General features: G+C 39.9%; 3 protein-coding genes, 1 non-coding gene and 2 pseudogenes across 4 annotated transcripts; 3 read left to right on the top strand and 3 right to left on the bottom strand.

Annotated features, from left to right (window-relative positions):
- Positions 851-1,822, top strand: LOC102181408 (olfactory receptor 51S1). The gene has a single exon (XM_005689830.2). It carries the CDS (start codon positions 851-853, stop codon positions 1,820-1,822), a length of 972 nt encoding a protein of 323 aa, XP_005689887.2.
- Positions 4,670-4,743, bottom strand: TRNAI-AAU. Its single transcript has one exon. It is a non-coding gene; the product is annotated as a tRNA-Ile (tRNA).
- Positions 9,136-10,086, bottom strand: LOC102170621 (annotated as a pseudogene).
- On the bottom strand, positions 21,671-22,639 carry LOC102181699 (olfactory receptor 51F2). The gene has a single exon (XM_005689831.2). The coding sequence runs from the start codon at positions 22,619-22,621 to the stop codon at positions 21,671-21,673; it is 951 nt and encodes a 316-aa protein (XP_005689888.2). The 5' UTR covers positions 22,622-22,639.
- LOC102170895 lies at positions 37,194-38,189 on the top strand (annotated as a pseudogene).
- Positions 52,755-53,699, top strand: LOC102171176 (olfactory receptor 52R1). Its single transcript, XM_013969680.2, has one exon. The coding sequence runs from the start codon at positions 52,755-52,757 to the stop codon at positions 53,697-53,699; it is 945 nt and encodes a 314-aa protein (XP_013825134.2).

Below are 72,089 nucleotides of genomic sequence, written 5' to 3'. Positions count from 1 at the left end.
CTGGGGATATATTTATGATTCATCAACTTATAAAGTTTAGTTGAAGTCAGGAGGAATGTCGCTGAGGAAAAAGGAAATAGCCAAATAAAGATTCTCAAAAATACCAGTGTATAAATTGGATGGGAAAGGGCATGGAGAACTAAGAATATAAATTCTGAGAGGTAGAATTAAAAAGGAAAGGAGAAAGTGTTTCATAAGAGCCAAAGCTCATTGAGATACACATCAGTTTAGGAAATGTAAGTGCCCCTAGATTTGGTAATAAAGGAGTAATGGATAATGAATGAGAGCAGTTCAAGTGAATTGAAATGTGTGTTGAGGAAGCACAGAGGTTAGATTGCCTGGGACTGGGAGGAGTAGAAGACATGTTCAGGGACTTCCCTGGTGGTCCGGTGGCTAACACTCCATGCTCGCAATGGTCAGGGAACTAGATCCCACATGCTGCAACTTAGTTTGCATGCTGCAACTAAGATCCTGCATAGCCAAATACATTTAAAAAAGAAAAAAAGGAAATGTGCTCATAGGAGTATAGACCCCCTTACGGGTGTTTTCCGTTAAAGGAGGGAGCAAATTAGGAAAGAAGCTACAGTGAAAAACAGGGTTTTACAGGGTTGAGGAAAATGGGAAAATAATTTAAAGAGAGAATCAGAGCTCTGTGGACAGCTATAGAAAATGCTCCAAGGCAACGGATGACTATGGCATAGCTACTAGAATGAGTATGTGTATGTGTGCCTGGGGCAAGAGAGGGAGGGGGCAGGCAGTTTTAGAAAGCCTTATGCAAATGTGTCATAAGGTTAAATAAGTCTTTCTAATCCGTTTTCAGTTTCCCGAGTTCCCAGTGGGATCCTGAAGTATGTCAACATTCCTCACCCACTCAGCTCCCAATGCCAGCACTTCGATGGCCCCCACCTTCCTGCTGGTGGGCCTGCCAGGCCTATCGGCTGTACCCTCCTGGTGGGCAGTACCCCTCATCACTGTCTACCTTCTGTCTGCCCTGGGCAATGGTGCTATCCTCTGGATCATTGCCCTGGAGCCCACACTGCACCGCCCAATGTACTTCTTCCTCTTCCTGCTCAGCATGTCTGATGTTGGCTTGTCCACAGCCCTGATGCCCACCCTGCTGGGTCTTGCCTTTGCAAATACTCATGCTGTCTCTGCCTCAGCCTGCCTCCTCCAGATGTTCTTTGTCCATGTCTTTTCTGTCATGGAGTCCTCTGTCTTACTTGCCATGGCCTTGGATCGGGCACTGGCCATTTGCCACCCTCTCCACTACCCAACACTCCTCACCAATGGTGTCATCAGCAAGATCTGTGTGGCCATTGCTTTCCGATGCCTGGGTCTCCACCTGCCCCTGCCATTCCTCCTGGCCCACATGCCTTACTGCCGTCCACAGGTCCTGACCCATTCTTACTGCTTGCACCCGGATATGGCCCGTTTGGCCTGCCCCGGAGGTGGGGGAGCAGTGTACAGCCTCTTTGTGGTCCTGTCTGCCATGGGCTTGGACCCTCTGCTTATTTTCTTCTCCTATGGCCTAATTGGCAGGGTGTTGCAAGGTTTGGGGTCCAGTGAGGATCGCTGGAAGGCTGGCCAAACCTGTGCTGCCCACCTCTCTGCTGTGCTTCTCTTCTATGTGCCAATGGTCCTCCTGGCTCTCATTGATCATCTCAGGATGCCCATCCCTCAGCCTGCCCATACTCTTCTCTCCTATGTCCACTTCCTGCTTCCCCCATTGATAAACCCTATTCTCTATAGTGTCAAGATGAAGGAGATTAGAGAGAGAATCTATAAGAGATTGCAGCCCAGGAAGGTGGGTTGCGCTTATTGAGCAGGATGTTTCCTCCATATTTGGTGGTTACCTGACACAAAGGTTTCCATGACTGAGAACTCAGTTCATCATCATAAAATGTCATTCAGGTACACAAAAGTGCATGTACACAGATGTATATTTCTGTCCCTTGAAGTGTTCATGTACATACTGATGAAAGTTTATGAGCCCTAGAGAAGGGGAGTGGTCTATTGTGAGCCCCTATTAACATCACATCCATGGCCCAGAAACAGCCAGAATCTAAGTCTTGTCACAACCATTCAGGTGTGTTAGGAGGTTGCATATTCTGCATGTCCACCAGAATTCCCTGTTATCATTATTCTCAAATTTTCATTAATTTTATTAGTGATGAATTTTACTTTACACCAGATTTTCCTAATAGAAACAGTGACTTTCACATATCTGTAGGCTATTTTGTTTCTTCCTCTATGAATAGTCTCTTCAAAAAGCCTTCATCCATTTTTCTACTGGATTGTTTATGGTTTTAAAAACAAATGTGCAAGAAATCCTTTATATCAAATCCTTTTTATACCTTTGCCGATATAGGATTTGCCTTTTTCATTATTTAAGCAACCAAATCTCAAGTAAATGCAGTTTTACATAATCAAATCCATTTTTATATATCTTTTTAATTTTTGTTTTTCATGGGTTGCTTTTAAACAAGTGTCTTTAACCTGTTCTGTACATATTCTCTTAAGCCTTTTTAAAAGAACTGTTATAATGACTTTTCTAAGTCCAATGTTATGTTAACAAGGTAATTATGTACTCGTGACAGCATCATCTATTAAATACATTCTCTTTTTCTCACTGAAATAAAAAACTATGTATGTCATATGTTTGGATTCCTGGTGGCTCAGATGGTGAAGAATCTACCTGTAGTGAAGGAGACATGGTTCTATCCCTGGATTGGGAATATTCCCTGGTAAAGGGAATGGCAACCTACTCCAGGACTCTTGCCTGGAGAATCCCATGAATAGAGGAGCTTAGCAGACTACAGTCAATGGGATTGCAAAGACTCAGACATGACTGACTAAGCAGCATATATGTCATATTTTAGGTGTACGTACGGATATGGACTTTGCTTTAGAAATCTTCTTATGGAATATGATATATATGTGAAATAGCTGGCTTAAAACTCAACATTCAAAACATGAAGATCTTGGCATCTGGTCCCTTCACTTCATGGCAAATAGATGGGGAAACAATGGAAACAATGAGAGACTTTCTTTCCTTGGGCTCCAAAATCACTGCAGATGGTGACTGCAGCCATGAAATTAAAAGACACTTGTTTCTTGAAAGAAAAGCTATGGTAAACCTAGACAGCATATTAAAAATCAGAGACACCACTTTGTCGACAAGGGTCTATATAATCAAAGCTATTGTTTTTCCAGTAGTCATATACAGATGTGAGAGTTGGACCATAAAGAAGGCTGAGTCATAAGGCAGTTCTATTTGCAATTTTTTAAGGAATCTCCACGCTGTTCTCCATAGTGGCTGTACTAGTTTGCATTCCCACCAACAGTGTAGGAGGGTTCCCTTTTCTCCACACCCTCTCCAGCATTTATTGCTTGCAGACTTTTGGATCACAGACATTCTGACTGGTGTGAAGTGGTACCTCATTGTGGTTTTGATTTGCATTTCTCTAATAATGAGTGATATTGAGCATCTTTTCATGTGTTTGTTCGCCATCCATATGTCTTCTTTGGAGAAATGTCTGTTTAGTTCTTTGGCCCATTTTTTGATTGGGTCATTTATTTTTCTGGAATTGAGCTGCATAAGTTGCTTGTATATTTTTGAGATTAGTTGTTTGTCAGTTGCTTCATTTGCTATTATTTTCTCCCATTCAGAAGGCTGTCTTTTCACCTTGCTTATACACAGTAAAATAAAGTAAAAATAAAAATTTAATAAAAAAAAAAGAAGGCTGAGCACTGAAAAATGGATGCTTTCAAACCGTGGTGCTAGAGAAGACTCTTGAGAGTCCCTTGGACAGCAAAGGAGGTCAAACCAGTCAATTCTAAAGGAAATCAACCCTGAATATTCATTGAAAGGACTGATACTGAAGCTCCAGTACTTTGGCCACCTGATGCAAAGAGCTGACTCTTTGAAAATGACACTGATGCTGAGAAGGGGACGGCAGAAGATGAGATGGTTGGATGGCAACATCAACTCAATGGACATGAGTTTGAGCAAACTCCAGGAGTCGGTGATGGACAGGGAGGCCTGGTGTGCTGCAGTCCATGGGGTCACAGAGTCAGAAAAAACTGAGCTGAACACCAATATATGTGTCAGATATATTCACATATCACTGATCTATTAGGCAAGCCTCATAGTGTGATTTGGTTAATATGTGCTATAAAGTGATCCTCTTTCAAAAGCAATTAAAAACTGAAATTCTAACAAGAATTACATGCTTAGTAGATTAAATATAACCAAATCAGCATTCATGATAACTTTCCACATCCAACAATTTATGTATTTCATTTATTAAGAACTTTTTATACTTTTCAATAAAATTATTCATTTTATTTAAATCTATTTCTATGTAGTTTTTAAAATGTATGACTGTGTTGCTATCATAAATAAAACATTACCCCATTTCTGTGTGTGTGTGTGTGTGTGCTCAGTCATGCTCAAGGACTGTAGCCTGCCAGGCTCCTCTCTCCATGGGTTTCCGCAAGAATACTAGAGTGGGTTGCTATTTTCTTCTCCAGGGGATCTTCCCCACGCAGGAATCAAACACATGTCTCTCAAGTCTCCTCCATTGACAGGCAGGTTCTTTATCACTAGCACCACCTAGGAAGCCCTTAACATGTAACCACCTTGGGTAATAAGGAGAAAAACTTTCTGTGGCCTGCCTGGGGATTGAACCCAGGACCTTGGTGTTATTAGCACCAATCTCTAATCAACTGAGATAACCAGCCATTTCTATCTCCACATATATATTGCTAGATTGAGGAAAAAAAACATTTTTTATCTTGCATTAGTATGTACTTTACCAAATTATCACAAAATTTTAGAAGCATTTTAAAATTTTTATATTTTATTTGTATTTATTAACAGCATTCATAAGTAAAAATAGATGATAAGTAATATTCCCCTAATATTCATATAAATTATTTCATTTTCTTATTTTATTAAATTCATTGGAATCTCCAACCTGTTATGAAAGTTTAAGAGTGAACAAAAAATGTTGTTTCTCATTTTATTTAAATGGCATTAGTGTTTCATTTACTGGCACTGCTAGATGGTTGACTGCTAGATCTTTGCATAAACTTTATAACACTTAAATAGTTCATTTATATTGCATTAAAAAAATTTTAATAAGCTTACTTAATGAATCCTATTAAATGCATTTTCAGCATTCACTAACACAATAATAGTCTACTTTAATAAGTTGAACAGTTTTGAAACATCCTTGTTACTTGTGATTAAAGAAGAACACATTTTAAATGAAAAGTGAAAAAATCAAATTTTCAGATCAAATCCATTTAGTGACAAGATAAGAATACACAGTGATATATTAGAACATATTCTAGGAATACAGAAACAGTAATAGCCTCATATTTTATCAAACTATCCTTTAAGATATACTGTATATTCTCTTAATAAACTAATTAGATGACAGTCTCTCAATTTCATGGAGAAGGCAATGACAACCCACTCCAGTACTCTTGCCTGGAAAATCCCATGGATGGAGGAGCCTGGTAGGCTACTGTCCATGGGATCGCGAAGAGTTGGACACGACTGAGCGACTTCACTTTCACTTTTCACTTTCACTTTTCACTTTCACTTTTCACTTTCATGCACTGAAGAAGGAAATGGCAACCCACTCCAGTGTTCTTGCCTGGACAATACCAGGGACAGAGGAGCTTGGTAGGCTGCTGTCTGTGGGGTCGCACAGAGTCAGACAAGACTGACGCGACCTAGCAGCGGCAGCAGCAGCAGCTCTCAATTTCATGAACGAGAATACTGAGGGTAAAATTTTAAGAATGCCCCAGGTCTTTAAAATTAATTACTAAACAGAATTTATTTTCAGATTTTTCTTAATTCAAAACCCCTGCTACAAAATACTCTTTAAAAATTATTGAATGGAGAAACAACATGGTCTTGAAGAACAGTGATGAGGTCTCTTTCCATTTCTTTACCAAGAGTAGAATGTTGTATAGAAAGAACGTGGAGTCACATTGGCCTGGCTTAGAATCCTCAGTCCATTATTCCTGAGTGATTTGGCGCTAGCTGTTCCATGTTCATAGAATAGGTGTAATAAGGATTTCATGCAATCAAGTCTCTGTATCATAGTGTCTGAACATATAAAATATTCAATAAATGATAGTTTTGTGGAATTAATCATGGAAATTAAAATAACTATATTTAAACTTTGTATGCATATTCAATCTGAATAAAGAACTTTACAGTTGGAAGTTTCTTTAAGTTCCTACCACCTCATTGTATCCAGGAAACTACTGAAAGCATTTGAATGGCCCTTTGTAACTGGGTGGTAGATGAGGTAAATGCAGAATCTGACTGCCTCCATGCTTTTATTACTTTACTAAGAGATGGGAGCAAAGAGCTCTTCATTTCACAGCAGGGCCTCAACTGCTCTCCCCCATCTCCTGACCACTGGCTACACCCACATCAATCCTGTAACATCTTTAGTTTTGAGTGCTCACTATTACCATTCATAGCACCGTTCTCTCTCTGAAAATCATTCCACACCAACTTGAATGATAAATTTCAGGAAGAACTCAACTGTTCTTTCTCCTCTCAATAGCACATACAGGGATAGAGATATTAATAACTTCTGGAACCATAATTTGTTCTCTAACGTTTATTACACTTCTTTATGCTAGCCATGTTACCCACACCCTTTCATTTAGACTATTCCTTTAGTTCAAATTGAGATACACCTGCCCAGCATATACAAAGGATGAAGTATTTCATCTTTTAGAGACTTTTAAATTTGAATCATTCACAACTCTTTCCTTGTGTAAATTCACAGTGTATCAATGAGAGAGACATACGAATGTTGATGATGTATATAGGTCTCCATCCTTTGTGTCCCAAGGATTTCTTCCTACACTTTCCCTCTAAATTGGCTTTAGCAAAAGACACACTGTCTAGGTTTCCCTTTAACATTATCCCAGGAAAGTATTTTGTATTTTTCAATCATTAATGTACACACCAACCACCTAGAATCTTGTTACAAGACAGATTCTAACTTAGTAGGCTTGAAGAAGGATGCGATCCTATGATTCTTATTATTTCCCAGATGCTGCTGAGGCACATCAGTGTACCACCCTTTGGTTAGCAAGGAAGAAAACTTACTTAGACAAACCTAGTCACAATGGAAAGGATTTAATGTAAATTACAAGGAGGAATCAAATGCTGAGAGGCAAATATAAAGATGCTAAGCCTCTTGAGAAATCTGTATGCAGGCCAGGAAGCAACAGTTAGAACTGGACATGGAACAGCAGACTGGTTCCAAATAGGAAAAGGAGTATGTCAAGGCTGTATATTGTCACCCTGCTTATTTAACTTCTATGCAGAGTACATCATGAGCAACGCTGGACTGGAAGAAACACAAGCTGGAATCAAGATTGCTGGGAGAAATATCAATAACCTCAGATATTCAGATGACACCACCCTTACGGCAGAAAGTGAAGAGGCACTCAAAAGCCTCTTGACGAAAGTAAAAGAGGAGAGTGAAAAAGTTGGCTTAAAGCTCAACATTCAGAAAACGAAGATCATGGCATCTGGTCCCATCACTCCATGGGAAATAGATGGAGAAACAGTGGAAACAGTGTCAGACTTTATTTTTTGGGCTCCAAAATCACTGCAGATGGTGATTGCAGCCATGAAATTAAAAGACGCTTAATAGAGGAAGCTGAGCTGGGCCCACAAGGAAACCCACATTTAGGGTACAGTAGGGCTTCTTTGGAATAAACCTGGTTGCAGAAGAGAAATTATCCTGGACTCACCTGGCATCTGCAGGCAAAGGGGCCACCCAGTAGAGGGAAGAGTTTGGGCTGGGTGTCGAGTCTTGGCCCCAGGCACTTCTCTTATACAAGAAGTCTCTCCAACTAAGCTGTACCACAAGAGGTTTGAAAGATTTCCCTCATAGCTCAGTTGGTAAAGAATATGCCTGCAATGCAGGAGACCTGGGTTCAGTTCCTGGATTGGGAAGATCCCCGCGAGAAGGAAATGGCAACCCACTCCAGTATTCTTTTGGAAAAGACTCTGATGCTGGGAGAGATTGGGGGCAGGAGGAGAAGGGGACGACCCAGGATGAGATGGCTGGGTGGCATCGTGGACTCGATGGACGTGACTCTGAGTGAACTCCAGGAGATGGTGATGGACAGGGAGGCCGGGCGTGCTGCAGTTCATGGGATTGCAAAGAGTTGGACACAACTGAGCGACTGAACTGAACTGAACTACTCCTTGGAAGAAAAGTTATGACCAACCTAGACAGCATAGTCAAAAGCAGAGACATTGCCGACTAAGGTCCATCTAGTCAAGGCTATTGTTTTTCCAGTAGTCATGTATGGATGTGAGAGTTGGACTGTGAAGGAGGCTGAGTGCCAAAGAATTGATGCTTTTGAACTGTGGTGTTGGAGAAGACTCTTGAGAGTCCCTTGGACTGCAAGGAGATCCAACCAGTCCATTCTGAAGGAGATCAGCCCTGGGATTTCTTTGGAAGGAATGATGCTAAAGCTGAAACTCCAGTACTTTGGCCACCTCATGCGAAGAGTTGACTCATTAGAAAAGACTTTGATGCTGGGAGGGATTGGGGGCAGGAGGAGAAGGGGATGACAGAGGATGAGATGGCTGGATGGCATCACGGACTCGATGGACACGAGTCTCAGTGAACTCCGGGAGTTGGTGATGGACAGGGAGGCCTGGCGTGCTTCGATTCATGGGGTAGCAAAGAGTCGGACAGGACGGAGCAACTGAACTGAACAGAAATGGTCCAAAACCTTGCAGAATTCTCCCAATTACAGTTCAACTCCTACTTACAAGCTTCTCTGAGGTTAGATGTCTTCTTTACTCTTTTACCTGAGGATAGATGGCCTCAGTCTCCCCCAATAACAACAACAGGATTACTACCTACTTTATAAATTGTAAGCCTCTTCTTCCTTAATATCAAAAAGCTGTGGTATGTGACATCCATGATAGATATTAATTGATTACTTAATAATTAGCTAATATAATTAAGGACTCTAAAGTAAACGGAAGCATCTCCTATTTGAAAGAAACGTTGTCGTACTCCTAAGACAATTTGATGTAGAGAAAATGGAACTTCCACCTTTGCCTCATTATTTAGACTTCAGACTCAGTTTCTCCAATTTTTCCAGAACCTTCACTCTAATCTGCCGAGTTTTTACACAATACAAGATGGGATTCATCAAGGGTGGTGCCAGCAAGAATGCATCAGCCATCAGAATCATAGCAACAGGGAGTGTATGCTTGGGAAAGCGATGCATGATAGCCAAGGTGATGACGGGCACATAGAAGATGAGCACAGCACAGATGTGGGACACACAGGTGTTAAGAGCTTTAAGCCATTCCCTGTAAGATGCAATACCCAATACAGTCTTCAGAATAAACACATAAGAGACAACAATTAACATACTGTCTGACATCGTACAGAGTGCAACAAACAGACCGTAGTAGAAGTTAACTCTATTGTCAGAGCACGCCAGCTTCATGATGTCCTGGTGGAGGCAGTAGGAGTGGGATAACAGGTGTTTATTACAGTATTTGAGTCTCTTTTAAGTGAAAGGGAGGGGAAGAACTAGGAGAATGCTTTTAAAAGCAAATGCTAACCCAATGTGCAAAACTCTGGAGCTAGTAAGGATGGAGCGGTATCTCAGGGGGTTGCAAATGGCCAGAAAGCGATCAAAAGACATGATCAGGAGTACCGAGGACTCCATGTCTGTGAATCCGTGGATAAAAAATTTCTGAGCAATGCAGGCATCAACAGAAGTCCCCATGGCATTGAACAAAAAGATCCTCAGCATGGTGGGAAGAGAAGAGAAAGACAGGCCCAGGTCTGATAATGCCAGCATGGAGAGGAAATGGTACATGGGCTCATGCAGAGAAGGCTCTGTCCTGATGACAAATAGAATGGTGCAGTTTCCCAGGATAGCCATGAAGTACATGAGGCAGATAGGGATGGAGATCCAAATGTACACACCCTCAAGCCCTGGGATCCCAATCAACAGGAATGTGGAGACTGCAGCTTCTGAGGCATTGAGAGGAAGCATCATAAACAGGTCTCTTACATACTGCTCCTGGTAGATAAATAATCAAATTATTATTCTCTTAGTTATGTTTACTGAACACAACTCACTTTAATTGTCAGTTAAATTAAACACAGTTCACATTTAGGTATCAAGAAATAATGTTATATAACTTTTTCTATATAAAGAAAAATGAGTAAATTTAAACAGATTCATTTTTATCATCTTTATACTCTTCGAGTCTATCTTTATTCCTTATATACTTCTAAACAACTCTATAGAAGTGTGTCTGTGCACGCTAAGTCTCTTCAGTCGTGTCTGACTCTTAGCAACACTTTGGACAGTAGCATGCCAGGCTCCTCTGTCCATGGAATTCTCCAGACAAGAATACTGGAGTGGGTTACCATGCCCTTCTCCAGAGGATCTTCCCAATCCAAGGACTGAATCCGAGTGTCTTCTGTCTCTTTCATTGGCAGGTGGGTTCTTTACCACTAACGCCATCTACGAAGCCCGTCTATAGAAGTAGTAGAGTGCTTTAATAACTTTTTTTTTTCTTCTTTTTAAGCCACAATGTTTGGAGGTTTATCAGTCCAGTAAACTAAATTGTGGAAAATTCTGAAAGAGATGGGAATATCAGACCACCTGACCTGCCTCTTGAGAACTCTGTATGCACGTCAGGAAGCAACAGTTAGAACTGGACATGGAACAACAGACTGGTTCCAAATAGGAAAAGGAGTACAACAAGGCTGTATATTGTCACCCTGCTTATTTAACCTACATGCACAGTACATCATGAGAAATGCTGGGCTGGAAGAAGCACAAGCTGGAATCAAGATTGCTGGGAGAAATATTAATAACCTCAGATATGCAGATGACACCACCGTTATGGCAGAAAGTGAAAAACTAAAGACCCTCTTGATGAAAGTGAAAGAGGGGAGTGAAAAAACTGGCTTCAAGCTCAACATTCAGAAAACTAAGATCATGGCATCCGGTCCCATCACTTCATGGCAAATAGATGGGGAAACAATGGAAACAGTGGCTGACTTTATTTTAGGGGGCTCCAAAATCACTGCAGATGCTAACTGCAGCCATGAAATTAAAAGACGCTTACTCCTTAGAAGGAAAGTTATGACCAACCTAGACAGCATATTGAAAAGCAGAGACATTACTTTGCCAACGAAGGTCCATCTGTTCAAGACTATGGTTTTTTCCAGTGATCATGTATGGATGTGAGAGTTGGACTATAAAGAAAGCTGAGCACTGAAGAATTGATGCTTTTGAACTGCAGTGTTGGAGAAGACTCTTGAGGGTCCCTTGGACTGAAAGGAGATTCAACCAGTCCATCCTAAAGGAGATCAGTCCTGGGTATTCCTTGGAAGGACTGATGTTGAAGCTGAAACTCCAATACTTTGGAGGCACAGGGATAAAGGATAATCCCTTGTCCATTCTTACTCAATAAGTCCCTTCAAAATGGGTCATTTCCAAAGTTCCATGTTTGAGGTTTTTATTGACAAGCTTCCAACATAATTCAGGTAACTAAATAAATGAGCTACTGTTGAAAATATCACTTTTACAACTGTTCATTATGCAATACAAAGATGTACCCTGTCCCACTTATAGACCCTAATCTTTTCAGCCATCAACACTGTCCCAAACATAGCTTGATCCCTTGGCTGGAGAACCTGTGAAACATTTTTATCTCTAGCCCTCTGAAAGGCATTAGGTTGATGCCTATAAATTGCAGAGTTTTCCTTGGATAGCATAAAATCATCTTAAGGAAGTTTAGTTTGAGTCTTCAGGACACCTACCAGGCTCCTGGTTACCTTATCCCAGAACAAGGGTGGCAAGGTTTCAGATTATTCAGGTTCGGCAGCTTCTTTGCTCCAGCACCCTGCTGGGAATCACATCCTTTTTTATGCTCTCATAAACTTCTCTGGGAAGCACAGGCACATCCTCATGAGAATGAACAGATACTATGCCCCTGGGAATACTGACTCCACTTTCTTGATCACTGTCTGTCAATAATAACCTCTCCTATGAAAATGCAGAGAGCAAGTTTCTGTCTCATGGTCGGATTTAACTCCTGTGACCCTGTTCCCACATCAGGTGTAGGCTTTGGGAATGCCAGTCTCAGATGTTGGTAAGGCAGCCTATATCCAGCTGTAGCTCCAAGATAAAGTATGTACCTTAGCAGACTCAATGTGAGACTATTACAGACCTTATGTAGAGTTCTGTCCACAAAACTCTATTTGGTCTTCACAATGTTTAATTTTAGTTTTAATCTGAATTTATTTAAATAGCTTATGAACTCTCAAATTTATCATAGATTCCTGCTTTTTTCATTGTCTTCACATTTACTGGCAACCAAAGGCATTTAATCTCACAGAGCAAAAGCCAAGGGTGACAAGTAGCCCTGGTATCTTGGACCCTCAAGTTTAGAAGAGAAAATCAATTTTTATCAAGCCCTCAACTTTGAAGATTGAAAGTAAATAAAAGGTGTAATTTTGATAATATTTTATGGGATGACATGATTTTTCAGGCAGAGAGTAGAAAATAAGCTCTAGTAAAACATCTTACTCTTGAAAAAGTAAGAAGAGATAGATGAATCAGTTTTGATGAGCCAACAATGATGACTCTGTCTCCAGGTAAATAGAAGAGGGGATGTGCTGACGATGGAGCTACAGTCATCAAATCAGCTTAGGAAGGAAATTGAAGAGAAGATACCTATAGACTATTCATCTTGGTTTTCCATTCCCCTCCAAAAATGCTTATTCCAGTTAAAGTACTAAATAAAGTAATATAAATGTCTAACCTTGATATACATATCACTCTAGGATCATAATGCAATTATACAGCTCAAGTTCAACTATGTTATTTCTTCCCATCACTTTTGACAGGTATCTGCATTGTTTTGAGTTGAAAATCCATTGGTCTCCAGGTAACAGAATGGGACTAGGAGGAAAAGCAGCTGGAACAACAACAACAAAAAAAGTGTTTTGTTTATTTGTTTGTTTTTTCAGGGAGGAAGGCAGGAGAAATCTGGACCTATAGGGTCTATATTTAAGTAAAAGGTACATTTATTTAAGTAAATTTAGGTAAAGTCAGGTAAAATATGAAATAAAATATATTATTTTCCTCTTCCGATTCAAATTGCTGCCTAATCCCTGCTACTTTCATTTATTTTCCCCCATGTTCCTTTTTTCTTATTGCTAATATTATTATTTTAATGGAAAAGACCATGAATTTAACAACAAATGTTTCTGATAAAAGGGATTGCTCTGAGTGGTCTTTCCGAGACCACTTCTGTATACATTATGTACTCATAGCACTTCCCCATTGCCCTGGGGCTACTTTCATTCTTTTTAAAGCATGTTGCCTATGAAAACCTTTTTCTGGATCATTTTTCTTCTCTGAGGTTTAAAATATAAAGTAACAGAAGTTTATAACTATATGACCCTAACTGACTTTATAGGGCTTCCCTGGTGACTTAGTGATAAAGAATCTTCCTGCCAATACAGGAACAAGGGTTTGATCCCTGGGTCAGGAAGATCCGCTGGAGGAGGAAATGGCAACCCACTCCATTATTCTTGCCTGGAAAATCCTATGGAAAGAGGAGCCTAGAGGGCTCAGATAGGACTGAGCAACTGAACAACAACAATTGACTTATGGGGATTTAAAGGGGCAATAAAACTTGCACAAAAAACCAAAAACGATAAAGTGTAACTTTACAGTACAACAGGCAGGATGGCCCAAACCTTACTCTGAGACAACCAAATCTTTCAACCTACAAACTCTCCAGGCTAGAGTATCACGGTCTAAGTTTGCCTTAAAAGTCAGTTTTTTACAGTGTACCATTCAAATCATTCAGCCTCATTATCTAGTCACTGGTGCAGTAAGCAGCCCCATCATTCATTTATTTCACACAGAGAAAACAAGATACTAGACTGCTTTCGGCCTGCACCATGCACCACTTGCTTCTTGCCCCAGGGCTGACACTGAGGAGTGAGATTGTCATAAGTACTATTAGGTGTTCATGCTGCAGTCCATAAGGTCACAAAGCATCATACATGACTGAGTGACTGAACTGAACTGAACTAGGTGTTCAGGAGGGCTTCCCTGGTGGCTCAGCAGTAAAGACTCCGCCTGCTAATGCAGGAGATGCAGGTTTGATCCCTGGGTCCAGAAGATCCCCTGGAGAAGGAAATGGCAACCCACTCCAGTATTCTTGCCTGGGAAATCCCATGGACAGAGGAGCCTGGAAGGCTACAGCCCATGGGGTCACAAAAGAGTTTGACACAGCTTAGCAACTAAACAACAACAATAACTAAGTGTTCATGAATCTGCAGCCCAGAAGTGTGGGACAATCAATAAAAAATAGGGTCAGTTTTGACCACATAGGATCCAATGGAGAAATCTTCCCCACTTTATTTTCCTGGATAGAGTATCATAAGGCATATTTGATAAGGCTTCAGAGATGGATCTGTAGGATTTGCAATAGTCTCCCGTAATGGTATCTGGTTTATTACTGATTCATCATCTCTCAGCTCCAGATTTCTTTTTGCCTGCTCCATGATGACGGTGTTGGATTCTGTGAATATTTCTCTTCTGTCAGCTGGCACAATGTTAAGACTTGTCACTAGAGGGTGGTAGGAGAACACCAGAGGAAGAGGGGTTTTCTCTCCCTGCTTTCTGTGTTGCTTGCAGGCCAGACTCACAGACCATGTCAGTTCCCCATTGCCTGGCACCGTGCAGTCTCTTCAGTGCTCAGCTCCAGCAGCGCACAGCTCCCTCCAGCATTTACACACTGAGCTTGTTCTCCAGCTCTCCAGTGGGACAGCAGCGGTATAACCAGGGGCCCAGCCAGAATGGACCAGCACCCCAGCTGAAACAGCTTCCCTACATCTTCTCATTAGCCTTGGCCTTGGCTATGTGGCTGTACATTGAGTCAGTACAGGGTGAGCTGTCTAACAACCTGGCCACCAAAACCTCCTCCCAGAAAGGCAGCCTGGAACTACCTCAGGCTGAGCCTTAGGCAGCGTCCCCGTATTCTAGTTCAAGTGGCACCTAACTGTCATAGGCTTCTCTGGCATCGAGAGTTCAGAGTGCCAACTAAAAAAAAATAAATAAATAACAATCTGAAAGTTTGAGAGTTCTGGGTTTTTTTCAGCAGGCATACTGAGGACTTCAAACCCACGACGCAGCATCTCAAGTAACTGAGAAAACTGCCCTGAGAAGTTGTGGTGAGGGGTAGCTAGGATATATAGGAATTTTGCAACAAAGGCAGGTAGTCAGATCAAAAGACATACTGTTAAAAGTAAACTAGTTATCTCAAGTTACGGAATTTTGTAGTTTTCTATATACAGGAAGATACAAGAGTCCGGGCATGTACATCTCAAGTATCTGGGGCCGTATCTTGGGTTTTATCATCCTGAATTCCCTTAGGGCTCACCCCACTGTGAGTGGCTGCAGTGTGGTAGCTGCTAGATGGCAAGTATTCTTTGTTTCTTTTCTGAGTTCTCACTGCTGACTGTGACATCCTTTGTTTGCTGTTCTGGCAGGGAATATTTTATTTTTCAAGAGGCTTGGCAATTTCCTGTAGAAGCCCTTCCTTGACCTTCCCAGAGGGCAGATTTTTGGCAAGCCCCCCAAATAAGTCACTTTAGTAATCTCACAGGCTTAAATAAAAGAGAGGAAGGTTCTTCTTTGGATGCCCCACCTTAATTCTAGAAGTAGTGATTACTCCTTATATCTTCTTCTCTCATAGGTTCTTTATATTTCTCTTTTAACTTTTACTAGCCAATTTCCCCATTAGTATACTTTGTAATAACAGAATTCTTTATATTAAATTTTCACTTTTCAAATCATTGTGTGGTCTCTGTCTCCTGTTGGATCCTTAACAACACAGCATCCAATTTAAAATAAATTTATTACCCTTCTCTTTGACTTCAGTTGTTCCTCATGCATGTTTGCTGAAATCACATTATCAATAACATGTTCGGTTTATAATCAAGAATCTATTGCCCATGGTCAATGGACTGACAACAATTTCTGAAATACAACATTATCACAATTACTAAGACTCTCACTTGTGGTTGATTGGATGAGATTCAGGTGGAAGGTGCGAAGTTACATGGTGACTGTAGTCTCCCATTTTTATCAAAAAACATTTACTATCAAGCTTATGGAATGAACTGACTGCTGGTATCTGCACTGAAAACCTTAGGTAGGAAAATTATTCAATTAGGACAGCCACTGACAATTCAGGGCATGTGTGGAAGTCAGAGGGCCGCTATAGGAACCTTTAAGGAAACCTTTATCTCCTGCACCCAAAGATCATACAGTTCTAAAAATATCCAGCAGATGATGTAACTGAAAGAGTAACAGAATTTCAAGGCAGTCTGAATGTTCACTTTTGATACATCATCTTTCATTAAGTTAGAACACTGAAAAATACAGGGAATTAAAAACTGAGGAAGTAATATGATCTTCATTCCCAGAATGTGGACCTTCGCATGAATAAGCCCCAAAATCTCAAAATCTTTTAAGATTTCATGCTAGAAGAAAGAACTCTATTCTCATTTTACAGAGGATAATTATTTTATCATGTCTGGACACCTCACAAAACCAAGCCTGAGAACAGTGCCTTACATGGTGCTTCTCCTATGCAAGGTCTGCCCCCATCATTTCTCACTGTACCCAAGCCAATAAGCAATCATAGCTCAGCAAAGCATGAACAGGGTAATGTTATCGACATTTTGGGAGAAAATGGCTTAACCACTGAAGTCACTATAGAATCTACCTAAACGTACTAGCTGAAACACTTGTAAACCTGAATCTTGAAAGTGTTAGATTTGAGGCAGCAGAGGAAGTGACTGGTGATATAAGCTGACATAGAGAATAATTTATTGACATGAGGACACTCATACATGATTGGAGTTCACCATTACATCAAAGAAGGCTGCAAACTATGAAAATGCACTGCTGAGATGGTTGCTTGAAACTTTAACATGATGATTTACCTATAGAAAATTTGGTAGAGATGCCATATCTGCTTGGCAAAATATATAGAAATCTAAAGGAGGTGAAAATATTAGAATGGATTTATCATGTAGGACCAGATAATTTATCACATGATTATTTTCTCTGGAAGGAAAAAAGGATATTCCCTCACTGAGGCAATAAAGAATGTGTTTGCAAGAGAGTGTCTGGTATTTTTGAATAGTTCGGTAGTTGCTGTGCTCTGTATGCTGGACTTGGCAGTGAAAGCTGCTTCTTTGGAGCAAGTCCCCACTAACAAGGAGAAGAGGGAGATTTTGAAACCACATGACAGTACTTAACAATCAGAAGTAAGCTGAATAACTGCAGTAGAGAGTAGCAAGTCTTGAATGACAATCAGGGTGGCAGCACCCATAATGATCAGTTGCATTAGATGATGGCATTGAAGACAAGCTAAGTAGACAGTGACTAGGCATTACTTGAAATACATTTAAAACAGAGAACTTCTGACCATCAGACTGGCATCAACCACTCTAACAGAAAGCTCTGACCCCTCAGATTATCTGAAAGATTTAAGTCACTTCACATACCGGGTAGTCATCAACTTGATGTGAGTCTTGGTTCCCTAGATGAAATAACCTGCCATGCCATTATAAGTATGCAACTACGACAGCAAAAAATACCCAGATCTTTCCCCAAATAGACATATGTCCATTTATAGAAGTTCTTGTTCACTGGGGAAAGACAAATACCCAGATTCTTTGAGGACTATTGGATATAGGCTATAATATCTCACAGATATGGGAAACCAAATATACCATCACGTTCTTGTTTGGTAAAAGTATGAGATTATTGAAGCAAGATGATTGATGGAATTCTGGACCAAGTTTATCTCATAGTGAACCTGATGATTTTCAATTCTACCTGTGTAGAGATACACAGTTATACACACAGATGCCTGAGTGCATAACTGGCAAGATTACATTTAGTAGCTGGTGAAATCTCATGTTGTTACTCTATCTGGGACATTTAAACCATTAATTATGGTAAGAAAGACAAAGTGCAAGGTCCCATTCACATAATTTATTTATACAAAGCACAAATAAATTATGTGAATGAATGGTTGTCCTAGAATCCTACGGAATCTGTCGCTGGTTTTATGGGTGGATTAGTGGAAAATTTGGTGCTAAAAGAAAAGTGTAGTTGCTCGGTCTTGCCTGGCTCTGTGACCCTATGGACTGTAGCCTGCCAGGCTCCTCTGCTCTTAAGATTTTTCAAGCAAGAATACTGGAGTGGGTTGCCATTTCCTTCTCCAGGGGATCGTCCAGACCCAAGGATAGAACTTGGGCCTCCTGCATTGCAATCAGACTCTTTATGGTCTGAGCCACAAAATATAATACAACAGTAAACAGTCCCACACATGGGTGGTCATAAAAAAAAAATGATGAAGAAAAATTCTCATAATGCACGCTTCTCGTGGTTGTAAACATTGTGTAGAAAGAGAGGTTATCTGACTTATGTGGATATACATGGACTTCTGTACTTTTTTGAAAGGTGTGGATAGTTGGTCATGGGATAGAATAAGCAACTTTGAAAGAAGAGAAAAAAGGAAGTCTGTAGAAGATATATGTGAGATACATATTGAAGAGGTCATAAAGAGTGAAAATCTTTTATCTCATGCTGAAAGTGAAAGTGTTAATCGCCCAGTCATGTCCAACTCTTTGCAACCCCATGGACTGTAGCCCGCCAGGCTCTTCTGCCCATAAGATTCTCTAGGGAAGAACACTGGGGTGGGTTGACATTCTCTTCTCCAGGATCCTGACCCGAGGACCAACATCGCAGACAGATTCTTTACCATCTGAGCCATAAGGGAAGCCACTTGCGTCATGCTACCACCCACCAAATCTCATGCTACTACCCACCAAACAGCATGCACCTCAGTGGAGAAATTCAATAACCAAGTGGAGAGAACCTACTTAGAAATATCACTTGGCCTTAGCTCCACTGCTGCTGGTCCAGTGGGCCCATAGATGGAGTCATAATGGCAGAGTCAGAAATAAAGCATGAGCCAAAAGTATGAGCCCTCTTTTCTCAAGGCTGGTCATGGGGAAACAGTGCAATCCTCATTCCTGGGATGTTAAAAATGTTACTACAAGTGTTTAATGTTCAGCTAATGGCAGCAAAACTGATCCAGAGCACTTGATATGACATTTTACATTCACACTGGGTATGCTCCTATAACATAATAAAGGACAAAAATAAATTTACCTACATAAGATCCAATATTAGGTTACACTGATGTATATTTTAGGATCCACTCTCTATACACTGTCTCTCTCTCTCTCTCTCTCTCTCTCTATATATATATATATATATACATATATATATATCTGTTTTGGAAGCATGCAGAGAATTGACAGTTTTAAGAAAAAAGTTCAGTTATTAGGAGTGTTTTTTGTATATCATTCAGAAAAGAACTGGCTTGTTAATAAACTTTCCTACATAAATCTGAGCTTTTATTACTGCAGAGACTGGTGAATATTTTATTCAGGCCTCATACTACTTTCAAATATAAATATTTGTTTACTGACATTATTTCACTTTATCTTAAAAGCAAAAATAATTTGGGTGTTATTAATATGAACTTACTAAATAAGAAAGCTAAGCAAATATCATCCAACCTATAACTTGAATAGTTTGTACTGTTGGAGGCATATCTAGGCATTTGGTGGACAGTTACACCATTCTACCAAAGCATTCATTCAAAGCATTTAAATGCAGAGTTCCAAACAATAGCAAGAAGAGATAAGTAAGCCTTCTTCAGTGATCAATGCAAAGAAATAGAGGAAAACAACAGAATGGGAAAGACTAGAGATCTCTTCAAGAAAATTAGAGATACCAAGGGAACATTTCATGCAAAGATGGGCTCGATAAAGGACAGAAGTGGTATGGACCTAACAGAAGCTGAAGATATTAAGAAGAGGTGGCAAGAATACATGGAAGAACTGCACAAAAAAGAGCTTCTTGACTTGGACATCCACGATGGTGTGATCACTCATCTAGATCCAGACAACCTGGAATGTGAAGTCAAGTGGGCCTTAGAAACCATCACTATGAACAAAGCTAGTGGAGGTGATAGAATTCCAGCTGAGCTGTTTCAAATCCTGAAAGATGATGCTGTGAAAGTGCTGCACTCAATATGCCAGCAAATTTGGAAAACTCAGCAGTGGCCACAGGACTGGAAAAGGTGGGTTTTCATTCCAATTCCAAAGAAAGGCAATGCCAAAGAATGCTCAAACTACTGCACAATTGCACTCATCTCACACGCTAGTAAAGTAATGCTCAAAATGCTACAAGCCAGGCTTCAGCAATACATGAGCCGTGAACTCCCTGATGTTCAACCTGGTTTTAGAAAAGGCAGAGGAACCAGAGATCAAATTACCAACATCTGCTGGATCATGGAAAAAGCAAGAGAGTCCCAGAAAAAAACATCTATTTCTGCTTTATTGACTATGCCAAAGCCTTTGATTGTGTGGATCACAATAAACTGTGGAAAATTCTGAAAGAGATGGGAATACCAGACCACCTGACCTGCCTCTTGAGAAATCTGTATGCAGGTCAGGAAGCAACAGTTAGAACTGGACATGGAACAACAGACTGGTTCCAAATAGGAAAAGGAGTACGTCAAGGCTGTATATTGTCACCCTGCTTATTTAACTTCTATGCAGAGTACATCATGAGAAACGCTGGACTGGAAGAAACACAAGCTGGAATCAAGATAGTCAGGAGAAATATCAAGAACCTCAGATATGCAGATGACACCACCCTTATGGCAGAAAGTGAAGAGGAGCTAAAAAGCCTCTTGATGAAAGTGAAAGAGGAGAGTGAAAAAGTTGGCCTAAAGCTCAACATTCAGAAAACGAAGATCATGGCATCTGGTCCCATCACTTCATGGGAAATAGATGGGGAAACAGTGGAAACAGTGTCAGACTTTATTTTGGGGGGGGGCTCCAGAATCACTGCAGATGGTGATTGCAGCCATGAAATTAAAAGACGTTACTCCTTGGAAGAAAAGTTATGACCAACCTAGATAGCATATTCAAAAGCAGAGACATTACTTTGCTGACTAAGGTCCATCTAGTCAAGGCTATGGTTTTTCCTGTGGTCATGTATGGATGTGAGAGTTGGACGGTGAAGAAGGCTGAGCACCGAAGAATTGATGCTTTTGAACTGTAATATTTGAGAAGACTCTTGAGAGTCCCTTGGACTGCAAGGAGATCCAACCAGTCCATTCTGAAGGAGATCAGCCCTGAAATTTCTTTGGAAGGAATGATGCTAAAGCTGAAACTCCAGTACTTTGGCCACCTCATGCGAAGAGTTGACTCATTGGAAAAGGCTCTGATGCTGGGAGGGATTGGGGGCAGGAGGAGAAGGGGACGACCCAGGATAAGATGGCTGGATGGCATCACGTACTCGATGGACGTGAGTCTGAGTGAACTCCAGATGGTGATAGACAGGGAGGCCTGGCGTGCTGTGATTCATGGGGTCGCAAAGAGTTGGATACGACTGAGCGACTGAACTGAACTGAACTGAACTCTGAGACAGCTAAATATTAGATTTGGAGTCTCTTCTGAATTAAGACCTTGATAACAGCCTTTTGAATCTGCTTAGTCTTCACACTGTAGATGATAGGGTTGAGTACAGGAGGAATAAGCAGGAAGATATTGGCCATGATGGTGTGGACAAAGGGAGGTGCTGAATGGCCATAGCGATGGACAAGAGACAGGCTGATGAGAGGGATATAGAAGATGGCAACAGCACTGATGTGGGAAATGCAGGTGTTGAAGGCTTTCTGCCTGCCCTCTATGGAGGCAATGTGGAGGACAGATCGGATGATCAGGACATAGGAGAGCAGGATACAAGGACAGTCGAACCCTGCCATGGAGAAGAGTGCAAACAGACCAAGGATGCTGTTGATTCTGTTGTCTGTGCATGAGAGTTGGATGAGATCAACATGGTAGCAGTAAGAATGTGAGAGGACCGTAGAACTGCAGAAGGACAGCCTCTTGACAAAAAGCACAACTGGCAACATAACAGCAACATTTCTTGTCAACATACTCATCCCAATCTGGGCGATCCTGGCATTGGTGAGGATGGTGGTGTATCTCAGTGGATCACAGATGGCCACAAAACGGTCAAAGGCCATGGCCAGCAAAACTCCAGACTCCATGAAAGTAAATCCATGGAGAAAGAACATCTGAGCAATGCAGGCATTTAAGTTGATCTCTCGGGCTTCAAACCAGAAGACACCAAGGGTAGTGGAAAGTGTGCACAGAGATAAGCTCAGGTCTGTGGCTGAAAGCATAGAGAGGAAATAATACATAGGCTCATGAAGGCTCTGTTCACGGAGGACCACAAATAGGATCATACTGTTCCCAGAGAGGGCGACGGCATACAGGAGGCAAACAGGTATGGAGACCCAGATCTGGGCTGCTCTCAGTCCTGGAATACCCGTCAAGAGGAAGGTCAGAGGCTGAGCACTGGTGTTGTTGAGGACCCACATAATGAGGGGCTGAGAAGACAGGGATATTTGAATAATTAAACATAACATATGATAAAAATGTAGCTTATCATTAGACACTGAGATTCACTAAATTACTATTGCTGATCTAGGAATTTAAGTATTTTATGAGTTTTATAGAGTCACAGGTTTCTTTCCCTGCCTCTCAGTATTTCTCATTTTTGAGAACTGAAGATTCCCTGAATTATTTTACATCAAATTTTCTTAAGTCTATAATTGTCTTTGGTGGCAACAATAACACAGTTCAATTTTTCTTAACTAAAAAAGTCCCCAATAGAATATGCTGATAAATCTGGTTTCCAGGATTTTTTAAAATAATTTATTGATCCTAGAATAAAGAACCAAAAAATCAGTTCATATTTAAAATGTGGATATTATTAGGTGTTCCTGGGATATATCCAGAAGTATATAAAGAATCTGACTGCAATGCAGGAGACCTGGGTTCAATCCCTGGATAGAGAAAATCCCCTGGAGAAGAGAATGGCAACCTACTCTAGTACTCTTGCCTAGAGATTTCCATGGACAGAGGAGCCTGGAAGACTATACTCAATTGGGTCACAAGAGTTGGACACAACTGAGTGACTAACACACACATGTCTGAGGCATCTCCAAGATTCACATGTTTATGTATGTGATGATGGAATCACACTAAGAATCACACAAAGAAAAATTAGTATATCTCTCATTCATTGAAATTTCCCTGTGTTGTTGACAAATACTAGTAGGCATTATATGATTTTACCCATACACTAACTCTAGAAGGTAGGTAGTATGTATAAATGTATATATGGCATATGAGGAAATGAAGACTTAATTAAATAATCCCCAGATTAATCTTTAAAGATAAAGATAATAATTGTTGAGAGAAACCACATATTTAGCAAAGGTGGAGGAAAGAAGGAAAGCATAAAAGGAAGGAAGGGAGGGAAGAAAAAAGGAAGGAAGGAAGAAAAAAAAAGACAAAACTTGCCATTATTTTAACACAGTCCAATAACACCTCGTTTTGATAAATTTGGCAAGCTACTGCTAAAATGGCTTCCCTGGAGCTCAGTGGTAAAGAATCGTCCTGCAATGCAAGAGACATGGGATCTATCCCTGGGTCAGGAAGATCTCCTGGAGAAGGAAATGGCAACCCACTCCAGGATTCTTGCCTGGGAAATCCCATGGACAGAGGAACCTGATGGACTACAGTTCATGGGGTCACCAAAGAGTCGGGCATGATTTAGGGACTAAAGAATTACTGAACCACAAAGGCTAGCATTTCTCAAATACAAACCATGTGACAGATGTTATTACCTTCATATCCATAATCTGATCTAATAATCATAATTATCCAATCAAGTACCAAAAAATGTTATCTCTAATATGTAAATGGGGAAACTGATGTTTAAAGTGGTTAAGTTAATTTGCCCCATATTATGGAGTTAGACATAGAAGAATTAAAGTTAGAACTTTCATGTATAACCCCAGTGCATGAATGACCTCATTCAATGAGGCTGAAGCACATAGAGAAGGGGTCTCTAACATAGTCCAACAAATGTCCATGACAAATATTTTTTAGATGTTTACTTTCAGACATCTAAAATGTTAATTCCATGTCAGTTGTGTGGGTATGATGCTGCTTAGGATTCTCAAGAAAAGAATCTCATCATGAATAGTTTTCTGTGCAAAGGGCCCAGAGAATTAGATGTTGAGGATACACTCAGTATGGAAAAAAATGCCCAAGTATAATAGAACCGCCAAATTCAGTTGAATCATTTTGGTGACCATCTCATTTATCTACCACTTACATATTATTCTGACGACCCTTTCGTTCTGGAAATTTCCTTTCTACATATGTTATATGGCATAGCTCAGTTCAGTTCAGTTCAGTCACTCAGTCATGTCCAACTTTTTGCGACCCCATGAATCTCAGCACGCCAGGCCTCCCTGTCCATCACCATCTCCTGGAGTTCACTCAGACTCACGTCCATCGATTCAGTGATGCCATCTAGCCATCTCATTCTGGGTCGTCCCCTTCTCCTCCTGTCCCCAATCCCTCCCAGCATCAGAGCCTTTTCCAATGAGTCAACTCTTCACATGAGGTGGCCAAAGTACTGGAGTTTCAGCTTTAGCATCATTCCTTCAAAAGAAATTTCAGGGCTGATCTCCTTCAGAATGGACTGATTGGACCTCCTTGCAGTCCAAGGGACTCTCAAGAGTCTTCTCGAATATCACAGTTCAAAAGCATCAATTCTTTGGTGCTCAGCCTTCTTCACAGTCCAACTCTCACATTCATACATTACTACTGGAAAAACCATAGCCTTGACTAGATGGACCTTTGACAAGTTGGCAAAGTAATGTCTCTGCTTTTGAATATGCTATCTAGGTTGGTCATAATTTTTTTCCAAGGAGTAACGTCTTTTAATTTCATGGCTGCAATCACCATCTGCAGTGATTCTGGAGCCCCCAAAAATAAATTCTGACACTGTTTCCACTGTTTCCCCATCTATTTCCCATGAAGTGATGGGACCAGATGCCATGATCTTCGTTTTCTGAATGTTGAGCTTGAAGCCAACTTTTTCACTCTCCACTTTCACTTTCATCAGGAAGCTTTTGAGTTCCTCTTCACTTTCTGCCATAAGGGTGGTGTCATCTGCATATCTGAGGTTATTGATGTTTCTCCTGACTATCTTGATTCCAGCTTGTGTTTCTTCCAGTCCAGCGTTTCTCATGGTGTACTCTGCATGTAAGTTAAATAAGCAGGGTGACAATATACAGACTTGACGTACTCCTTTTCCTGTTTGGAACCAGTCTGTTGTTCCATGTCCAGTTCTAACTGTTGCTTCCTGACCTGCATACAGATTTCTCAAGAGGCAGGTCAGGTGGTCTGGTATTCCCATCTCTTTCAGAATTTTCCACAGTTTATTGTGATCCACACAATCAAAGGCTTTGGCATAGTCAATAAAGCAGAAATAGATGTTTTTTTCTGGAACTCTCTTGCTTTTTCCATGATCCAGCAGATGTTGGTAATTTGATCTCTGGTTCCTCTGCCTTTTCTAAAACCAGGTTGACCATCAGGAAGTTCACAGTTCATGTATTGCTGAAGCCTGGCTTGTAGCATTTTGAGCATTACTTTACTAGCGTGTGAGATGAGTGCAATTGTGCAGTAGTTTGAGCATTCTTTGGCATTGCCTTTCTTTGGAATTGGAATGAAAACCCACCTTTTCCAGTCCTATGGCCACTGCTGAGTTTTCCAAATTTGCTGGCATATTGAGTGCAGCACTTTCACAGCATCATCTTTCAGGATTTGAAACAGCTCAACTGGAATTCCATCACCTCCACTAGCTTTGTTCGTAGTGACACTTTCTAAGGCCCACTTGACTTCACATTCCAGGTTGTCTGGCTCTAGATGAGTGATCACACCATCGTGGTTGTCCAAGTCAAGAAGCTCTTTTTTGTACAGTTCTTTCATGTATTCTTGCCACCTCTTCTTAGTATCTTCTGCTTCTGTTAGGTCCAGACCATTTCTGTCCTTTATTGAGCCCGTCTTTGCATGAAATGTTCCCTTGGTATCTCTAATTTTCTTGAAGAGATCTCTAGTCTTTCCCATTCTATGTTTTCCTCTATTTCTTTGCATTGATCGCTGAAGAAGGCTTTCTTATCTCTTCTTGCTATTTTTTGGAACTCTGCATTCATATGCTTATATCTTTCCTTTTCTCCTTTGCTTTTCTCCTCTCTTCTTTTCACAGTTATTTGTAAGGCCTCCCCAGACAGGCATTTTGCTTTTTTGCATTCTGTTCCATGGGGATGGTCTTGATCCCTGTCTCCTGTACAATGTCATGAACCTCATTCCATAGTTCATCAGGCACTCTATCAGATCGAGGCCCTTAAATTTATTTATCACTTCCACTGTATAATCATAAGGGATTTAATTTAAGTTATACCTGAATGGTCTAGCGGTTTTCCCTATTTTCTTAAATTTAAGTCTGAATTTGGCAAGAAGGAGGTCATGATCTGAGCCACAGTCAGCTCCTGGTCTTGTTTTTGTTGACTCTATAGAGCTTTTCCATCTTTTGTTGCAAAAAGAATGTAATCAATCTGATTTTGGTGTTGACCATCTGGTGATGTCCATGTGTAGAGTCTTTTCTTTTGTTGTTGGAAGAGGTTGTTTGCTATGACCCGTGCATTTTCTTGGCAAAACTCTATTAGTTTTTGCCCTGCTTTATTCCACATTCCAAGGCCAAATTTGCCTGTTACTCCAGGTGTTTTTTGACATCCTACTTGTGCATTCCAGTCCCCTATAATGAAATGAACATCTTTTTTGGGTGTTACTTCTAAAAGGTCCTGTAGGTCTTCATAGAACCGTTCAACTTCAGCTTCTTCAACGTTACTGGTTGGAGCATAGACTTGGATTACCATGATAGTGAATGGTTTGCCTTGGAAACAAACAGGGATCATTCTGTCGTTTTTGAGATTGCATCCAAGTACTGCATTTTGCACTCTTTTGTTGACCATGATGGCTACTCCATTTCTTCTGAGAGATTCCTGCCCGCAGTAGTAGATATAATGGTCATCTGAGTTAAATTCACCAGGGTTAGGGTTACGGGCTAGGGATTAGGGTTAGGGTTAGATGGTTATGGTTAGGTTTAGGGTTTAGGATTTAGGGTTAGGGGTTAGGATAGGGGAACCCTCCCCACTTGTTAGGGTTCACGTTTGGGTTAGGGTTTGGGTTAGGGTTCATGGAACCCCGTCTCTATTATTTTTCTCCCACCACTCAGCAACTTCCCCCTGAACCCCCACCAAAGGATTCTGCATCAATAGCAACATTCATTTATTAAAAATTTTTTTCTATGATAGAAAAATATAAATGAGAAAAATAATATTTTAAGCTGAAAAAAATTAGAAAAACACATTTCAGAACCTGTGAGACAATGCACTGAAGTGCAGTATATTAACCTGAAAATATACATTTATTAGAAAACGATGATGGGCTTCCCTGGTGGCTCAAATGGTAAAGAATCCACTTGCAAGGAGAGACCTGAGTTTGATCCCTAGGTTAGGAAGATTCCCTGGAGGAGAGAATGTAACCCACTCCAGTATTCTTGCCTAGAGAATCCCCATGGATAGAGGAGCCTGGAGGGCTACTCCCCATGGGGTCGCAAAGAGTCAGAGACAGCTGAGCTACTAAGCACAGCTCATATTGGTCAAAACCTCATTGTTTTAATGAAACTTTCTTTTATTCAGTGCAGAAAGTGATGATATAAAACAGTTTTTGTTTTCAGCTTAAGATGTTAGGAAAATATTTAAATAAAAGTCAGAAGATGAGTACAAATTAATGCATTAACAATAAAACCAAAGTTGATTATTTAAAAAGAAAATATGTGAATTTTTCAAGAAAATTTTAGAAAAAGCATGATTAACTGGATGAGAAATGATAAGAACAACTGGATGCTTGGGGCTGGTGCACTGAGACGACCTAGAGGGATGGTACGAGGAAGGAGGAGGGAGGGGGGTTCAGGGAGGAACACGTGTATACCTGTGGCAGATTCATGTTGATGTATGGCAAAACCAGTACAATATTTGTAAAGTAATCAACCTTTAATTAAAATAAATAAATGTAAAAAATAATAAAAAAGAACAGAGAAATAAAACTTTATAATAGAATAGTATACTTAAGTATAATACTATATTTGGCAATAGATACAAAATAGATAGCATTTATAGAAAAACAATCACCAAATGAGCCCATCCTATGCATGGTATGACTATACCAACAGAGCAAGGGAAGCAAATGATGGTTTTCTCAAGAGATGAGGAAGAAATCAGAAAATTTAATGGCAATCCGTGGCAGATTCATGTTGATATATGGCAAAACCAATACAATATTGTAAAGTAATTAGCCTCCAATTAAAATAAATAAATTTAAATTTAAAAAAAGAATCAAAAACATGGTAAAAATAAAATAAAATAAAATTCTTAATATATAACTGCAAATAGTGTTCCAAATGAAAGGTATCTTTCAGAAATTTGGAGCAAATGTATTTACCAGGGACCTGTGAAAAGCAGATCTGTTAAAGTTAGTGACAAGATAAAGATATTGTTAGGGAGGGAAAATTTCCCCCCTACCCATACTTAGTTTTTGGCTAATCTAGTAATTAAATTGACACCAGGCAGATTAACAGGTGAAGCACACACACACACATTAAATTTGATTTCTACATGTGGCATGTGGAGGTCTCATAGAAATGGAACATAAGAAGTGGTCAAAGCTGGCAGCTTTATGCTCTTAAGACAAAGAAACAGCATATTTGTGAGGAAATGACCAGACAAAGAAACTTAGGCTTGGGTGCTTAATTAGTGACACATCTGGACAGAGTTTTGGTTTGGGGTGGCGAATTAGTAAAGAAGTAGCGAGGTCTGTCTGTACAGCCCCTGGGCTCTGAATTCGCTGTCTCTGATGATAAGGTCCTCTGTTCACTGTACAGTGCAGGGAAGGTTTCACATGGGAGATTTATTTCCCACTTTAAGAAGAGAGAAGACAGTCAGAGTGGCCTTCTTGCACTGGTTGTTTCTAAAGTAACTTTTAATTCAAAATAATCAACATGCCATTGTAATGTATTTGGGGATGGGCTGCCCTGAGCCCCAAGGATATTTATTAACACAACTACTATTCTACATTTAATGGAACAGTCTTCATAAATGAAAAAAACAAGTAAATAAAAGGAGATAGTGTTGCCTTTGAGACAAAGCAAAAATGTCTTTATTTAGGTTTAAATTAATCATTTAAAAGAATAGACTGAAAACTCTTAAAAACAGAATCTGCCAAAGTGATGGTATAGACGATCAATATCACAAATTAATAGCTTTTTCTGCCACAGAAATTAACCACTGATAGTAAAGCCACATATGTAGGAAACAAACTTGTTACCAGAGGCTAAAGGTGGGGTGGGGAAGGGATAAACTGGAAGATTGAGCCTGACAAACTATCATGTCTGAAATAGATAACTATTAAGAACCTGTTGTATAGCTCAGGGAACTCCACTCACTATTCTATCATGGCCTATATGAGAAAAGAAATTTTAAAAGTGTGGATGTATGTATATGTATAACTGATTCACTTTATTGTATACCTGAAAATAACACCACATTGTAAACCAACTATACTCCAATAAAATTTTTTTTAAAAAGAAATTAACTGCTGAGGAAATTTTATAAAAGTAATAATTTATTTATAATAGCTACAAAGCTATAAAATGAATTCATATGACAGAAGTTTGTGTCTGGCAGAGATAGGGGAGGTCTGTAAAAATTTACTAAAGAACATTAAGTCCTTTATTCCTTTCCTAAAACAAGAAATGAATATTGAACAGTGAAAAGATGTGAATTTTCCCATTAACACTCCCATAAATTCAAAGTGTTATCAGTCAATAAACAAACGTTTTTAATGGATAGTGACAGGTGTATTATAAAATGTATTAGGTACTATAAATGTGCAAATATATTTGGTATAATATTGAAGCAACAAAGATGGGATATCCTTTGATATGTCAAAATATAATTGAAAGCTATTATAATTTAAAAAATGTAATGGTCAAAGGTTTAAAAATATATACCCTCAGAATAGAAGAGTATTTCCAAAAAGTGTTTAAATGAAGATAAAGAATAAAATGACAATGGCATGTTACCAGGAAAAACTTTATATGATAAATAATACTTGGTCAGTTGGTTAACAATTTATAAAAATATAAAAGCATCCCTATTTCACACATCTCTGCACTTGGGTTAAAAATTTCAAGGCCAACAAAAAGCTATCATAATTAATATTAGAATAAATAAGGTAAAATGCATTTTTTTAGGGAGTGCCTTCTTAAATAAGATGAAATGAAAACAGTTAAGTAAAATACCAATACAGAACACACTATGTCAAACTTAAATACAACTGGTTACAAAAGATACATGTAAGTGAAATAAGTTGTACAGCAAATATACACATTATAACGCCAAAGCCAGAGAATACTGCTACATCTGATTTAAAGTAGATTGTGCATGTGTTATTTATTTGATGACAGTCTGTGGTTAGATACATGGTAAGAGAGTTGGGAACAGGAACAATAACACTTACTAAATTTTTGTGTCCAGAGGTTTTAATCATGGATGTTGGGATGTATTATTCTGGCCCAGTATAATAATAAAGATGAAGGTATGAATCCTTGCTCCTACATTGACATCGGTGAGAGGTAGACTTTGGTAACCCATTCCCATCTAAGATTCCTTACCTGTAAACCTTGGACTTAAATATCCATGGTTCCAAACTCCTAATTTATCTCATATACACACTACTATATATAATATAGCTAACCGACAATGACCTGCTGTATAGTGCAGGGAACTGTACTCAACTTCTTATAGTGGAAAATAATCTGAAAATAATATTTATATATGTGTGTATAGCTGAACATTTGCTATACACAGAAACTGATACAACATTGTAAATTAACTGTATTTCAATTAAAAAATAAAATCCCTGGTCTGCCAATATCCAGTTGTTTCTATAATGATCAAATGCCAAGATGTATTTGAAGTACTTCTTTCTAAACATAAAAGGTTTCTTAAAAGCTCAGACTGTGAGGATCCTGTAAAAAAGGTGGAACTGATGCCAAGTGAAAGAATTCAAAAAACTTACTTTCTAACAAATAGGGAGACAGAAATCAAATCTAAAAGCTGTGTGAAATAACAATAAAATATACGATAAATATCAAATTTGGGCCACACAGAAGTACAACTCACTCAAATTCTTGATAGAACTGAATTTAATGCTCTTCCTGTAGACATATATGTGTTTGCAAATATGTCACTTAACCTTCACAAACTCTAGCTTTGGGGCTGCCTCTGATCACTCTACTCTCCCTTTTCAGGTGTGCAGTCTTTTCCCTCCCCTCTCCCCATCCCTCCCTCTGCTCTGTCCCTTGCCCTTCTGATGAGTTTTCAACAGTCCCTCTTCTTGATCTGCACTTTCTGGTCCTAGCATCTTACCTGGCTCCCAGCAGAGGGGCAGCTGCCTTTTCCTCTACTGCCCAGCCAGTTGTACTGTGGGTAGCTCTCAGACCCAGCCTTTTAAGGAGCCCAGCATGTGACTCAGCCCTACTGCCAAGAGACCTTTGGGGCTTAGAGAGAGTAAAATTAGATAAGCAGTATAATCCTAGGTGGAAGACTAGAATTTCCCAGGAGACTAACCTGGGAAATTCTAAATATTATGTTTTAGATTGAAGAAAATCTAAATAATGTGTTGCCGTCTCCCTTTTAGTTATTTCACTAACTTTACAAAATGTTCCATAAATGTAAACAGTCTTTTTTTTTCCTTCATTAATTTTCAATTTTGTTTATTGCTGTGCAGGGTGCAGACAAGAAATGCCCTTATCCATACCTCCTTTCTTCACTCCCAGATATTAATATAATCACCTACACCATAATATTTTCCTGAATATTTATATAAATTTATATATGGTAGACACTTTACCATCTGAGCCACCAGGGAAGTCCGTATATGTTGCTGCTACTGCTGCTAAGTCACTTCAGTCATGCCCGACTCTGTGCGACCCGGTAGACTGCAGCCCACCAGGCTCCCCCGTCCCTGGGATTCTCCAGGCAAGAACACTGGAGTGGGTTGCCATTTCCTTCTCCAACGCATGAAAGTGAAAAGTGAAAGTGAAAAGTGAAAGTGAAGTCGCTCACTCGTGTCCAACTCTTCACGACCCCATGGACCGCAGCCTATCAGGCTCCTCCCTCCATGGGATTTTCCAGGCAAGAGTGCTGGAGTGGGGTGCCATCACCTTCTCCGATGGTCTTATAGCTATTATTGTATATACTATAGTTGTGTTTCAGTTGTTTGAACTTTAAAGCAAATCAATTTTGATTGAAATATGATTAAATAAACATTATTCAACACAGAATCTAAAACACAAGAAATGGCTAGAAAAATAAATAACATACAATTTTGTGTAACTAAACACATATCTGGCTTCCTAGGTGGCTCAGTGGGTAAAGAATCCTCCCACAATGCAGGGGATGCAGGGAGATGAGGGTTTGACCTCTGGATCGGGAAAATCCCTGGAGAAGAGCAAGGCAACCCACTCCAGTATTCTTGCCTAGGGAATGCCATGGACAGAGGAGCCTGGGCACTACAGTCCATAGGGTGACAAAGAGTTGGACATGACTGAGGTGACAGAGCATGCAAACACACACCACTGTAAAAAGAGGCATCCATTCAACAAAATAAAACCACTTTTTCCTTTGACTCTGATTCAATTACCCATATTTATGCTACATTTCTGTTTAATTTACACTGGACCATGGATTTCTGGGATAACATTTTGCTTTCTCCAGAATTCAAGTTATCTTCCATTTTGGCTGCTAGCAAGATAAAGGGATAAACATAAACTTTCAACATTCAGAGATTATGACTGCTGATTCCAATCTGAGATGGGAAGAAGACATGTTGCTTGTTCTGTGTCCTTCAGGGAGACTCTAGAAAAGTAGGAAGACTTTCTCCATACACAAAACCTCCAGGAGGGAGGTTGGATCTGAATCCCATACTACTCAAGAATTATTGTTCTGGGTCTTAGTTTTAAATACCCCAAAGTACAAAAACAGGGTCTCAACTTCCCTGAAGCTATTCATTAGCTAAATCTCATCTCATTTAGGTCTTTATCCCTTTGGGCTTGAGCAACATGGATTGAACTGCCATTTTACCTCATGAGTCAGTGTGAAGGCACCAGATTCTGTAGGAATTCAGGAAAAAGTGCAGAGAGAAAAGACAGGCACCTCTCTAGGGCTCCCCTCTCCCATTTCAGACTTGGGTGGCAGGTCAGTGTTGTTTCTCCATTGTCCACCCAAGTGTGTGCGTGTGTAGGGCAGGGGGGTAATCTGTGATCTGAAAGTCAGAATCAGCAGAATAGAATGAGGAAGCTGAGAGACATCTCTTTTGAGGGAACTTTGGTCTGTGAAAAAGACATTAGAGAGTTCGGAAAATAGATGAATCCGTGGAGACAAACTGGTTTTGAAAGGGGCTACAGCATATGAATAACAAGGCTTCCCTGGTGGCTCAGAGGTTAAAGTGTCTGTCTTCAATGCAGGAGACTTGGGTTCGATCCCCTGGGTTGGCAAGATCCCCTGGAGAAGGAAGTGGCAACCCACTCCAGTATTCTTGCCTGGAGAATCTTATGGACAGCATATGAATAGCCAAACCCTGATTGAGAAGAGTCACCACCCCTAAAGAAGTTTACAGAAGAGGTGAGTTTTCTATTAAGGCTCATGGGCAGAAGGCAATAAAAACGCCATCCTAGAGAAGGCAGTCTATACCCAGAGATGCCAGAAAATCAACCTGGAATCTTGTTATAGAGGCAACCAGTCCAGTGAAAAGCAGAGTTCTGCCTTCAAATGCAGATTTCCCTATAATTTGCAGGTCCCCTTTGTATCTGGCTTTTTCATGACAGGGCAGGCAAAAATCTCTTCTGTGTGCTACCAGAGTGAGTGTTCCAATCAATCACTAGCAGAGGCTGTGGTGTGGACCACCAAGATCACTGGGTGTGGAGTTATGCACTTGGCATGAATTTATCGGGCTTCCCTTGTGGCTCAGCTGGTAAAGAATCCACCTGCAATGCAGGAGACCTGGGTTTGATCCCTGGGTTGGGAAGATCCCCTGGCAAAGGGAAAGACCACCTACTCCAGTATTCTCTCCTGGAGAATTCCATGGACTATATAGTGCATGGGGTCGCAAAAAGTTGGACACAACTGAGCGACTTTCATTTTCATTTTCAAATTTATTATGTGGTCTTGGGCAAATCATGTAACTACTCTCAGCTCTATTTTCCTCATTTTAAATGCAGATGCAGAGTCTTTGTGAGAGGAACAATAAAATGTAAAGGTATATCTACAAAAATAGCAATGTCTTCCACAGTTAATCAAACAGATTATTATCCACTTTGATAAATCGTATCTCTAGCCAGCATCTTCACCGGTGCCCATGGTACAACCTGATGAAGATGGTACAACTTGTGCTTTTGCTGGTGCCACTGATTCTCAGTGACTACATCCTCACAAGTGAGGGGATGACACACAGGAGGCAAAAAGGAGTTTGGGAGGAAGCTTCTACCTCAAACAGAATATGTGACAATTTGGGAAGACCAGGACAGGCAGAAGGGGATTAAACAAAGCCTTAGTGCCCAGATAATGGGTGTGTATTCCTGAATTTTCACCATACTCCATATAGGACTATTTGTTTTGAGCAAATCTATAGCTATTATCTAAATAGGATTATCTAGTTCCAAACTTGAGCAAGACAAGTTCAGAGCCACACCTCTCTCAAACTGTTACAAATCTAGGGGAAAATCAGAAAGAAGCCAGGTTTATTGCATGTCTTGCAGAACCCCTATTAGATACCTTTGAGTTGGGTTGAATAAAACATTTGTCAATAGATTTGTTAAAGGAGATTTGAAAAGATATCTTTCTTGCCTACATGTTTCTGTTATAAAGGAGTTAAGAATTAATCAAAGAATTTAAGAACTGTCAAACAAAGACTCAGGTCAAGTGAGATTGAATAGTGAAAAACTGTTGGGTAGGTGAGCTCCAGATAAATTTCTTGAGTCATTGACTCTTAGTTAAGAGTCACCAACTGGAACAAACAGTAGGCTCAGCCCTAATAATTCCCTCAAATACTGGCAGAGGATGATGTTCACAAAGTCATCCCCTGGTCAGCAGGGCAACAGCTAGTATGAAAAAAGTGCAGGCCAGGTGTCAAAGTAGAGGGTTCTGTCAGACCATTTTAAGATGTGTGTGTGAGCATGCGTGCTCAAGTCATGCCCAACTCTTTGTGACCTATGAACTCTAGCCCACCAAGTTCCTCTGTCCACAGGCTTCTCTAGGCAAGAATACTCATGTGGGTTGCCATTTCCTCCTCCAGGGGCTTTTTCCAACTCAGGGATCAAACCCAAGAGTCCTGCATTGGCAGGTGGATTCTTTACCACTGAGCCGGGGAAGCCCTTTTAAGATGTGGTCAATGTATTAATGACACCATTGCTACTCAATAATGGATTCTATTTGTTATTTTCTTCAGCAAACCTTTATTAAAATCATTCTATGGCACACAGGTGCTAGAAAGAGAACATGGCTTAGGGATGGCATTATGAAAATTTATCATTTAGGACAGAGTTTGGAAAATGATAGCTTACAGACCAAATCTAACTTGCAGCCTGTTTTAATAAATAAACTCTTATTGGAACACAGCCATACTCATGTATTTATATATTGACCATGGTAGCTGCTTTGGCTAAGTGAAGTTACAACAGAGACCATATGACCCACAAAGCCTAGAACATTTAAGATCTGACTTTTTCAGGAAAAATAAAGTTTGCTTATCTTCCAAGTAATAGGAGTCATAGCCTAAATTCATTACAGGTACACAGTTGCTGAGTCAAGTTATCATCCATTCCAAATCCCCATGGTAACTGTTTTAGAGTCAAGACTAATTCATTATCAGCAAATACACTGCCATCTGCCTTTAGGTCAAAGAGTTTTCCAAACTGACTTCCAACCCAGAATGTGGCCCAAGTGTTGCATCATTGTTTTAATTCAGAAGCAGGAGACCACAGCATACAGCCTGTTATTGATAGACCTCAGCCTTTGTTATCTGGTCATCTGTCTGAATATATATCTGAATATTTCTACCAAAGGAGATTCTCATGTAAAATCTAAAGTACATTCTGACTTTGAACAACCTTGACCAGCTTGCAAACTGGTCAGTGAAAGTGTGCATGAAGTCCAAAGGAAGACAGGACACATGGGATAGAGGCCTGATTCAGCCCCTTGCCAGGCTGGTGCCCTTGGCTAGCATGCTTGCTCCACCTCCCAGACATCAGCCCTGTCCTGAGAGGGGTCAGAAGGAATGTACAGTCCAGTCCTCCTCCTGGGGTCTCTATATGGTAAGGTCCTTGGCTTTGGGGGTCTCAGAACATATCAGCAGGGAGATGACAGTGTCTTCCGCATAGTCATCCCTCATGGAGAAGTAGGAGCCCTCTCCCTGCCAGAAAGGAAAAGCAGATCACTGCTCCCCACATCCTCAGAGCATGGATCCACCATGAAGGGGTATTGTGGTGCTGTGTAGTGAACCAATTGCTTCCCTGTGGAAGGACTTCTCAAGAGGAATGAAGGGACCTATGCTTAGGGTAAACAAATGAGTTGTCAGTTCTAAATTGAAAAGAAGGGAAAGAATATTATGATGTTATTTGTCAAGATAGTTTTCCTTTCACAGATTCTATTTCCAAAAAGGTATTTACTCTTATGAAATATTACGAAATATTACTCTTATGAAATATTATTACTAATGTAGCTTATATATTCTGACCCCCTTTGCATGGACATAAACATGAATAAATAATAATGAGTGACATTATTTTATATTGTAAGTTTTTATTTATTAAGATAGTTGAAATAATTCTGGTTGAACATTAACTCCAGCTGCTCTATTATTTAATTATTCCATCCAAGATATTATAAATAATAATCATGACTGCTTTTAATGTTATCCCCTGAAAGGAGTAGATTACCTTCCCAGTGGAGAAACATTAACCATCCACTGAGGTTGACTGCAGGGAATAGCTCTTCTCATCCTGTGCCCTTCATCCTCCTTGGGATCCCAGGATTGGAGAATTCTGTTTCCAGTTGCCTTTCCATTCTGTGCCATGTATGTTGTGGCTCTAGTCAGCAATATCACTCTCCTTCATGTAATCTGAACTGACCCCACCTTGCATGAGCCCATGTACCTCTTTCTGGCCATGCTGGCTACCACTGACCTGGTCCTCTCCACGTCCACACAACCTAAAATGCTGGCCATATTCTGGTTTCACGATCATGAGATTGAATACCATGCCTGCCTCATCCAGTTGTTCTTCATCCATGCCTTTTCTTCAGTGGAGTCCGGATTGCTCATGGCTATGGCCTTGGACCGTTATGTGGCTGTCTGCTTCCCACTGTATCACTCTAGTATCCTGACCCCATGTGTCGTGGGTAAACTGGGGGCAGGTGTGATGATGAGAGGGCTTCTGTGAGTGAGTCCCTTCTGCTTTATGGTGTCCAGATGTGATTCTGCCCCATTCGGATCATCCCCCAATCATACTGTGAGCACATGGCTGTGCTGAAGTTGGTGTGCGCTGGCACCAGAGTTAATCATGCATATGGGCTCTTCGCAGCCTTCTCTGTGGTTGGCTTTGATATTATTTTCACCAGTGTATCCTATGTGATGATCTGGAGAACTGTGCTGTGGTTACCTTCAGGTGAAGCCCAGTTCAAAGCTTTTGGCACATGTGCCTCCCAAGTCATCTTGGCTTTTTATGTCCCTGCTCTCTTTACTTTTCTCACCCACTGCTTTGGATATCAAGTGCCCCAAATGGTACATGTCATGTTAGCTATTCTCTATCTCCTGGTACCTCCCATGCTCAACCCCATCATCTACAGAGTTAGAACCAAACAGATCAGGGACAGGGTTGTTCAAGGATGTTGTGGAAAAGACCCTTGAGTCAGAGCTTAGGGATATAACCATCCCAGTCACCCCACTGATCTGGGGACATAAATATAGAAGGCTTAACACGATATTGCATATTGTCAGAAGATCATCTCTATGAACAACTGACTCAGAAAATGGCCATCCTCCTGAAGCAACAGGGGCAATTTTCAGGATACTCTGAATATGATTCTCTGAAAAAAGTTATTGATAATGAACACAGGGTTGACCTATGTTCATCATTAGAAAAAGAAAAGAGTAAAAGACATGCTCACCTATCAAATTTGTGAAGATCTGAAAAGAATATCATCTTCCATGGACAAACAAGATGACATTTCCTCTTGAATGGTTGGTAGAAGGATAAATTGGTATACCTTGTGATAAAGGAATTTAGAAATTTTCCATGGAAACTGTTTAAAAGTTCTGTATCTTCCCCAAGCTTGTAATTTATTTATAGAAATAGAATTGCTTCCTATGGATTCATTATTTATAAAAATAAGAGCAGGAAAACATTCAAATATTGATTTATAAGAAAGCAGATACAGTAATGAGCAATTGAATGTTATTTATCATTTAAATACTGTATTTTCAAAATGTATCTAACAGTGTGGGAATGATCAAGATATAATGTGAAACTGAAAAGAGATTGCCCATATGGCTGATTTCAATTCTAAAAAGGAATATAGGTGCATAGAAATGGATTCAGGAAATGCATCCTAATGCTATAAAATTAATGACAGTACTGAGATTTGTGGTATTTCGATGTTCTTTTTGCACCTTTATGTATGTATTTCTCAAAATTATTCATGATTGAAAAGTTTAGTTTCAGTGTGAGAAAAAAAAGTAATTGAAATAACAATAAAACTATACCAAAGAGGTTAATTCAGTGCCAAAGCCTAGAGGGGCGGCGTGGACAATCTGAGAGCATTAGGGACTCTGTAATAATTTCCAGAAATGTTTGGAAATATAGACATAACATTGCTGCCATACATAATATTGCTCACAGTATCTTGAGACTGCTAACATTGAGAATTAGGTAGACTAAATGCTGGTCTCTCTTAACAAAATTTGCTGATGCTCTGATGATAATTGATTTCAAATGAAATTTTGGAAAAAAATTGAGGAAGGAGCATCTCCTTGAAAATAATTGTTGTAGAGTTGAAAATAGTAAGAAAGCCACTAGAGATTTTGTTATTCATTAATATTCAATTTCCTTTTCAATGAAAATTTTAAGGTATATTAAAAATTACATGTCCTTCATTTTTCTTATTTTTTTCAACTTTTTTGAGTTGTATGAAGCATACAAATACTTGCACATATTTAATGCATACATTTTGATGAGTTTGGACATAGGTGTATACCTCTGATACCATCACCACAATCAAGGTGATAAACATATGTATCACATTTACACTATCTGTACTTTTATTCTCATGCACTACTCTCTTATCAAAGCCAATGGTGAAGAAGGTCCTAAAATAGAGGCTCTTATGTTATTAAAACCAACATCAGATGAAGGTGCTTTAAGAGAAATCAGGAGTATTTGTTTTTCACAAGAGAAACAGCTAATGGAGCTTAAAGGAGCCTTCAGAAATGAATGGGTATTCTGAAGGACCATTGTCAAAATTCCTAAATTTTAGAGTTCCGAGGAACCATGATCCCCTTATTAGCAAATCAATAAATAATTATGAGTCTCTCTCTTTGTCTTTTAAAATTTATTCTTTGGCAGCATAACTTGAAACAATAAAATGCAAATATTTGTAATGCATAGTTTAATGAGTTCGTGCATCACACTCAGTCTCTTGAGTTGTGTCGGGCTGTTTGAGACCCTATGGATTGTAGCTTGCCAGGCTCCTTTGTCTATGTAATTCTCCAGGCAAGAATACTGGATATGTGGCCATGCCTTCCTCCAGAGGGTATTCCTAACTCAGGGATTGAACCCAAGTTTCCTGTGTCTCCTGCACTGCAAGCATATTCTTTATCTTCTGAGTCACCTAGGAAGCCCCAGTTGAATGAGTTCTGACTCATGTAAATGCCTGTGTGGGTACCCGCCCATTTAAGATACAGAAAATTTCTATCACTTGGTAAAGATTTTTGCTGCCTCTTTGTATTTAAACACCCCCTTCATCCCAAGCAGGCAATTCCTGATCTGATTTCTTTCTCTATATATTATTATTTTTCCTTCCAAAACTTGAGCCTTATGTCTAGCTCAGAATACAGCTTTTCAGATTCATCTATATTGTTGAATGTACCTGAGTGATTCATTTCCTATTATTGCTCAGTAGTATGTTTTGTTTTTTCTACATACCTCAATTGTTATCTTTCTCCCTTCCTTCAGCCTTAATTTACATATGCTCTTGTAGCTATATAAAATATGATATATTCATTTTTCATTTATTTGAACTTTAAAGCGAGTCAGTTTTGATTTAAATGTGTTTAAATACATGTTATTCAATAGAGAATCTAAAATACATACTATGACTAAGAAAAAATGATGACATTATTCTGCGTAACTAAACACATATCACTGTAAAAGAAAGCATTCATTCAACAAAATAAATTATTTTCTTTGGCTCTGATTCAATATGTCATATTTTGTTTAATTTACATTGGACCATGGATTTCTGGGAAAACTTTCTCATATCACTAGCATTCAAATTGTCTTCCATTTTGCTCACTAGGAGGATAAAGACAAGCTTTTAGCATCATCTCACTAATGACTTTCTGCTAAGTATTCTTAATGGTGCTAAAAGCTTTCAAAATTTCATGAGCATACAAACATCCCTAACCTCTTGTTAAAATGAAAATTCTGTTTCATTAGGTCTGAGGGCAGGCCTGAATCAGGAATTTCTGACAACACTTCCACTTTGAGGCCCTATTTTGTGCAAGACTTTAATACATTCTGCACTTTTAAAGGCGTGTTGGAATGCTCTTTTCTTGAGATTACTTTACATGGCACCCTTCAGTAATTTATACTTAGTTAACAATTCTAATTGGTTGTTGAAATTTTTTTGCATATATGTTTCCTTTTGCTAAAATACATAATTCACTGTTAATCAAAAAATATGGGTGTGACATATAATGATAAATTTTCTATGTGTTCTGCCAGTGTAAAATGTCTCTCTGATTTTTTCCTTTTACACTTCATTGATAGATTGACTACATATACAGAATTACTAGGCTTTAAATAATTTTCTTTGGACACTTTAAGGTTTACCTAAATACAGCGAATGAGAGTAAAGTTAGCATTCTGGTTCTGTGTGTCTACACTCTAAAACCTTAACCTCTCTGTGCCTTAGATTCTCTACCTGTACAATGAGAAGGCTGATACCTATTTCACTGGGTTGTGGTAGAGAATACATAACTACACGGTTTCAAATCCTCTAGAGTACAACCTGGCACAGAGAAACCACTAAACAAAAGCCATACATTCATTACTAGGCCTGAGCAGCCTAAAACTAAATGTCTTTCTTTTGAAGCTGATAAGTTCCGTATTTTAAAGCCTTAGTCTCCAGTCTTTATCCTGGCACTCTGAACCTCCACAGTATTATTTCCACAAAGACTTTTTTCCCAGTTCTTTATCTTCCCCTTCTTTACCGAGTAGTGTTTTATTGGATAAATGTTGCAAAATTTTATTAATCTCTGATTGACAGATATTTGGGTTTCCACATTTTAGCTGTTATTATGTACACAGCTACTTTAAATATGCTCTTTTTATATACTGAAATATAGTTGAATCACAAGTTATGATATTCCTACCTTTTGTTGTAAGTATTAACCAGTTATTTGGTGTATGCAACTTGAAGTGGTTGCATCAAAATATGCCTGACTTTGTTAGAAGTAGCCAAAAAGATTCCTGATGGGGCTGTCCTCAGTGCCTGAGGGCCCCAAGTGCCCCACAGTTTTTTTCAACACTTAGTGTCCCAATGCATTTTGTTTAGTTATTCTAATGATTTTGTATTTGTATCTCTTTGTGGTTTGAATTTTCATTTCCCTAATGAGCAATGAGTTGAGCATATTTTCATGCATGTACTGGATGTTCATTTACTTCCCTTTGTGAAGTGTAAATTGTAGGCTTAGAATTTTAATGAGTTCTTTATCTCTCTACTGATTGTGAAATTTTGTTTTTCAGATACAAGCAATGCGATTATTTTCTTCATCTGTGGGTTTCTTTTTCACCTTTATATCTTTTGTAGGTTGATAAAGTTTAAATACTTATTTTTTTTCTTTAAAATCTGTTTTGTGTCCTAAGAAATCTTTACTTTCCTTCAGTTCATGACAATATTATCCTACTAATTTTTCTCATAATATTGACAGCTTTAGCTTCTAAATTTAGGTTTATACTATACTGCAAAAAAAGATGTTTTACGTTGAGGTAGGAATTAAATTTCATTCTGGTTTTTATACAAATACCCAGTTATTCTAGGCACATATTTTTCTGTCACTGAAGTTCATTGATTTCGCTGATGAAAATTACTTAATTATATTTGGTGCTGTTTCTGACTTCTTCCTGATTTTCTTCTACAGTGTATTGATCTATTCTTTGATAAAGAAAAGATTACCTCTTGGGTATGTGAAACACTAAGCATGTATGTTCTGTAGGATCATATGTAGATGAACAATTTCCTTGGAGCTATATTAAAAAATCCAATGGCTCATGTTAAGTGAATTATTTACAGATGATGTCTTAGAATAATGTAAAAAATGCATTCATTGTTATATTAGTTTGCAATGGTTCGCTTAACAATGTAACAAAAGCTGACTGGCTTAAACAACAGAAATTGGTTGTGTCACAGTTTTGGAGCCTAGAGGTCCAAGATTAAGATGTCACCAGGGCTGATTCCTTCTAATGGCTCTGAAGAAGAACCTGTACCTTGCATATCTCTTAGCTTCTGGTGATTTTCTGGAAACCTTGCCATGTTAACATATTAACATAATCTCTGACTTCATGTCTACATGGCATTCTTTTTGTGTGCAAGTCTCAGTTCAGTTCAGTTCAGCTCAATAGCTCGGTCATGTCTGACTCTTTGCAACCCCATGGAATACAGCATGCCAGGCTCCCCTGTCCATCACCAACCCCGAAGCATTCTCAAACTCATGTCCATAGAGTTGATAATGCCATCCAACCATCTCATCCTCTGTCATCCCCTTCTCCTTTGCCCTCAATCCTTCCCAGCATCAGGGTCTTTTCAAATTGTCAGCTCTTCACATCAGGTGTCCAAAGTATTGGAGTTTCAGCTTCAGCATCAGTCCTTCCAATGAATATTCAGGACTGATTTCCTTTAGGAGTGACTGGTTGGATCTCCTTGCAGCCCAAGGGACTCTCAAGAGTCTTCTCCAACACCACAGTTCAGAAGTATCACTTCTTCAGTGCTCAGCTTTCTTTATAGTCCAACTCTCACATCCATACATGACTTCTTGAAAACCCATAACTTTGACTAGATGGACTTTGTCAGCAAAGCAATGTCTCTGCTTTTTAATATGTTGGCTAGGTTGGTCATAGCTTTTCTTCCAAGGAGCATGCATCATTTAATTTCATGGCTGCGGTCACCATCTGCAGTGACTTTTGCAGCCCAAAAAATAAATTCTGTCACTATTCCACTGTTTCTCCATCTATTTGCCATGAAGTGATGGAACTAGATGGCATGATCTTCATTTTCTGAATGTGGAATTTTAAGCCAGCTTTTTCACTCTCCTCTTTTACTTTCATCAAGAGGCTCTTAGTTCTTCTTCACTTTCTGCCATAAAGGTAGTGTAATCTGCATATCTGAGGTTACTGATATTTCTCCTGACAATCTTAATTACAGCTTGTGCTTCATACGGCCAAGTATTTCACATGATGTACTCTGCATATAAGTTAAATAAACAGGGTGACAATATACAGCCTTGATGTACTCCTTTCCTGATTTGGAACCAGTCTGTTGTTCCATGTCCAGTTCCAACTGTCACTTCTTGGCCTGCATACAGAGTTTTCAGGAGGCAGGTCAGGTAGTCTGGTATTCCCATCTCGAAGAATTCTCCACAGTTTGTTGTGATCTGCAGAGTCAAAGGCTTTGCATAGTCAATAAAGCAGAAGTAGATGTTCTTTGGAAATTTTGCTTTTTTGATGACCCAGCAGATGTTGGCAATTTGATCTCTGGTTCCTCTGCCTTTTCTAAATCCAGCTTGAATATCTTGAAGTTCACAGTTCACGTCTTGTTGAAGCCTGGCTTAGAAAATTTTGAGCATTCCTTTGTTAACATGTGAAAAGAGTGCAATTGTGCAATAGTTTGAACATTCTTTGGCATTGCTTTTCTTTGGGATTGGAATGAAAACTGACCTTTTCCAGTCCTGTGGCCAATGCTGAGTTTTCCAAATTTCCTGGCATATTGAGTGCAGCATTTTTACAGCATCATCTTTTAGGATTTGAAATAGCTTGACTGGAATCCCATCACCTCCACTAGCTTTGTTCATAGTGATGCTTCCTAAGGCTCATTTGACTTTGCATTCCAGGATGTCTGGCTCTAGGTGAGTGATCACACAATCATAGTTATCTAGGTCATGAAGATCTTCTTTGTAAAGTTCTTCTGTGTATTCTTGCCACCTCTTCTTAATATCTTCTGCTTCTGTTAGGTCCATAACATTTCTGTCCTTTATTGTGACCACCTTTGCATGCAGTGTTCCATTGGTATCTCTAATTTTCTTGAAGAGATCTCTAGTCTCCCATTTTATTGTTTTCCTCTATTTCTTTGCATTGATCACTGAGGAAGACTTTCTTATCTCTCCTTGCTATTCTTTGGAACTCTGCATTCAGATGGGTGTATCTTTTCTTTTCTCCTTTGTCTTTAGCATCTCTTCTTTTCTCAGCTATTTTTAAGCCCTCCTCAGACAACCATTTTGCCCCTTTGCATTTCTTTTTCTTGGGTATGGTCTTGATCAGAGCCTCCTGTACAACGTCACAAATGCTTGTCCATAATTCTTCAGGCACTCTGCCTATCAGATCTCGTCCCTTGAATCTGTTTGTTACTTCCACTGTATAATTGTAAGAGATTCGATTCAGGTTGTACCTGAATGGTCTAGCGGTTTTCCGTACTTTCTTCAATTTAAGTCTGAATTTGGAAAGAAGGAGTTCAGGATCTGAACCACAGACAGCTCTTGGTCTTGTTTTGCTGACTCTATACAGCTTCTCCATATTTGGCTGCAAAGAATATAATCAATCTGAAATCAGTACTGACCATCTGGTGATGTCCGTGTGTAGAGTCTTCTCTTGTGTTGTTGGAAGAGGATGTTTGTTATGACCAGTGGTTCTCTTATGAAAACTCTATTAGCCTTTGTCCTTCTTCATTTTGTACTCCAAGGCCAAATTTGTCTGTTACTCCAGGTATCTCTTGACTTCTTACTTTTGCATTCCAGTACCCTATAAGGAAAAGGACATCTTTTTTGGATGTTAGTTCTAGAAAGTCTTGTAGGTCTACATAGAATCATTCACCTTCAGCTTCTTTATCATTACTAGTTGGGGCATAGACTTGTATTTCTGTGATATTGAATGGTTTGCCTTGGAAACGAACAGAAATCATTCTATCATTTTTGAGACTGCATCCAAGTATTGCATTCTGGACCCTTTTGTTGACTATGATGGCCACTCCATTTCTTCTAAGGGTTTCTTGCCCACAGTAGTAAATATAATGGTCATCTGATTTAAATTTGCCCATTCCAGTCCATTTTAGTTCACTGATTCCCAAAATGTTGATGTTCACTCTTGCCATCTCCTGTTTGATCACTTCCAATTTACCTTGATTCATGGAGCTAACATTCCAGGTTCCTATGCTATATTGTTCTTTACAGCATTGAACTTTGCTTCCATCACCAGTCACATCCACAACAGGGTGTTGTTTTTGCTTTGGCTCTTTCTCTTCATTCTTTCTGGAGTTAATCCTCCTCTCTTCTCCAGTAGCATATTAGGCACCTACTGATCTCAGGAGTTCATCTTTCAGTGTCCTATCTTTTTGCATTTTCATACTGTTCATGGAGTTCTCAAGGCAAGAATACTGAAGTGGTTTTCCATTGCCTTCTCCACTGGACCACATTTTGTCAAAACATCTCCACCATGACCTGTCCATCTAAGCTCAATCAAGACGGCAGAGTAGAAGGACATGCACTTATCTTCACTCATCTTCTCTTGCGAGAACTCCAAAATTATAACTCACTGCTTAATAACCGTCTACAGGAAAATATTGGATCCCACCAAAAAAAGATACCCTATGTCCAAGGGCAAAGGAGAAGCCCCAGCAAGATGGTAGGAGGGGTGAAATTGCATTTAGAATCAAACCCCATACCCACCAGAGATGCTCAGAGGGCTCAAACAAAACCTTGTGCACATCAGGAGACCCCACAGAGACTAAGCCAGACCTGCCTTTGAGTGTTTGAGTGTCTCCTGTGGAGGTATGGGTCAGCAGTGGCCTGCCACAGGGGCAGGGGCTCTGGGTGCAGCAGACCTGGTTATAGTAAGCCCTCTTAGATGGTGTCGCCATTAAACCCACCATAGAGCCACCAAAACTTTCACAGGACTGGGGAAACAGACTCTTGGAGGGCACAAACAAAGCCTTGTGCACATCAGGACCCAGGAGAAAGGAGCAGAGGCCTCACAAGAAACTGACTCAGATTTTCCTGTGAGTGTCCAGGGGTCTCAGATGGAGGCATGGGTCAGCGGTGGCCTGCTGAAGGGTCGGGGGCACTGAGTGCAGCAGTGCGTGCATGGGACTTTTGAAGGAGTTCGCCATTATCTTCATTACCTCCACCATAGTTTGGGCCTTGCCCATCAACAGAAAATTGGATTAAATATTTACTGAGTATTGCCTCACCCATCAAAACAAGACCCAATTTCCCCCATAAGTCAGTCTCTCCCATCAGGAAGCTTTCATAAGCTTCTTATCCTTATCCATCAGAGGACAGACAGAATGAAAATCAAAATCACAGAAATCTAATCAAACTGATCACATGGACCACAGTCTTGCCTAACTCGATGAAACTATGAGCCGTGCTTTGTAGGTACACGTCTCAGTGTCCAAATTTTCCCTTTTTAGAAGGAGATCAGTCATATTGACTAGGAACCCACTCTACTTCAGCATGAAATTATCATTACTAGTTTATTTTCATTTAATTTTATTATTTATTTATTATTAGTTATAATTACATCTGTAATGAGCTTGTTTCCAAAGAGTCGGACATGACTGAGCGACTAAGCACAGCACAACATGAGCTTATTTCCAAATGAGGTCACACTCAGAGGTACTAGAGGTTAGAACATCAGTATCTGAATTCAAGTCCTTACTGTTGAAGTCAAATCCACCCTCTGTACTCCAGCAGGAAACTAATTCTCAGACAGAGTTTTAGGTGAAATAGAAAATAATAGCTTTATTGCTATTGTAATGCCCTCATACTCTGTGTTCGAATCAGGAGGGATTATGAAGAGTTTTATAGTAATGGCTCAAAGACGGCATGGTCAGCTATTGGACAGTCTTCTGATTGGTTGATGGTGTGCTAAAAAGTGAAAGTCAGCATCATCAACCTTCTGGTCCAAGTGGTCTGGGGTCTACAGGTTTGTGGGAAGCATACAGTTAATATCTCCCATCTGGTGGGATTTTCAGATCTGCAAAACAGTTCAAAGATATTGTTATGTATATCCCTTGAGAGAGGATCAGGACACTGCCTCAAGGCTGCACTATTTTGTGTATGTGTGCGGGAGGGGGGTTATTTTGACTGTTCCTCCCTTTGTCTCTATATCACCTCCCTTCCCTCATTAGCAACTGTTGAACCCACTCACTGGAATTCAGGGAGTCAAGGATACTGAATGAAGACTATTTCCTGTAACTAAGAAATGATGTTGCAGGAAGGAGAATACCTTCCAGAGCCCACTGGTCAACCAGTGGCTCAATGGCTTAATGATAAGCAATATTCTTTTCTTACTGAAATGGCAGGTGACGTTCTTTTCTCCACACGTATGGTGACCTCGCCCTCACAGAGCCCTGCGTCACACTAAAATGTATACTTCATGCAAGTAATTATTTGTCCTTGCAGGTATATACAATTTCACATACATACATCCTGAAGAAATCCATTTCTTTACATACATAGTTATTACAATCACTCAGATATACACATCAATATACATGGTAAATGAACACACTTGCACATTGCACAAAATATCCCTTCAGTTGTAAATATACATCCTCTGGCAAACAATAAAGTACATGCATATAGATAAACTTACACTCATATGATCAGTAGATATGAATTTGAGCAAACTCCAGGAGGCAATGAAGGACAGGGAAGCAGTCTTTGGGATCACAAAGACTCAGACATGTCTTAGTAACTGAACAAAAAAATCTCAGCAACACACATTATTATGTGTGCATTCAAATGCACACATATAGAGAATGCACACGTATAGAGAATGCACACATATAGAGAAGAAGGGAGATTTAGGGGTTAATGCTTCCGCTTCTAGTCTCCAGGCTTAGAGGAAGTCAGTTCAAGTATGAGGCAGTGGGACCTAGGAGGGCGGAGACAATTGGTGCTTGGGGTAAGGGAAAGTGTAAACACTCATAGGTTTTAAAGAGGCTCCATTCGGTGTTCTCGGTTATAAGCTGTTTTCCAGAAGCCATTTACAGTTGTGTCCGGTAAAGTTGGAGTTGGTGAGAGATAAAGCAGAGCTTTCAGTGAGCGGTGCCTTGGACCCCAGTTATCTCTGCCCATCCCAGGAAGCAATAGGACTCAGAGTCTTCAAGGAGCTAGAGGCATGGTGTGCTCTGTGCAGAAAGGCCTGACTCAGTGGGGGCTCCAGGCCCAGAGATCATGACTGCTGATCTCTAGCCTGAGATAGGAAGAAGACTTGCTGCTTATTCTGTGTCTTCCAGGAAAATTCTAGAAAAGTAGAAGGACTACCTCCTTACACAATCCATCCAGGAAGGAGGTTGGATCAGGACCCCATACTACTCTAGTATTATGGTTCTGGATCTTAGTTTTAAATGCTCAAAGTAATAAAACAGAGTGTAAAATTCCTGGAAGCTGTTCCTTAGCAAGATCTCAGCCCATTTAGTCTTCATCCCTTTGAGTTTGAGCAACATGGATTGAACTGATATTTCATCAGGTGAGTGATAATGAAGGTACCCAATTTCAAAGGAACACAGCAGAAAGTGCAGAGAGGAAAGAGAGGCACCTCTCAAGAAGCTCCCATCTTCCACTTAGACTTGAATTTCAGGTCAGCTCTTCTCCTCCACTGTCAACCAAGGAAGAAAATCTGAGACCCAAACGTCAGAGCCAGCAGAATAGAAGAACAGAATGAAGACGCTGAGAGGCATCACTTATGAGGGACCTTGATCTGTGAAAAGGCCATGGGAGACTCTGGAAAATAGATCTATCAGAGGAGAGAAACTGGTTTTGAAAGAAGCTACAGTATATGAGTAGCTGAACCCTGGCTGAGAAGAGAGTCACCACATCAAAGGGAGTTTATATAACAGGTGAGTTTATATTAGGGTTTGTGGGCAGATTCAGTGAAGATGCCATTCAGCAGTCTATACTCAGAGATGCCAGAAAATCCACCCTGAACCTATTGTGGAGGGATCCAGTTCAACAACTTAGTGGGGTTCCAGATTCAAATGCAGGTCTATCTGTAATTCACTAAACAATTTCACAAGTTCCCTTTGTATCTGGCTTTTTCATGACAGGGCAACAATCACTGCTGTATCCTATCAGCATGGGTGTTCCAATCAGTCACTACCTAGCAGAGGCAGTATTGTGGACCACCAAGACCACTGGGTGTGGAGCTGTGCACTTGGCACTAACTTATTGTGTGATTTCAAGCAAATCATGTAGCTACCCTCAGTTCTGTTTCTCTCATTGTAAATAAAGATGCAGAAGCTTTATGAGAGAAACAATAAAATGCAAAAGTATATAGTGTTGTAGCTACAAAAATAGCAATATCTTTCAGAATTAATCAAAGGGATTATTATTCATTTTGATAAATTTATATCCAGCATCATCACTAGTACCCACTGAAACAGTGAGGATGACCCAAGTATGCTTTTCCAAGTGACCTTAAGCCTCAGTGACTATGTCCTTGCAAGTGAAGAGTGACATACAGGAGGTGAAAAGAGGGAAATGAGGGAGCCTCTAGAGGAAACACAATATATGACTGTTTGAGAACATAAGGCCAGGTCAAAGGGGATAAAACACAGCCCTAGTGCCCAGATAATGTATGTGTTTCTGAATTTCATTTTTTATGATTGGTGACTTTGTTTTTAATTACTAAGCCTTGTATGTGTGTGTCTTAGTTGCTCATTCATGCCCGACTCTTTGAGACCCCATGAACTATAGCCCAGAAGAGTTGTGTTCGACTCTTTTGCAACCCCATGGACTGTAGCCTGCCAGGCTCCTCTGTCCATGGGATTTTCCAGGCCAATGATACTAGAGTGGGTTGCCATTTCCTTCTCCAGGGGATCTTCCCCATCCAGGGATCGAAGCTGTGTCTCCTGCATTAGCAGGCAGATTCTTTACCACTGAGCCACCTGGAAAGCCCCAAATATCTACTATCTAGGAAGGAGGGTAAAGTTTTCAATTTAGGGCAGAACTTATAGAATCTTAGTTCCACTTCTTTCACAATGTTACAAATCTAGAGAAAATCAGAAAAAGGCTAGGTTTATTTCAGATTCTACATAAACCCTTCTTAGGAACCACTGAGTCAGGTGAATGAAACAATTTTTCATACCCAGAGGTGATTTGATAAAGGGAGTTTGAAAAGATACTCTCCTTGACTATGTCTTTCTGTTATGAAAGACATAAGAGCTAATGCTTTCAAAGACTCATGTCAACTGAGATTAAATTGTGTAAAGATATTGGGTAAGAACCAGGTGTGTTTTTTGCCATTGACTCTGAGACAGACAGTGGTCAGCAGTACGATCAGACACAAGCATCAATCCTTGTGATACCAGCAAATACCAGCAGAGGATGATGTTCCCAAAGTCAAACCCTGGCCAGCAGGGCAACCGCTAGTATGAGAAGTGGACATAACTATCTTTTGGGTTTGGAGCCAATGCGGAAGGTTCTGTCAGACATTGTAAGATATGGAAAATTGGTCCATGACTCCATTGCTACTGAATAATGACCTTTATTTGTTAGTTTCTTCAGCCAACATTGATTAAATTCCCTTTCTTTGTAAAGCAGAGGTTCTAGAAAGAGAGCACAGCTCAGGAATAACTTCATGAAAGTTACCACTTAGGACAAGGGTTGAAAAACTATAGTCTGCACCAGCTCCACTTTGCAGCATGGTTTTAAAAATAAAGTTTTTTTGGAGCACAGCCACATCCACAAGTTAGATATTGACTGTGGCTTCTTTCATGCTACAATACCTATGCTAACTAGTTTTAACAGAGATTCTGTGGCCCACGGAGCCTAAAATATTCATAATTTGACCAAGGAAAGTTTTTTGATTCTCCAACTGAGGAGTCATACCCTAAATCCATTATAGGTACACAATTGGTCAGTCCTTTACCTACCAACCCAAATCTTCACAGTAATTGTCTTAGAGTTAAAACTAACTCAGTAATACACTGCTATGGTCCTTTAAGTCAAAGTGTTTTCCAGAGTGACTTCCTACTTTGAAAAGTGGCCCACGTGTTGCTGCTGTTTTAATTCAGGAGTGTGAGGCCCCTTCACGGAGACTGTTGTTTATAGATCTCTGTCTACTTCATCAGGATGTCTGTGTATACATCTAAGTATTTCTATAGATGGAAAAAAAGGGATTCTCATGTAAAAATTCAAATACATTCTGGCTCTGAACACTCGCAATACAGATCAGTCCAAGTGTGTATGACATTCAGAGAAAGACAGGGTACCTGGGACAGAAGCCTGGCTCAGTCCCTAACCCTGTCTTGGGAGGGGTTAGGAGGAAGGCATGACTAGACTTCCTCCCGGGGCCTCGAGGACACAGTAGGATCCTTGGCTTTGGGAGTCTCAGGAGCTATCAGCAGGGAGATGATGGGGTCAGCTGCATACCTATCCCCGCTCAGAGAAGCAGGGGCCCTTTCACAGCTAGAAGAACAAGGACAGATCCCTGCTCCTCACATCATCAGAGCATGGGTCCTCCAGAAACTGATTCCTCATTGTGGTGTAGTGAACCAACTGCTTCCCTGATTTGGGGATTTCCAACAGGGATGAAATGACCTATGCAAAAGTTTAAGCAAATCAGTTGTCAGTTCTTACTAGAACACAGGGACAGAATTAATATGACATTATTTTTAAATTTTCCTTCTACATGTTCTTATTTTTAAAAATATTTGTTTCTTATAAAATATCATGGTTGCAGCTAGTGGTGTGTTCTGACCGCATATTCAAGAACATAAATGTAAGTAATGAACACAGATTAGCATCATTTTATATTGCAAAATTTTGCTTATTAAAATAGCTGAAGTTATTCTGGTTTGCCATTCAAATTTTACCTTATTATTCAATTCTTATATCTAAATATAATAAATAATAATAAAGATTTATCTTAATGCTATCTATCTCCTACAGAGAGTAGATTACCTTATAAGCCAGAGTGCAATGCTGACTTCAGGGAACAACTCTTCTCATCCTATGTACTTCACCCTGCTTGGGATCCCAGGATTGGAGAATTCCCAGTTTTGGGTTGCCTTTCCATTCTGTGCCATGTATGTTGTGGCTCTAGTCGGCAATATCACTCTCCTTCATGTAATTCGAACTGACCCCACCTTGCATGAGCCCATGTACCTCTTTCTGGCCATGCTGGCTACCACTGACCTGGTCCTCTCCACGTCCACACAACCTAAAATGCTGGCCATATTCTGGTTTCATGATCGTGAGATTGAATACCATGCCTGCCTCATCCAGTTGTTCTTCATCCATGCCTTTTCTTCAGTGGAGTCCGGATTGCTCATGGCTATGGCCTTGGACCGTTACGTGGCTATCTGCTTCCCACTGCATCATTCTAGTATCCTGACCCCGGCTGTCGTGGGTAAACTGGGGGCAGGTGTGATGATGAGAGGGCTGCTGTGGGTGAGTCCTTTCTGCTTCATGGTGTCCAGGATGCCCTTCTGCCCCATTCGGATCATCCCCCAGTCATACTGTGAGCACATGGCTGTGCTGAAGTTGGTGTGCGCTGACACTAGAGTAAATCGTGCATACGGACTTTTTGTGGCCTTCTCTGTAGTTGGCTTTGACATTATTATCATCAGTGTATCCTATGGAATGATTCTGAGAACAGTGCTACAGTTACCCTCAAGTGAAGCCCGGCTCAAAGCTTTTGGCACATGTGCCTCCCATATCTGTGTCATCTTGGCTTTCTACATCCCGGCTCTCTTTACTTTCCTTACTCACCGCTTTGGACACCATGTGCCCCGAGTGGTACACATCATGTTTGCTATTCTCTATCTCCTGGTACCTCCCATGCTCAACCCCATCATCTATGGAGTTAGAACCAAACAGATTAGGGACAGGGTTATTCAAGGATGTTGTGGGAAAAAATTCTGAGTCAAAGCATAGGTCTTCAACCACCCCCAATCACCCCACTGATCTGGGAATATAAATGCAGACGTTTGCCAGGATGTCACATATCATCACACAGTCATCTCTGTGAACAGCTGGCTCAGAGATCAGCCACCCTTCCGAAGTAAGAGGAACACTTTTCAGGATACCCTGAAAGTAGTAACTGATAATGAATACAAGTTTTACCTATGTTTGATCTCTTACAGTGAATGATGTTGGATTTGTGATCTCCAAAGAAGATTTAGCTTCAGGACCAGGGACCAGGCTTAATCACTCAAGCTCTTGTGTGACAGTTTTATTACAGTGAAAAAGGACAGAGAAACCTTCTGACATAGACATCAAAAGGGGGCGGAAAGTGCCCCACTCATAGCCTTAGCAATTGGTTAATAGAGTAAATCGAAAGAATGTCTCAAGGTCGTAAAGGTCTTACAACACCCACTCCCACAATACACATTTTAAGATGTCAGGATTATTCAGAAGGTTCTTAAGAAGGAGAAGCATGTCCTCCAGCAGGATACATTGTTGTAACATAATCATTCTTGCAGAGTTTAAGGAAAAACTCCTTGAGCAAGATGAGTTGATTTTCTTGGGTCATCATTAGCTCTGTGCTTAAAGAAAAAAATGTTTTATGTGACTAAGATGAAGGAATGTAGGGAAAAAAATGTGTGTCCTTTTCTCCTCCTCAAGAGCCCCAGACCCTTTTCTCCTTCTCAGGGACCCCAGACTTCTTATCAACCCTGCTTTTTTTACTATGCCAAAGCCTTTGACTGTGTGGATCACAATAAACTGTGGAAAATTCTTAAAGAGATGGGAATACCAGACCACCTTACCTGCCTGCTGCAAACCCTGTATGCAGGTCAAGAAGCAACAGTTAGAACCAGACATGGAACAATAGATTGGTTCCAAATCGGGAAAGGAGTACGTCAAAGCTGTATATTATCACCCTGCTTGTTTAAATTATATGCACAGTAAGTAAGTAAGTAAGTAAAGTCACTCAGTCATGTCCGACTCTTTGTGACCTCGTGGACTGCAGCCCACCAGGCTCCTCAGTCCATGGGATTCTCCAGGCAAGAATACTGGAGTGGGTTGCCATTTCCTTCTACAGGGGATCTTCCCGACCCAGGGATCGAACCCAGGTCTCCCGCCATTGGAGGCAGATGCTTTAACCTCTGAGCCACCAGGGAAGCCCTATGCATAGTACATCATGTGAACTGCTGGGCTGGATGAAGCACAAACTGGAATTAAGATTACCAGGAGAAATATCAATAATCTCAGATATGCAGATGACACCACCCTTAAGGCTGAAAGTGAAGAACTAAAGAACTTCTTGATGAAAGTGAAAGTGAAAAAGTTGGCTTAAAATTCAACATTCAGAAAACTAAGATCATGTCATCCAATCCTATCACTTCATGGCAAATAGATAGGGAAACAATGGAAACAGTGACAGACTTTATTTTCTTGGGCTCCAAAATCACTGCAGATAGTGACTGCAGCCATGAAATTAAAAGATGCTTGCTCCTTTGAAGGAAAGCTATGAAAATCCTAGGTAGCATATTAAAAAGTAAAGACACCACTTTGCCAACAAAGGTCCATCTAGTCAAAGTTATGGTTTTTCCAGTAATCATGTATGGATGTGAGAGTTGGACTATAAAGAAGGCTGAGCACCAAAGGATGCATTTGAACTGTGTTGTTGGAGAAGACTCTTGAGAGTCCATTGTACAGGGAAGAGATCAAACCAGCCCATCCTAAAGGAAATCAGTCCTGAATATTCATTAGAAGGACTGATGCTGAAGCTGAAACTCCAGTACTTTGGCTACCTGATGCAAAGGACTGACTCATTGGCAAATACTCTGATTCTGGGAAAGATTAAGGGCAGGAGGAGAAGGTGGCAACAGAGAATGAGATGGTTGGATAGTATCACTGACTCAGTGGACATGAGTTTGAGCAAACTCTGGGAGATAATGAAGGACAGGGAAGCCTAGCATGCTGCAGTCCATGAGGGTCACAAAGAGTTGGACACAACTTACCAACTGAACAATAAGAACAGGATATTTGCACAAAGGAAATTGCCCCACTGCAAATGTGGCTCCTGGTCTAAGTTGGGTGCCCTGTCAGATCTTGGATGATGATACTAAACCAGGTTCCTGTGTCCTATGAGTTAGTATATAAACTACTATTTGTCTTTAGCATACCCCAACAACTGTCTAAAGCACTGCAAATTGATTGGAACTTACATTCATCCTGGAGACCACAATCAACAGGAAAAACTGAGAAAATGAGTCATACATTGAAAAGGAGAATTGCTAAAATATGTCAATAAACTAATTTAACTTGGAATAAGGCTTTGCCAGTTGCCCGCTACATATCAGGGTGGCTCCCAGAAGTAGGCTTAAATTAAGCCCCTTTGAAATATTGTATGATAAGCCATTTCAATTGTTTGACTATAAATGCTCTGAAATAGCTAGCTGTAGCTAATTATGTTAAATCTTTGGACATTATAAAAACCTCTGTTCATGAGTTTTACTCTATTATACTAACCTCTGATCTTGAGTAATGGGCTCAAGATCATGCCTTTTCAGTGCCACACAGAGGGGCTTTAACATGACCCTATAGTTTGGGATCCAAATCCAACAGAACCCTGCCATCCCCTGATACCCTCTCAGTTGTCTGCAGATCTTGGGTGCCCTCAAGCCTGGAACTGCCTGCTTCCTGTCAGGTGAAATACCTCACTGTCCTTGGGAGAGGACAAAGCCCAGATAGATGACTTGTTTACATATCTGGGCCTTTTTGTAGGAAACTTTTTATCCACAATTAGCCAAATAGTTCAGGGTTCTGATGGTATTTTGCAGACATTTGTCATATGTAAGGTTAGCTATGAGCCAGTTGTCCACATATTAGAGTAAAACCTTTCATCCAATATTAAGTTTCTAAGCTTCTAGCTGCCTATGCAACTGAAGTAGCCTTACATTTTTTCTAACCCAGTGATGGAGTCCTCCTTAAAACCCAGAGAGAACAGCGAGCTGAGGACCAACTGACTGCAAGGTAGACTGGACCGTACAAGGTGTTATTCACCATGAACTCATCTGTCAAACTGTCTGAGATAAAACCCTGGATTCACTATACTCAGATTAAAGCTGTACCTCTGTCTTTTAAAACAAACCCACCTCCCAGGAGGCCTGGGGAACAATGGGTTTGTGAACCCTTAGAGGACTTAAAATTGCTCTTCAAAACGATATGTTGAGTTTATAATTTCCTTAGAAATTGGAGGATAGATCAATCTACTTCTTTAATCCTGTTCTACTGATCCACCCAGCATGAAGTTCAAGTAGTTGAGAATTATACTCTACTAAAAATTTTAATTGGAGAAGGCAATAGCACCCTACTCCAGTACTCTCACCTGGAAAATCCCATGAGTGGAGGAGCCTGGTAGGCTGCAGTCCATGGGGTCACTAAGAGTCGGATACTACTGAGCGACTTGACTTTCAATTTTCACTTTCATGCATTGGAGAAGGAAATGGCAACCCACTCCAGTATTCTTGCCTAGAGAATCCCAGGGACGGGGGAGCCTGGTGGGCTGCCGTCTATGGGGTAGCACAGAGTTGGACATGACTGAAGTGACTTAGCAGCAAAAATTCTAAACATTATTTCCTGCCTAAGGATTTAACAGCCAGGCAGAGGGGCAGAGTTCCCTGAGGCAGGTAATTATATCCGATTATAATGACAAAAGCAACTCTCACAGGTCTTCAAAGATGCTCCAGTGTGCAGAAGTGAAATGAAGTGAAAGTCGCTCCATTGGGCAACCCCATAGATTATACAGTCAATGGAATTCTCCAGGCCAGAATACTGCAGTGGGTAGCCTTTCCCTTCTCCAGGGAATCTTCTCAACCAAGGGATCGAAACCAGGTCTCCCGCATTACAGGGGATTCTTTACCAGCTGAGCGCTAGTGGGTGGCTTCTGTTAAAAACTGAATTCCAGAAGCCATTTAGAGTTATTTCTGGTCATGATAGAGTTGGTGAGAGATAAAGCAGAGCTCACAGTGAGTAGTCCCCTGTGTCCCAGTCTTCTCTGCCCATCCCAGGGAGCAGTAGGGCTCAGAGTCTTCAAAGAGTTGGATGGCAAGGTGTGCACCGTGCAGGACAGCCTGACTCAGTGTAGGGTCCAGGCCCAGAGAACATGACTGCTGAGCCAGAAAGACTTGCTGCTTGTACTAGGTCTCCCAGGAAGACTCTGGAAAAGTAGGAAGATTGCCTCCATTCACAAACCCTCCTGTAAGGAGAGTGGATCTGAACGCCGCCCTGCTCCAGAATTAGGCTGGGCTTTAGTTTTAGCTACCCTAAACAGAGTCTAAATTTCCCTGAAGCTATTGCTTAGCAAGATCTCAGCCCATTTTAGTCTTTATCTCTTCAGGGTTGAGCAACTTGGATTGAACTGATATTTCACCTAGTGAGTGAGTGTGAAGGCACCAGATTCCCTAGGAACTCAGCAGAAAGCGCAGGGAGGAAAGAGAGGTGCCTCTCAAGGGCTCCCACCTCCCACTCAGACTTGTGTCACAGATCAGCTCTGCTCCTCCATGGTCCATCCAAAAAGGAAATCTGAGAGCTGAAAATCAGAGCCAGTGAATGGAATGAGGAAGCTGAGAAGCATCTCTTAGGAGGGAACTTTGGTCTTTGAAAAGGCCAGTGGAGAATCTGGGAAATAGAATCAGCAGAGAGAAACTGGCTTTTGAAAGCAACTACAGTAAATGAGTAGCTGAAGCCTGCTTGAGAAGAGAGTCACAAACCCTAAAAGAGTTTGTGGAACAGGTGAGTTCACTATTAAGGCTCATGGGCAGAAGCTGATAAAGATGCCTTCCTAGAGAAAGCAGTATGTAATCTGAAATTTCAGAAGAGCAGCCTGGAACCTATTGTAGTCATCCAGCCCAGTGACTTAGGAGGGGCCAGGTTCAAATGCAGATCTACCTGTAATTCAGTATACAGTTTCACAGGTCTCCTTTTTATCTGGCTTTTTCATGATGACAGGGCAACAATCTCTGCTGTAACCAACCAGGGTGCGTGTTCCAATCAATCACTACCTAGCAGAGGCAGTGGTGTGGACCACCCAGAGCACTGGGTGTGGCATTGTGCACTTGGCACGAATTTACTATGTGGTCTTGGGCAAATTATGTAACTGCACTGAGCTCTGTTTTTCTCATTTTAAATACAGATGCAGAGGTTTTGTGAGAGAAACAATAAAATGTAAAAGTGTATGGCGTCATATCTATAAAAACAGCAATGCTTTCCACAGTCAATCAAAGAGATCATCGTTCACTCTGATAAATTATGTCTTTAGCCAGACTCTCCACCAGTGCTCAGTGCAGGAATGAAGATGGTACAAGTTATGCTTTTGCTGGAGCATCTGAGGCTCAGTGACTACATCCTCACAAGTGGAGAGTGATATACAGAAGGCAAAAAGGTGGGAGAGAGCCTGTAGCTCAAACAGAATATTTGACTGTTTGCAAAGGTCAGGCCAGGCAGAAGGAAATAAAACCCTAGTCACTATAGGCCAGATAGGAGTATATGTTTTGAGCAAGCCTATAGCTATTACCTAGGTAGGATGGAAAAGTTTCCAAATTATAGAATAAGACCTATAGGGTGAGCCCCAATTCTCTCACAATGTTACAGATCTAGAGAAAATCATAAAGAGGCTCGGTTTATTTCAGATCTTGCAGAAAGCCTTTTGAGGAACCTTTTGGGCTGGCTGACACATTTGTCCATAGGTTGTTAAAGGGAAGTTGAAAAGATGTTATTCTTGCCTATTTGTTTCTGCTATGAAGCAGGTAAGAATCAATGTTTTCAAGCAAAGACTCAGGCCAAGTGAGATTAAATACTGAAAAGGTGTTGGGTAGATAAGAACCAGATGAGTTTTTGTGTCATTGACTCTTAGGTGGTGGTCACCAGAGGGATCAAAGTGTATGAACCCACAGCATACCAGCAGTGTGAGGTACACACAATCCTTCCATAGCCAGCAAGGCAACCACTAGTATGAGAAGAGGATGTAACTGTCTTGTGAGTCTGGTGACAAAGTGAAAGTTTCTGTTAGAACATTTTAAGGTATGGTTAATTGCTTAGTGCTTCCATAGCTACTGAATAATGACCTGTATTTGTTACTTTCCTCAGCAAATGTTTATTGAATACTTATTCTGTGCCATGCCAGGTGCTAGGAAAATCTAGCACCAAATCCATCTTGCAGCCTATTTTTATAAATAAACATTTATTGGAACACAGCTGTACACACATATTTATATATTGACTAGTCTGCTTTTATGCCATAAGGACTAAGCTAAAGTTGCAACAGATTGTATGGCCGACAAAGCCTAAAATGTTTATGATCTGATTTTTTTCAGAAGAAAATTTACTGATCCTGCAAGTAAGAAGAGTCACACCCTAAATGCATTGCAAATGCACAATTAGTCAGTCAGCTATCTTCCAGCCCAAATTCTCATAGAAATTGTCATAGGGTCAAAACTAACTCAGTATCTGTAAGTACACTGCTATGGGGCTATAAGCCTGTCTTCCTACCCTGAAAATTGGCCCAAGCGTTGTGTTGTTTTAATTCAAAAGCAGGGGGCTACAGGATAGAGCCTGTTATTTATAGACCTCTGCCTGTCTCATTGAATATCTGTCTGTCCATATATCTGAATATTTATACAGGAGGAAAAAATGTTTTGTGAAACTGTTAGTTGCTCGGTCGTGTCTGACTCTTTCTGATGCCCTGGACTGTAGCTCACTAGACTCCTCTGTCCATGGCATTTTTCAGGCAAGAATGCTTGAGTGGGTAGCCATTCCCTTCTTCAGGGGACCTTTCTGACTCAGGAATAGAACCCAGATCTCCTGCATTGAAAGTAGATTCTTTACCATCTGAACCACCTACATATCTTTGTACAACATTTTCTAAAACTCTATAAGTAAATTCCAAAGTTGAGGACAATACAGGACTTGTAAACAGTTTACAGGGAAATTTTAAACTCCTTTGTAACAAGGTATACCAATTTATATTTCTTCCAGCCATGTAAAAGGAATTTTCACCTCGGGGTCTGTGGAAGACAATATTCCTTTTAGATGCTCACTAATTTGATAACTGAAATTTTTTTTACTGTTTCTTCAGATGATGAACATAGGCCAACCTTGTGGCCATTATCAATCACTTCTTTCTGAGAGTTCTTATCCAGGGTATTCTGAAAATTGTCCCTCTTGCTTCATGAGGGTGTCAGTCCTCTGAGCCAACTGTTCACAGCCATGACTTTGCGACAATTTGTGACATCCTGGCAAAATGTATGCATTTATATCATCAATGCCTTAGCAGTGGGGACCTTGGGGTGGTTAAAACCCTATGCTTTGAGTTGGGAGTATTTTCTACAACATCCTTGAACAACTCTGTCCCTGATCTGTTTGGTTCTAACTCTACAGATGATGGGGTTGAGCATGGCAGGTACCAGGAGATAGAGAATAGCAAACATGACATATACTACTCAGGGCACATGATGCCCAAGTGGTGGGTAAGGAAACTAAAGAGAACAGAGGTGTAAAAAACCAAGATGACACAGATATGGAAGGCACATGTGCCAAAAGCCTTGAGCCGGGCTTCACTGGAGGGTAATCCCAGCACAGCTCTCCAAATCATCACATAGGATACACTGATGATGATAACGTCAAAGTCCTAACATCAGACCTACTCATATGGCTGATGCCGATTCTTAAAGCTAAGATATATGTATAGAAAAGGATTCAGGAAATACATCCAAATGATATAACATTTAAGAATAACGGTCAGATTTGTGGTATTTTGATTTTTTTTTGACACCTTTCGGTATTTTTAAAAATTATCAATGATTGAAGAAGCTTAATTTCAGTATGAGAGAAAAAGTAATTGAAATAACAACAAAAGTGTACAGAAGTTAATTTAGTGCCAAAGCCTAGGGAAGTACAGTGGACAATCTGAGAACGTGAGGAATTTTGCAATAAAATCCAGAAAGTTTGAAAGTCTAGGTATAGCATTGTTGCCAGAAATCACAACTTCTTGAGACTCCTAACAATAAGAATTGGGTAGACTAAATGCTGGGCTCTCTTCCCAAAATTTGCTGATTCCATGATGACAATGGATTTCAAATGAAGAAGTTCTGGGAAAGAAGAAGGAAGAAGAATCTCTTTGAAGATAACTATATTGTAGGGTTCATAGTAGCAAGAAAGTACCTAGAAATTTAATTATTTGTTAATATTCGATTAAATTAAAATTTTAAACTAGTTTAGAAAACTGCGTGTCCTTTATTATTTTCTTATTTTTAACTTTATTGAGCCACGTGTAATATACAAATAGTTGCACATATTTAAGACATACATTTTGACATAGGGGATTTGGACATAGGCATACACCAGTGATGCCATTGCCATAATCAAAGTAATAAACACATTTATCACATTTACTGCGTTTGTATTTTTGTCCTAACTCACTACTCTCCTGTCAAAGTCAGTGATGAAGAAGGTTCTAAAATCCAGGCTCTTACTTTACTAAAACAAATGTCAGATGAAGGTACTTTAAGAGAAATCAGGAGTATGTTTGCTTTCTCAGAAGAAGCAGCTATTGGAGCCTAAAAGTACCTCCAGAAATAAATGGGTATTCTGAAGGACCATTGTCAAAATTCCCAAATTTTAGAGTTGTAAGGAATCATGATTCCATTATCAGTAAATCAGTTAATGAATGTATGTCTCTATTCCATTTTAAAATTAGCTTTATGGCTGCATAAGTGGGGCAATAAAAGGCAAATATGTTAATACATAGTTTAATGATTTCTGACACATGTAAACATCTGTGTGGTTACCTACCCAATTAAGATATAGAAATTTTCCATCACTTCATAGTTTCAATAAGGACAGAGTGAAGGGATAAAGTAGGTCATTAAATAGTGTGGATTGTAAGTAGAAAAAAAAAAATATGGGAGATTCCTGTAAGTTAATGATTACTCGAGAAATCAGGTTTACTTAGCTACACAACCATCCAGGCTGGTTTAGCAAAAAAACCATGTAACAGAGGCATGAGACTTGTCCCCAAAACAGTAAAACAGTAGTTACATGAGGCCCACATCCTGCCCAGTGAGCTTAGAAAGTTAGGACATGCTTTTTGCACACATAAAAAGCAATAATCTGTGGACCTAACTTGACCATGTAGGTATAAGAAAACTCCTGTGCTCAACCTGGAGAGGAAAATGATGATGGAAGCATGGCATCAACTCAAAGATGTTCTCCCCTCTTCACTTGTTCTTTGATTATAAAACTATAGCCCAGTAAGTTTCAGGGTTATGGATTTTTGAGTTTTACCAAGAGAATGCACTGGTCCTAGCAAACAGCCTCTTCCAATAACACAAGAGAATACTATACACATGGACATCAACAGATGGTCAATATCAAAATCAGATTTATTATATTCTTTGCAGCCAAAGATAGAGAGGCTCTATCCAGACAGTAAAAACAAGACCAGGAGCTGACTGTGGCTCAGATCGTGAACTCCTTACTGCCAATTCAGACTTAAATTGAAGAAAGTAGGGAAAACCACTAGACCATTCAGGTACGACCTAAATCAAATCCCTTACAATTATATAGTGGAACTGACAAATAAACTCAAGGGATTAGATCTGATAGACAGAGTGCCTAAAGATCTATGGATGGAGGTTTGTGACCTTGTACAGGAAGCAGTGATCAAGACCATGCCCAAGAAAAAGAAATGCAAAAAGGCAAAATGATTGTCTGAGGAGGTCTTACAAATGGCTGAGTAAAGAAGTGAAGCAAAAGGCAAAGGGTAAAAGGAAAGATATACCCATTTGAATGCAGAGTTCCAAAGAATAGCAAGGAGAGATAAGAAAGGGTTCCTTTCTTATTTCTCAGAAAGAAATAGAGGAAAGAAATAGAGAAAGAAATAGAGGAAAACAATAGAATGGGAAAGACTAAAGATTTCTTAAAGAAAATGAGAGATACCAAGGGAACTTTTCATGCAAAGATGGGCACAATAAAGGACAGAAATGGTATGGACCCAACAGAAGCAGAAGATATTAAGAATAGGTGGCAAGAATACACAGAATTGTACAAAAAAGATCTTCATGACCCAGATAATCACAATGGTGTGATCACTCACCTAGAGCCAGACATCCTGAAATGCGAAGTCAAGTGGGCATTAGGAAGCATCACTACAAACAAAGCTAGTGGAGGTGATGGAATTCCAGTTGAGCTATAACAAGTCCTAAAAGATGATGCTGTGAAAGTGCTGCACTCAATATGCCAGCAAATTCGGATGCTCAGCAACAGCCACAGGACTGGAAAAGGTCAGTTTTCATTCCAATCCCTAAGAAAGGAAATGCCGAAGATTGTTCAAACTACCACACAATTGCACTCATCTCACAGCTAGCAAAGTAATGCTCAAAATCTCCAAGCCAAGTTTCACCATTACATGGACTGTGAACTTCCACATGTTCAAGATGGATTTGGAAAAGGCAGAGGAACCAGAGATCAAAATGCCAACATCCGTTGGATCATTGAAAAAGCAAGAGAGTTCCAGAAAAAACATCTACTTCTGCTTTATTGACTAGACTAAAGCCTTTGACCATGTGGATCACAACAAAATGTGGAAACTTCTCAAATATATGGGAATACCAGACCACCTTACCTGCCTCCTGAGAAACCTGTATGCAGGTCAGGAAGCAACAGTTACTACCAGACATGGAAAAACAGATTGGTTCCAAATCGGGAAAGGAGTACTTCAAGGCTGTATATTGTCATCCTGCCACAACTATGGCAGAAAGTGAAGAAGAATTAAAGAGCCTCTTGATAAAACAGAAAGAGCAAAGTGAACAAGTTGACTTAAATCTCAACATTCAAGAAGCTACATCTGATCTGATCACATCATGGCGAATAGAGGGGGAAACAATTGAAACAGTGACAGGCTTAATTTTCTTGGACTCCAAAATCACTGCATATGGAGACTGCAGTCATGAAATTAAAAGATGCTTGCTCCTTGGAAGAAAAGCTATGACCAACCTAGACAGCATATTAAAAAGCAGAGAAATTACTTTGCCAACAAAGTAATGTCAAAGCTATGTCTGTCTAGTCAAAGCTATGGTTTTTCAAGTAGTCATGTATGAATGTGAGAGTTGGAGTATAAAGAAAATAAGCGTTGAAGAATTGGTGCTTCTGAACTGTGGTGTTGGAGAAGACTCTTGAGAGTCCCTTGGACTGGAAGAAGATGCAACCTGTCAATCTTAAAAGAAATCAGTGCTGAATATTCATTTGAAGGAGTGATGCTTAAGCTGAAGCTCCAATACTTTGGCCACCTGGTGTGAACAACTGACTCATTGGAAAAGATCTTGATGCTGGGAAAGATTGAAGGCAGAAGGAGGGGATGACGGAGGATGAGATGGTTGGACGGCATTATTCAATGAACATGAGTATGAGCAAACTCCGGGAGTTTGTGATGGACAGGGAAGCCTCGACTGCTGCAGTCCATGGAGTCACAGATTCATGTCAATGTATGGCAAAACCAATACAGTATTGTAAAGTAAAATAAAGTAAAAATGAAAATTTAAAAAAAAATAAAAGAGTTGTACATGACTAAGCGACTGAACTGAACTGAACTGAAAGTTTCAGGGTAAGGCATTTCTCACCCACACAGCTGTAAACTTCACAAATGTCTTATTCTGATAAATCACTTCTTATCTATCATTTTGACTCTTGCTGAATTCTTTTCTACACTGAGATGTAAAGGTCAGTAGTACTGGAACTTTTTAGAGCCCTGCTGAATAGTAACCAGTTTCAGTTTTATTGCCTCTTCCATCCATCCTAAACACACAAATTCTGATCTGATATCTTTCTTGATATTTTTCTCTCCCACTAAAACTTGAGTCTTGTGTCTTGCTCAATATAAAGCTCTTCAGATTCATCCTTACTGTTGTGTGTATGAGTGATTCATTTCCTATTATTGCTCAGTAGTATGCTTTTTTTCCTATGTACCTCAATTGGAATATTGTTCCCCTTTCTTCTTTGCTTCAATCCAATTACATACAGTCTGGTAAATATATAAAATATGATATATTTATATTTCAGTTATTGGAACTTTTAAGCAAATCAACTTTGATTGAAATATTAAATAACGCTATTCAACAAGAATCTGGAATACATGGCATGACTAACAACAACAAAAAAAGAATGACATGTTACTCTCTAACTAAACACCTATTGCTGTAAAAGAAGGCACTCATTCAACAAGATAAAGTCTTTTCTTTGAATCTGATTCAAATGACCATAATTATGCCACATTTCTATTTAATTTGCATCAGGCCATAGATTTCTGGGATAGCTTTCTGTTTTTTCTGGAATTCAAATTATCTTCCATTTTGCCCACTTGCAGGATAAAGACAAGCTTTCAGTATCATGACTTTCTGTTAATTATTCATAATGGTACTAAATTTTAAGATTTCATTATCATACAAACATCTTCAAGATCTTGTTAAAATTGAAAACCTGATTCAATAGATCTGGAGTGGGGCCTGAGTCAAGAATTTCTAACAATATGTTTGCTCTGAGGCCGTATTTTTTTGTGCAAGACTTAAACACATTCTGCATTTTTAAAGGCATGTTGGAGTGCTACTTTCCTGAGATTACTCTCCATGGCACCCTTGAGTAATTTCTAATTGGTTATCAGCTGTTGAACTCTATTGGATGTAGGTCTCATTTTGCTGAAGTACATAATTCAGTTTTATTCAGAAAAATGTAGATGTGATGCATAAATGATAACTTTTCTGTGTGTTCTTGCCTGTTTAAAATCTCTATTTCTTTTTTCCTCTTGTACTTCATTGATAGATTGACTGTATATAGAATTCATTTCAGTTCAGTTCAGTCACTCAGTCGTGTCCGACTATTTGCGACCCCATGAATCACAGCACGCCAGGCCTCCCTGTCCGTCACCAACTTCCAGAGTTTGCTCAGACTCACGTGCATTGAGTCAATGATGCCATCCAGCCATCTCATCCTCGGTCGTCCCCTTCTTCTCCTGCCCCCAATCCCTCCCAGCATCAGAGTCTTTTCCAATGAGTCAACACTTCGCATGAGGTGGCCAAAGTACTGGAGTTTCAGCTTTAGCATCATTCCTTCCAAAGAAATCCCAGGGCTGATCTCCTTCAGAACAGACTGGTTGGATCTCCTTGCAGTCCAAGGGACTCTCAAGAGTCTTCTCCAACACCACAGTTCAGAAGCATCCATTCTTCGGTGCTCAGCCTTCTTCACAGTCCAACTCTCACATCCATACATGACCACAGGAAAAACCATAGCCTTGACTAGACGGACCTTAGTCGGCAAAGTAATGTCTCTGCTTTTGAATATGCTATCTAGGTTGGTCATAACTTTTCTTCATAGGCCTTAAATAATTTTCTTTGAACATTTAAGGTTTAACCTAAAAAGCCTCTTGATGAAAGTGAAAGTGGAGAGTGAAAAAGTTGGCCTAAAGCTCAACATTCAGAAAACGAAGATCATGGCATCTGGTCCCATCACTTCATGGGAAATAGATGGGGAAACAGTGGAAACAGTGTCAGACTTTATTTTGGGGGGTTCCAATATCGCTGCAGATGGTGATTGCAGCCATGAAATTAAAAGACGCTTACTCCTTGGAAGAAAAGTTGTGACCAACCTAGATAGCATATTCAAAAGCAGAGACATTACTTTGCCGACTAAGGTCCGTCTAGTCAAGGCTATGGTTTTTCCTGTGGTCATGTATGGATGTGAGAGTTGGACTGTGACGAAGGCTGAGCACCAAGGAATTGATGCTTCTGAACTGTGGTGTTAGAGAAGACTCTTGAGAGTCCCTTGGACTGCAAGGAGATCCAACCAGTCTATTCTGAAGGAGATCAGCCCTGGGATTTCTTTGGAAGGAATGATACTAAAGCTGAAACTCCAGTACTTTGGCCACCTCATGCGAAGTGTTGACTCATTAGAAAAGACTCTGATGCTGAGAGAGACTGGGGGCAGGAGGAGAAGGGGACGACAGAGGATGAGATGGCTGGATGGCATCACTGACTCGATGGAGGTGAGTCTGAGTGAACTCTGGGAGCTGGTGACGGACAGGGAGGCCTGGCGTGCTTTGATTCATGGGGTCGCAAAAAATCGGACACAACTGAGTAACTGAACTGAACTGAACTGAACTGAAAAATAGAGATAAAAGTCTAGTTCTGTATGTCCACACTGTAAAATGTTTACCCGTCTGTGTCTTAGCTTCTCTACCTGTACAATGAGGATGTTTATACCTATTTCATTCGGTCTTATAGAGAATTCATGACTACGTAATTTATAAACCTCTAGAGTGCAACCTGGCATATAGAAACTACTAAATTAATTTCACCCATTCATTACTAAGCATGGGTAGACTAAAATTAAACTTTCTGGTTTTTCTCTGTAGGTGATTTTTTTCCTCTTATTTTAAAGCATTAGGCTCCATTCTTTATCTTGACACTTTGAAATTCCACTGCATTATTTTTCAAATGCTTTTTTGGTTCTTTTATTTTTCTTCATTGCTGATTATGTTGCAAAATTTTTATTATGTTGCAAAATTTGTTTAGTCTTCAATTGACAGATATTTAGCTTTCCACATTTCAGCTGTTCTGTAAACAGCTACTCTAAATATACTCTTAACATTTTCTAAATTGAAATATGGTTGATTTACAATGTTCTGATACTCTGACATTTTTTATGTAAATGTAAACTAGTTATGTGGGCACTACGACTTGAAGTGGAACTTCTTGGTCAAAAAGATGCAAAACATTGTTACAAATAGTTAAAAACATTTCCTGATGGGGCTGTACTCAGAACCTGAGTGCCTCCAAGTGCTCCACGAATTTGCCAACACTTAGTGTTGTCAATGTATTTCATTTTAGTTATTCTAATGACTTTGTACTGGCAATTCTTTCTGGTTTGAATTTTCATCTTCCTAATGAATAATAATTTGAACTCATATTCGTTTATACCATTAGAGGCTCATTTATATTCCTTTAGCAAAAATTTTAATGAACTGTTTTTTCTCTATTGATTGTGTCATTTTGTTTCTCAGATATATGCACTGTGAATATTTTCTTCATCTGTGGATTTCCTTTTCACTTATATCTTTTTCAGTAAGTAAATTGGTTTTTATTTTGATGAAGTTTAATTTTTTTTTTTTGGAATCCACTTGTGTGCTGAGAAATTTTTTCCTTTCCTCAAGTTCATGACAATTTTATTATATATATATATATATTTAGACTCTTTATAGTTTCAGCTTTCAAATTTAGGTTTATATTATATTGCAAATAAAGATGTTTTACACTGTGGTAAGAATTAAGGTTCATTTTAGTTTTTATATAGATATCCATCCAGTTGTCCTATCTACATAAAGATATTTTTATGTCACTGAAGTTCATTGATTTCTCTGATTAAAGTAAATTAATTATGTTTGGGGCTATTACTGACCTCATGATTTTCCTTCACAATGTATTGATCTATTTTCATATAAATACAAGATCACTCCTACGATATGTGGAACACTAGGTGATTGCAGCCATGAAATTAAAAGACGCTTACTCCTTGGAAGAAAGGTTATGACCAACCTAGATAGTATATTCAAAAGCAGAGACATTACTTTGCCGACTAAGGTCCGTGTAGCCAAAGCTATGGTTTTTCCTGTGGTCATGTATGGATGTGAGAGTTGGACTGTGAAGAAGGCTGAGTGTTGAAGAATTGATACTTTTGAACTGTGGTCTTGGAGAAGACTCTTGAGAGTCCCTTTGACTGCAAGGAGATCCAACCAGTCTGTTCTGAAGGAGATCAGCCCTGGGATTTCTTTGGAAGGAATGATGCTAAAGCTGAAACTCCAGTACTTTGGCCACCTCATGAGAAGAGTTGACTCACTGGAAAAGACTCTGATGCTGGGAGGGATTGGGGGCAGGAGGAGAAGGGGACGACAGAGGATGAGATGGCTGAATGGCATCACTGACTCAATGGACGTGAGTCTGAGTGAACTCCAGGAGTTGGTAATGGACAAGGAGGCCTTGCGTGCTGCGATTCATGGGGTCGCAAAGAGTCAGATACGACTGAGCGACTGAAATGAAATGAACTGAACTGAACTGAAGCAAATATGTTCTGTAGGATCTTACTTAGGAAAAAAAAATTTCCTTAGAATTCTTTTAAAAAAAAACACTAGCTTGTGTTAAATGAATTATTTATAGATGATGACTTAGAATAATGGATAAAAATGCATTTATTTTTGTGTTAGTTTTCTAAGGTTACCATTACAAAGTACCACAAACTGAGTCGCTTGAACCCAGAAATAGTCATGTTAGAAGTTCCAGAGCTTAGAAGTCCCTGATTAAGGTGTCAGAGGGCTGATCCCTTCTGTTGGCTGTGTAGGAGAAACTGTCCCTTGCCTCTCTCCTAGCATCTGTTGGTTTGCTGGAAATCTTGGTGTGTAAACGTATTATCTTGATCTTTGTTTTCATGTCTATATAACATTCTCTTTGTGTGTATGTCTCAGTGTCCAAATTTCCTTTTTTTTTTTTTTTAAGAAGAACACTAATCATATTGGATTAGGAACACACTTTACTTCAGCATGACCTCATCTTAACTAATGACATTTGCAATGGACTTATTTCCAAATGAGGTCACATTCTGAGGTACTAAAGGTTAGAACCTTGTGGTCTGAGTTCAAGTTCTTACTGATGAAGCCAAATCCAGCCCCTGTACCCAAATATCAAATTAATTTTGAGACAGAGTTTGCGGTGAAATAGAAAAGAATAGCTTTATTGCTCTGCCAGGCAAAGGGGTCACAGTGAGGTAATGTCTTCAAAACTGTGTGTCCAAATTTGGAGAGCCTAGTGAGTAATGATTATAGTAATGGTTCAAAGAGGTCATGATCAGCTTGTGGACATTCTTCTGATTGGTTGGTGATGTGGTAAGTGGGAGTCAGAATCACCATGCTTCTGGTTCCAACTGGTCTAGGGTCTCTGTGTTTGTGGGCAGCATACCGTTAATTTCTCCAACCTGGTAGGAGTTTCAGTATCTGCAAAACAGCTCAAACATATTGTTACATATATATGTATGTATGTATACCTGCTCACTAGAACTCAGACAAGGTCAAGGGGGCTGAATGAAGCCTAGTTCCTGTAACCAAGACGTGATGGTACAGGAAAGAGGAACCCTTTCCAGGACCCAAGAGTGGGCTCTTGTGTAAAACTTAGAAATGAATTATCTAAGGAGACAAATGTGCTGACAAAGCAAGAGACTTCACTGGGAACTGGTGCCTGGGTGGAGAGCAGCAGCATAATGAACCCAGAACTGCTGTCACATGGCTTGCACACTCTGGTTTTATGGTAATAGAGCTAGTTTCTGGCTTGTCCCTGGCAAACCATTCTGACTCAGGGGCAGAGCCCCACCATGCCCCTTCCTGGTAGAGCGCTCACTGCTCAGCCAAGATGGATTCCAAGGAAAAGGATTCTGGGAGGATACTGTGACATATAGACTGGTGTCTCATCTCTTCTTTTGACTTTTCTCAAGTTCTTTCGGTTGGTGGTAGATTGTTAGTTCCGAATTCTTTACCAGGACCTCCTGTTGTGAGATAATTCATGCAGGTGGTTACTATCAGGCCTGGCCAAGATGGGCAACTTGGGTCTGTAGTTCCTAAACCTTCCTGGTCACAGAAAGTCTTTTATGCCCAGGAGCTCCACAGGGTCATGGAAAGTACTAATGAGTTCTACAGCCTGGATATTGCCTCTCAGCTCTGAGAAACTGTTCCAAAGAGATAAGAGAGGATTCGGGATATATAGGACTTTAGCTGAAGAAAAAACAAACATGTACTTGAGCATCAAAAGATTATTGCTAAGCATACAAAAATGAGACATCTCAAGTTAATAATTTTAGTGCCTTTCCGAGAGTCTGGAATCATTAAACTGATTACTTTGACAATGTATCTTAACTATCTAGGACCAACATTTGGTTTTTCTCGCTCTTGAATTCCCCTCACAGCACACGGAGAGAATAAGGGACTGCACTGGCTGATGGTATCATGGCTTAATGTCAGGCTGCATTTTTTGCTTACTGATATGACAGGGGACATTTTTTATCCACAGGTGTCAGTTACCTTGACCTCACAGAGCCCTACTATCACACTAAATATGGATACTTCCTCCAAATGATTATTCATACTTGCATACAAGATTATACACACATAAATTAGTAAGCAAGTCCACTCCTTTACACATGTATTTATTTCTCTCTCTCAGATATACACATCAACATACAAAATGAATAAGCATACTCTCACATTGCACAAAATATCCCTTC

This window comes from Capra hircus, chromosome 15, assembly GCF_001704415.2.
Source record: "Capra hircus breed San Clemente chromosome 15, ASM170441v1, whole genome shotgun sequence".
In the NCBI taxonomy this organism is placed as follows: domain Eukaryota; kingdom Metazoa; phylum Chordata; class Mammalia; order Artiodactyla; family Bovidae; genus Capra; species Capra hircus.
Note: the sequence above shows the minus strand (reverse complement) of the source record. Positions and strands in the feature narration are given on the sequence as shown.

Coding starts and splice junctions, on each gene's coding strand:
- LOC102181408 (XM_005689830.2), top strand. CDS start 851: ATGTCAACATTCCTCACCCACTCAGCTCCCAATGCCAGCACTTCGATG.
- LOC102181699 (XM_005689831.2), bottom strand. CDS start 22,621: ATGTGGGTCCTCAACAACACCAGTGCTCAGCCTCTGACCTTCCTCTTG.
- LOC102171176 (XM_013969680.2), top strand. CDS start 52,755: ATGCTGACTTCAGGGAACAACTCTTCTCATCCTATGTACTTCACCCTG.